The sequence below is a fragment of the Crinia signifera genome, chromosome 9 (assembly GCF_055691185.1).
Source record: "Crinia signifera chromosome 9, ASM5569118v1, whole genome shotgun sequence".
NCBI classification, from domain to species: Eukaryota; Metazoa; Chordata; class Amphibia; order Anura; family Myobatrachidae; genus Crinia; species Crinia signifera.
The window spans coordinates 29427076-29499164 of NC_139225.1; the positions used below are offsets into that span (position 1 = coordinate 29427076).

Here is a 72089-nt window from a genome sequence, read left to right on the forward strand (position 1 = left end):
CAGGGATCAGTGTGCCCAGATCGTAGATCAGCTGCATCTCAGCTTTGGCCAGCTGTTTGGGTAACCCTTTGTGCCTCCAATTTTCTTTGATTTGTCTAAGGCCACAAAAATTAACGATCCCCTTCGGGTCACTTTGATGATACATCCTTAAAATGTTCCGATAGCGCATGGGTGGTCATTCCTTTTTTAATGTTTCTAAGGTGTTCACCCAAACGTACCTTTAATGGCCTGGAAGTACGACCAATATACCATAGGTTGCAACTGCATCCTATGGCATAAATGACGCTGCTGCTGTTGCACGTCACGAAGTCTCTGATTTTAAAGTCCTTTTTGTTAATGGTGACTTCATTTATCTTAGATGATGTACCTGGTACTGCCCTGCATCCCAGGCACATTCCACATCGGAAGAAGCCCTTTGATTTAATTGTGGTCATGGGCCTGGTGGGAGGGGCAGCACTTCTTACCAGATTGGATCTGATGGTAGGTGCCCTTTTATAAATACATTTGGGGTACTTGGGAAGGAGTTCCCCAATTGTTGGGTCCTTTTGTAAAATCCCCCAATGTCTTTTGAGGGATTTTTCAAGTTCTTTATATTGACTGTTATATGTTGTCACAAATGACCATTCAAATTTTTTATTATTGTCCCCTCCTTTTAATATATGTATCATTGATTTGTCCATTAAAAGGGGGGAAATTTGAAATTACTTGCTTCACTATTGCAATTCTTATTCCATCTTTTTTCATGTGATTGATGCATGGAAGAGAAGCCCCATCACATCCCTATGTGGAGCGCCTGAGAGGTCACGTTTTTAATATTTGTTGTGTGGTGATGGTGAAGGGTTTTTGAGGGACCCAGGGAGAAAAAAACGAATACCACTTGGCAGCTCTAGAAACATTTTGACTACGATACTCATCCTTGTTGTAACAGATGAATACAAAACTTAGTAGGTTCTGGATGCTGGACCGGGAGCACTTTACATTTTAAAGTGGAACACACAAATTCCAACTTTTTTATTCATATATATTTTTAAATGCATATTGAGCCAGTGTATTTCTTGTTAATGTTTGTTTTTTAGGTGGCCACCTTGAATTTATATATATTATAGTGATTAAAAATAAATGTGCTATACCATTGGGTATCCATAAAACTATTTGTGTGAGTGCATTTATCCATGGTGCCTTTATTCATTTTTTACATTTATTATTAGCGCAGCAACTCAATTCTTTTGGTTCTATAGAAATGGTCAACACAAGTGTTTTTGGACACCATATTAGTGTGGCGCGTCCCCCTCACCTTGCTACGATCAACCCACAATTTTATTCTCCAATGATATGTCAATCTTTGGCTTGTGTCGACCTTTTGTCAATGTCAACCTGGACCATTTCAACCTTTTTCAATGGTCGACTTATTGACTGTCGACTTAGACCAGTGGTAGCCAACCCTAGCCCTCGAGAGCTACCACAGTTCACAGTTTCCAGACATCCTAGCTGCTGCACAGCTGCACTCATTAATCACTGACACATTTTAAAAGATACACAGATGGAGCTAATTAGCTCACTTGTGATTCTGTGAGGAGACCTGCAAAACATGCACTGTTGGTAGCTCTCGAGGACTAGGGTTGGCTACCCCAGACTTAGACACTGTCCTGATTGACTTGACCACCATACAAATTATTTGTTGGCTCCGCCGGCTGTCTGCCTGTGCGCCTGACGGAACTATAACATTTTTGCTCTTTTCAGGCATGACCAGTGCTGGCGCCAGTGTTCCAGATCGCAAAAGCGATTATTATTATTATTATTGTAATGAGGGATAAAATGATTTATTGAAGTAAAAAAATTTTTTCTTCAAGCTTTTTAGCATCAATGGGGATATTTCTCTGCATGGTACATGAAGCTCAATTGACGTGTCATTCAATTGTTTGGCCTATTTCCAAAACTAGTGAATCCATACTCAATAAATCTTAAGTGCAGGGTACCACACTTAATAATTGGGCCATGGGGTCTTACTCCTGGGGAGCCATTCCATGCATGGTTTAGAACATTTGTCCTCTTCAGAACGCTTCTGTGCCCCATGGTCTGTGTGAATGATTGACTGATAATGCTGGTATGTGGTAATCATGGTAACCACAGTCAGATGCTAGTAATGTAGTAAGTGGAGAAGCCATGAGTAGAGTCACCATACTTATTTTCCCTCCAGAGAGAACTTGAAAGTAAGACAAGGATTTGTAGAAGGATGTTTAGTAAAAAAGGCCAGTCGAATGCATATTTAATAGATGCTTTACTTTCTATGTACAGTGCTTAAATAATGATGCCGAGTAGAACGGTAACTAATGACACAAGGATTATAGATCAACAATTGGGGTCAGCACTGATGGAGGGAAGAGCAGTTTATGAAGACTGGGGTTTGGGTGGGCTTTTGAGAATAAAAGGTTAACAATGACTGAGGATGGGTGGTGTAATTATTAGCATTAAAATCAGGACGGGGAGATGTTGAGCAATGTTAATTGTTATAAGAGGACAGTATGACAAGAGTGAAGAATGGGTCATGGTGATATGGAGTGTACACAGGAGGGGGATATGAGGAGGGAATGGAGGTTTGAGTGCGCAATAATGCTGAAAACTAGTGTTTTATTCTAGCTCCCTGCACCTGTCAAAACCCATGCAGTTCCTCTTCCTTGTCTAGGGTGTCGCTCTCTGCCCTGGTGCTTCTCTGCTCTGGTTCTTCTATCTTTCTAGCACACCCCTGGATGGATACAGCACACATTATGGGCACCCCTGGACTGATATGGGACACATGCGGGCACCCCTGGACTGATACGGGACACATGCGGGCACCCCTGGACAATACGGCACACATGCGGGCACCCCTGGTCTTGTACAGCACACATGTGGGCACCCCTGGACTTTTACAGCACACGTGTGGGCACCCCTGGACTTGTACAGCACGCATGTGGGCACCCCTGGACTTGTACAGCACGCATGTGGGCACCCCTGGACTTGTACAGCACGCATGTGGGCACCCCTGGACTGATACAGTACACATGCAGGCACCCCTGGACTGATACAGCACACATGTGGGCATCCCTGGACTGATACAGCACACATGTGGGCACCCCTGGACTTGTACAGCACGCATGTGGGCACCACTGTACTTGTACAGTACACATGCGGGCACCCCTGGACTTGTACAGCATGCATGTGGGCACCCCTGGACTTGTACAGCACGCATGTGGGCACCCCTGGACTTGTACAGCACGCATGTGGGCACCCCTGGACTGATACAGTACACATGCAGGCACCCCTGGACTGATACAGCACACATGTGGGCACCCCTGGACTTGTACAGCACGCATGTGGGCACCCCTGGACTTGTACAGCACGCATGTGGGCACCCCTGGACTTGTACAGCACGCATGTGGGCACCCCTGGACTGATACAGCACACGTGTGGGCACCCCTGGACTGATACAGCACACATGTGGGCACCCCTGGACTTGTACAGCACGCATGTGGGCACCCCTGGACTGATACAGCACACGTGTGGGCACCCCTGGACTGATACAGCACGCATGTGGGCACCCCTGGACTGATACAGCACACATGTGGGCACCCCTGGACTTGTACAGCACGCATGTGGGCACCCCTGGACTTGTACAGCACGCATGTGGGCACCCCTGGACTTGTACAGCACGCATGTGGGCACCCCTGGACTGATACAGCACACGTGTGGGCACCCCTGGACTGATACAGCACGCATGTGGGCACCCCTGGACTGATACAGCACACATGTGGGCACCCCTGGACTGATACAGCACACATGTGGGCACCCCTGGACTTGTACAGCACGCATGTGGGCACCACTGTACTTGTACAGTACACATGCGGGCACCCCTGGACTTGTACAGCACGCATGTGGGCACCCCTGGACTTGTACAGCACGCATGTGGGCACCCCTGGACTTGTACAGCACGCATGTGGGCACCCCTGGACTGATACAGTACACATGCAGGCACCCCTGGACTGATACAGCACACATGTGGGCACCCCTGGACTTGTACAGCACGCATGTGGGCACCCCTGGACTTGTACAGCACGCATGTGGGCACCCCTGGACTTGTACAGCACGCATGTGGGCACCCCTGGACTGATACAGCACACGTGTGGGCACCCCTGGACTGATACAGCACGCATGTGGGCACCCCTGGACTGATACAGCACACATGTGGGCACCCCTGGACTTGTACAGCACGCATGTGGGCACCCCTGGACTTGTACAGCACGCATGTGGGCACCCCTGGACTTGTACAGCACGCATGTGGGCACCCCTGGACTGATACAGCACACGTGTGGGCACCCCTGGACTGATACAGCACGCATGTGGGCACCCCTGGACTGATACAGCACACATGTGGGCACCCCTGGACTGATACAGCACACATGTGGGCACCACTGTACTTGTACACTACACATGCGGGCACCACTGTACTTGTACACTACACATGCGGGCACCCCTGGACTTGTACAGTACACATGCGGGCACCCCTGGACTGATACAGCACACATGTGGGCACCCCTGGACTTATACTGGGCACTGGCAGCAGTAATAAAAATATTTTTTTAACATTTAATTAAAATAATGTAGCCTCCTCTGTAGCACTAGGAGCCCCCTATGCATAAATCACCCCCCCCCCCAGCATGTCATCCCCCCCAGCATGTTTCCCGCTCACTCCGCTCAGCAGACAGCACGGACACATCCATGCTGTCTGAAATCACCAGCCTGTTTGAAAATGGCGCCAACCGCCGGGAACTATATATCCCCAGGTCTCGCGAGAATCCGACAGCGGGAAGATGACGTCCGGCCTCGTTTTGGACTTGGAAAAATGGCGCCGACCATCGAACTCCTCGAATCCGGCCTCAGATCAGGTGAGTTCTGGGGGGGGGGGGGGGTTTGGATCTCTAGGATCCGAACCCGCTCATCTCTAATTCATATCACACTTTTCTACTCACATTCTATGCTTGTAGACCATAATCACATTTCCATGCACTCTCTTTTTATTTATTTTACAATGTAAACTGTTTTAGGTTAAATCTGCAAGAAATAAAACCATCTGTGTTATTGTACATATCTGTAGAAGTGGTTCTATATTTATTTTTAACATGATGATCATTTAAAGGTCATTTGCAGAAAGGGATTGCGGATTTTATTACACGTAACCCATCAAAAATGTATTGTCACATTACTTCATGTTATATAATTAGACCAATAAGAACTTCAGGATGGCGCATATGGATTACATGTACAGTAACCCCATGTTTTATTTATCAGTTATTTGTATAGTGCAGAAGATTTGGGTGGTTTATGAACCAGTATATAATGCGCTAATTAAGCAGCCTAAGGTCCCACTACCAAAAAAATGAGACACCACTTCAATCTAATACCCCTTTTACACCAAAATCCCTGGTCTTTGAACACAGGAGTTTCCAGGGTTGGACCCAGCTTCATACCCCATTTACACAGCAATGTGACCCAGGTCGGACCCAGGTCTGCACCGTTTACACTGAACCTGGGTCAGCCCTGCTTTTCCCTATGAATGACATTAAAAATGTCTATTTTAGGACTAATAAACTGCCATCCAACCTTCCCTCAATTATTTTAAATAAAAATGAAAAGACATGACAAGTTAGCATTTTTAAAAAAAGTTTTATTCAGTGCTCAAGCACACATAGCGGTATAAAAGCGCAGAATCACCCATGTGCTCCCCCCAGCCCCCCCCCCCCCAAAAAAAAAATATATAAATGATACTGCATCCAATTATGATTTCTGTGTGCACTGCCCGTATCCTTCCTGGCTGCTGTCTTTTGCCACTGCAGCGCATTGTGGAAAGGCATCCAGCACTTCTGGTATCCTTTCAACACTACCTGGATGTCCCAACCTGGGTTGTGACCATTTACACCGCCTACGACCCAGGTCCAACCAGTGTTCAACCCTGGTCAGGACCTGGGTAGGTAACCAGTGTTACTGGACCTGGGTTGGCGCCTTTTACACCAACGCTGACCTGGGTCCGACCTGGGTCCAACCTGGGTTATTCCTTGGTGTAAAAGGGGTATAAGACTGTCAGAGGGTAAGTATACCTACCTGCCCTCTGTTGGTATTTCCTTCTTCAGGAAGCTGCTGTCCGTATTCTTACTGCTGACATACGGACCATCAGTCATCTATATCTATCCCGTTTAAGAGAGAGATACAGTAGAGACTTAATACAACATTCTATAATCCAGTCGTGCACAGCATTTCACTCTTCGACATTTATCTAACATGTGGCGACAGAAACATCTCTGGTAGCAGTTTTGTACGGGATACGGTCATTTGGTCTACAGCATGTTGGTTGACAAGCATTGGGTCGACACTGTTAGGTCGACATGGGTATAGGTAGACATGGTTCTAGGTCGACATGGGTTTAGGTCGACAGGTCATTAGGTCGACACAAGCATTAGGTTGACAGTGTCTAGGTCGACAGTCAAAAGATCGACTTGGGGTTTTTCACTGTTTTTCTTTGAGTTGACATCTGCCGACAGGCGGTATTTCATGCCCTACCATCCACTAGGGTCTGGTGGGAGAATAAAATAGTGTGCCCAAAGCATTGCGAGTGAAGCAAGCGATGCGATGGGATGCGGTGGACTGGAAATTGTGTACATGACGACTGTGTTGACATCAGGGTAAAAAAACGGTGAAAAACCCCATGTCCACCTTTTTGACTGTCGACCTAGACACTGTCGACCTAATACTTGTGTCGACCTATTGACCTGTCAACCTAAACTCATGTTGAGTTAGATCCATGTTGACCTTGACCCATGTCGACCTAGAACCATGTTGACTTTTCCCCATGTTGACCTAATGGTGTCGACCCAATGCTTGTCGACCAATATGCTGTAGAACAAACTATCCCAACCCTTCTGTACTTACTGGGACTTTAACCTACAGAAAACAGAGACCGTACATGTTAAATAAACATCATTATGTTATATGACGTTCCATAGACCCAATAAAGACTGAGGGGTTTATTCTAGTTTATTCTTTCTGACAAAATCCTTCTTAGATGGACAAAACCATGTGCACTTCAGGGGGGGCAGATGTAACATGTGCAGAGAGAATTAGATTTGGGTGAGTTTTTTTGTTTCTGTGCAGGGAAAATACTGACTGCATGATTTTACACTGCAATATAGATCTAACTTTGAAGAAAAACCCCACCCAAATCTAATTCTCTCTGCACAAGTTACATCTGCCCCACCCGCAGTGCACATGGTTTTGTCCATCTAAGAAGGATTTTGTCAGAAAGAATGAACTAGAATAACCCCCTGAGTTACGCGAGTCCACATGTTTCTTATCACAATACGGCTCTTTAACATTTGAGTTTATTACTCAAACTCATCTCTCACCAGTTGTGTCTGTTGTATTTACAAGGTAGAAGGCATAAAATAATCACAGAAAACACTGCATAGTGCATAGACTCCCATAAACATCTGTAAAAACAGTTTTCCGAAGTTGTGATAAAATAGAATCATGAAAACGTTTTATAAGAGGAATACTTAGCACTATAAATCTCCATACTGGGGTCACAGGGATGGACTGGGGTGAAAAATAAAACAGTAAAGTTTGTGAAAGCAGCCCTATTGGTGGTAAGGTCTGTCAAGGGGTATGGGATGCGCTTCCCCCGTCCTGGGGTGCATGCGAGCAGCAATCCAACACATCTAGATGCTGTTTTGTGCCCTAGCACGGTGCACATAGGTTGGAGACTGGCGGTACTCAGGAATAGACACCCACGAGTACCGGCAGTCTCCAACCCAGCTGATTAGAATAGTGCTGGGACTGAGGGGTAGATTTATTATAGCGGCTCTAAACGCGCCGCTATAACAGTTCCTGCTTCGCCTCATTAGCGAGGTGAAGCAGGAGGGGACACTGACAAGATGTATCAACATCTTGCACGCCGAAGCGGGGGCGCGCTAACTCCCCCTCCGGCGATGTCCCCTCCTGGAGACAGCACAACAGTTAATACTGATGTGCTGTCTCCTTCCCCTCCGGCCGGCGCACTGCGCATGTGCGGGATCTTGCTGCTCACGCGAGATCCCCAGCGCAGCTCAGAGCCAGCAGCAGGGACAGCACTGTCCCTGCTGTGGGCATAGAACATCGCTGACCGTTCATACATTAGGCAGGAGACAGGCGCGCAGTACGAAATATCGTAGCAATTTTAGTATATATTTCTATGTATGTATACATTAATCATGTTTACAATGATTTTAAATTTCTTGATTATTGATTAATAAATTGTTTAAAAACGACATGTTTATTTCTTCCTCAAATAGCGCAGTTATTTAACTTCTCCGCTTTTTTGAAGCATGGGTCTTCTGGAACAACTCCCCCCCCCACAGGGTATGATCAACCATAGTGCTTTAGTGGGTTACCGTTGCTAGGTCGACAGTACAAACGTCAGCACACATTAGGTTGACCACTAAGATCGACAGGGATAAGTTCAAAACATGAAATAGGTCGACGGGCCTAAGGTCGACTGGGTTGGAAGGTTGACACAAGCTTTAGTTCAACAATGGGATGGTCGATAGTCAAAAGGCCAACATGAGTTTTTCATAAAATTATTAAAAAACAGGCAGGTATTTCCTACCTTACCATCCACTAGGGGGATATCATAGTGCACGAAGCATGGCAAGAGCAGCGAGTGTCCATGTCAACTTACGTCGACATCTGGGACAAAAAAAACCATGAAAAACTCATGTCGACCTTTTGACCTTCCCATTGTCGACTTAATGCTTGTCTTGACCTTCCTATTTCATGGGTCGACCTATTTCGTGGGTCGACCGAAGCCCTGCCGACCTTTATACTGTCGACCCTATGATACATACCCACTTTAGTTGCCCTGGGGCCACCAAAAATCTTAATGCAACCTCAATAGACCACAAGTCTGACTAAAGCAGTCCTGGCTCCGGACGATATCGGCTGCGGGGAGTCGATGTACACACTGAACGATATTGGTAAACAATGTTGCTCAGTGATGAGGGGTCGTCATCGATGGCATCATTAACATAATTGAGTGTACATACTAGAGCAGGGTTCCTCAAACTATTTTGTCCCGAATGTTGATGTAAGTCGACATGGACACTGTATCAGTGTACCGCGTGCCCTTGTATGGCTCGCTGTGCCCGGCACACTATTATATTCTCACTCTATGCCAGTGGTTCCCAACCCTGGTCCTCAAGTACCCCTAACAGTGCATGTTTTCCAGATCTCCACACAGAATCACGTGACATAATTAGCTACACCTGTGGATCTCTTCAAATGTGCCTGAACAATGAGAGCACCTGTCGGGTGACCTGGAAAACGTGCACTGTTGGGGGTACTTGAGGACCAGGGTTGGGAACCACTGCTCTATGCCCTAGTACACTGTTTTTCAACCACTGTGCCGTGCCCCCAGATCTAGAGATGCCAAAACCAGTTTGCAGCCACTACTAGTTCAGCTGTTATTTACTGGTCTCTTCTTCTCATGTAAAGGGCCAATGTATTTTATTTGTGTTACCTGTGGGGACCAGTGTGATTGTTTTTTATATGGGGGCCAATAGGTTGGTACTTGTTTCCTATCTGGGCGCCCAGGTTTTCTACGTACGGCACCGTAATGAAATCGGATCGCATCGCATCGTACACATACACGATATTGAACGATGCGATGCGATGCGATCCGATTCGATTTCCCATAGGAAACAATGTGAAATGGCTCAATTTAGCCAAATTCTCATAGGAACAATAGTAAATGGGCCAAAAACACCCCTGAACATTGAAATGTCTCCCCAAAAGTAGTTGACGCCACCCCGCCATCAACGTGAACCCGAAGCGTGGCGAGCGCAGCGAGCCCGCGAGGGGCAGCGGTACGCGTCCTCCGACCTTTTCATGCCCTACTATCCACTAGGGCGTGGAGTGAGAATAGAATAGTGTGGCGAGCGCAGCGAGCCACCGCGCCCGAAGCGTGGCGAGCGCAGCGAGCCCCGCGAGGGGACGTGGATACCTTCACAGTTATACGCGTCCCCTCGCGGGCTTCCCAGGTGTCCATGGCGACGCGGACACCTGGGAAGCCCGCGAAGGGACGCGTTTACCTGTGAAGGTATCCGCGTCCCCTCGCGGGGCTCGCTGCGCTCGCCACGCTTCGGGCTCGGTGGCTCGCTGCGCTCGCCACACTATTCTATTCTCACTCCACGCCGACGTGGATAGTAGGGCATGAAAAGGTCGGAGGGCGCGTACCGCCGCCCCTCGCGGGCTCGCTGCGCTCGCCACGCTTCGGGTACACGTTCATGGCGGGGTGGCGTCAACTACTTTTGGGGGGACATTTCAATGTTCAGGGGTGTTTTTGTCCCATTTACTATTGTTCCAATGATAATTTGGCTAAATTGAGCCATTTAACATTGTTTCCTATGGGAAATCGAATCTGATCGCATCGCATCGCATCGCATCGTTCAATATCGTGTATGTGTACGATGCGATGCGATCCGATTTCTCTACGGAGAATAGCATGGTGCGCAATTAACTTAGCGGGCGCCCAGATAGGAAACAAGTACCAATAGGGTTTGTTTTTTTCCTGTGGGGGCCAATGTGTTTTGCCCTGTGGGGATGTCATGGTGTGCCTTGGCAATTTTAAAATCTTATTTAGTGTGCCGCAAGGTAAAAGGGTTGAAAATCACTGTCCTAGTAGATGGTAGGGTATAAAATACAGCTCAAAAAACACAAAAAACTCATGTCGACATTTTAACTGTCGACTTTCTCATTGTCGACCTAATGCTTCCAACCCTGTTGACCATAGCCATGTCAACCTATTTCATGTGTCGACCTAAGCCCTGTCGACAGTTAGTAGTCAACGTAATGTATGTTGACGTAGCGACAGTACCTCCGTAAGATCATGCATACAGGTTTCCAGTGTTGATCCTCCGATGACCGTCTTAGTCAGAGAGCAGTAAATCTAATGACCCGGATGACGGCATGATTGTCAGTGTGGGCAAAGGTCTCCTCCCTATCTGCCCTTGCACTTCCATATGTACTCATTCTCATTAATGATTGTCAGTTCGGCATGTAAGGAAGGCGACATTAGGAAAACATAAGTAATGCTCAATTTTTCTACCGTGGTTAGAATTTCACAGCTACTGTCCTTATGTCCAGGGCTGGCAACAGAAATCTTGGGGCCCCATACACTTTTATCTCTGGGGCCGCCCACCCCATCAAACGCTCCCATCAACCAGCTCCCATGCTAGAACATAAACTGGACGCACTCCCTCATCCTGCGGCCTGCGCTCTAACACACTGACGCACTCAGTCACCCTGTGGCCTCTGCTTTCTATCCCACCAACGTGCTCCCGCATCCTTCGGCCTGCGCTCTATCACACTGACATGCACCCTCATCCTGTGGCCTGAGCTCTCACAGTAATGCGCTCCCTTACCCTGCGGTATAATACACCGATGCACACCCTCACCCTGTGGCCTGTGCTCTATCACACTGATGCACAACCTCACCCTGCGCTCTATCACACTGATGCGCTCCCTCACCCTGCGGCATATTACACTGATGCACACCCTCACCCTGTGGCCTGTGCTCTATCACACTGATGCACACCCTCACCCTGTGGCCTGTGCACAATCACACTGATGCACACCCTCACCCTGTGGCCTGTGCTCTATCACACCAATGTGCTCCCACATCCTTCGGCCTGCGCTCTATCACACTGACATGCACCCTCACCCTATGGCCTGAGCTCTCACAGTGATGCGCTCCCTCAACCTGCGGTATATTACACTGATGCACACCCTCACCCTGTGGCCTGTGCTCTATCACACTGATGCACACCCTCACCCTGTGGCCTGTGCACTATCACACTGATGCACACACTCACCCTGTGGCCTGTGCTCTATCACACCAATGTGCTCCCACATCCTTCAGCCTACGCTCTATCACACTGACATGCACCCTCACCCTGTGGCCTGAGCTCTCACAGTGATGCGCTCCCTCACCCTGCGGTATATCACACTGATGCACACCCTCACCCTGTGTCCTGGTCTCTATCACACCCACACACAACCTCACCCTGCGCTCCCTCACCCTGTGGCCTGAGCTCTCACACTGATGCAGTCCTTCACCCTGCGCTATATTACACTGACACACACCCTCACCCTGTGGCCTGTGCTCTATTACACTGATGCACAACCTCACCCTGCGCTCTGCCCTCTATTACACTGACATGCTCCCTCAGCCTTTGCTCCCTCACCCTGAGGCCTGCGCTCAATCACACTGATGCGCACCATCAACCCACGGCCTGTGCTGTATCACACTGATGTGCACCCCCACACCGCGGCCTGTGCTCTATAACTCTGATGCACTTCCTAACCCTCCGTCCCGACCCCTAGTGTTGACCCTCCCCGCTAGTGCTTAGCCCTCACATCCTTTACCCCCCAGCAGCCTAACCCACCCCACATATATGCACACATACACCATTATCATTACCTTTGAAACATCCGCAGAGTGCAGGCTGGCTGGGTGGGCCTGGCAGGAAATGACTGCAGAAGCCTCTCCATTGTCATGCAGCAGCAGCAGGCAAGTGTAGAGACATAAATCACACAGGTGATTTATGGTAGGAAGGGGTCCGTTGGCACCCTCATCCCCCCACCCCCAGGGGGCTCTACACACACACTGCTTTCATTTGGTTTCCAACCATATCAATATTTTTTTTCTTTATATATTTTTTATTTTATTTTTGACTTCAGACGTATTTACCTCAGTGTATTATGAATTAAAATAAAACACTTTTGTTTACAACAACCATCTCACATTCCTTCATTTCCTCATATTCACTCCATTAGGACAGAGCGCAGTACCATATCTTCCTAGATTTTATGTCAATTGTTTTGGGGGTGGTCTTCCCCTTCTTTGGTACCGCAGCTAGTCCGAACACATAATCTCAGTGCGCAAGTAGTACAATTGTAACTAGGCCTGGAAGGAAGCAGCAGCAGCCACCTATAGCTCGGCCCCCGACCGGTCCTATTTAGCCCCACCCACATCAGGGTGTCAGATAGCTGAGCTCAGCTGTTGTCTTGCCAATAGTCATTTGAGGGGGCGGAACAACAGCCGACAGGACCACTGAGTGAGTGGGGTGAGAGGGCCTGTTTTTGGGCCCTTCAGATCGTCTGGCTTGGGTCAGCTGTCCCTATGTCGCCGGGCATGATTATGTCCCCTTGGAAAAAGCTAATATTATCACACACCGGTGTGGAAGTTCATAGCTAGAGTGTGACACTACACATCTGCTGTAAACAATATATAACGCGTGTCTCAGCCGCCAATCACCGCCGCAGCACTGGCCAGCAGCGCACAGTGAGTAAAAATAAGCATGGCAACCTTAGGACCTATCTTGGGTGGAAAGCTCAGCAGAAACCCAGGAGTGTGGCCAGATAGTTTCCCTGCCACTGATATTACTGCTGGAAGGATTTGGGGAGGAAGGAGGTCTGCTCATAATGATGGTGGCAGAGGGAGATGGGGTCTTTCATCTGAAGGAAGGGTCCTGCCTGCAAGGACCTTCCAAACTTCCCACCTGCAGCCCGAGCAGGGGCACAGCCAAGGGAGCAGGATAGAGCAGCAGAGCATTACCAAATTATGACTGATCACTGGGGGTGCAGTACACACAAATGGGAGAGAGACGCCACCCTGGCTTTCTGCGTGTGCGACACTTATGTCATATAATGTGTAATACGTGTAATATCTTAGAACATGTGTATGGTTAAAAGGTATGTAATAATTTATTGACAATGACATGAACTTTATTTAAAAAATCAATCAATAAACTGTTATTCCTCATGGAGGGAGTAATGACTTTTCACAGAAAAGATAGAACACCCCTTAACTGGGAAACAGTGGATTCGTCTTAGCAGTTCAGTCAACGGGGTAACACTTTGGACTGAAATATTTCTCCTGCAGTGGAGGGGACACGTTTTTTTGTACATAGATACCCAAGAAAAACTATCCGAATCCAACAATTCAAGAATAACCCTACGGAATCTAATAAAAATAATTATTACCACCATAAATTATTATTTGATAACTTACTCTCCCAGCAAGAATCAAGATATACCTTTTTTTTTTAACTCTATGCTGATACCACCGATTTGGAAACAAATGAAATAAATTATTATCTAAATTAAAAGGACAATTCCCCCCTACCATTATCAAAGCATTAACGGACCAAAATGGTAAATGATCTAATACAGGGAAATCCGTCTATGACACCCTCCATCGCTCAAACTCATAGACCAATATCACTATTAAACACAGACTATAAAATGTACACTAAACTCACAGGAGACCGTTTGAAAATATTATTACCAAAATCTATACATGAAGATCAGACAGGATTTATTTGGGGCCGACAATTTTTAATAGCAAAACAGTGGCTGCGGTCGTCTGGCACTCCTGATCCACATGCAATTCTCTCGCTAGATGCAGAGAAAGCATTTGATCTGGATACGTGGGATTATATTTTGAGGCAATGCAATGGTTCTAAGTGCCGGATGAATGCCTGTGCTTAATTAAGGCTTCATATCTTAATGCCTCTTCCCAGATATTGTCTAATAACTATCTCCTCTCTATTTTCAGGAGAACACACACACCAGGGCTGTCCCCTTTCCCCATTATTATTCGCAATAGCATTGGAACCACTGACAATAAAACTAAGGTCCTCACGTCAATTTACTGAGATCTTTATCAGAAATAGGGAAATTAAATTTAGTCAATTCGCAGAGAATATGCTGCGTTTCCTATCTAATCCACAAACCTCCATCCTAGCTATAATGCAAATCACAAACTTCTTAGGCACATTTATGGGATTCTGTCAGGGGCAGGGCTAGGGTATCTGGTATTCCCGGCTGTGGCAGCATTGAGCCAGTGGTAGGGTCAGGGAACTGGAGCAAGAGGGGCTTGAGATAAGGACAGTTCATAGAGCTCTAGGCACTGAGGATACAGCTAGGTGGGAGTGTTGACGAGACTCTGAACAGACCCATTGTGACCCCAAAAAGAAACCAGACTGAAACAGGTAGGACCCTGCTTTTTTTACTGCTTCCAAAAACCGTTTTCAGACCGCACATATTACCGTTTTAAAAGGGTTAAAAATCGGCAAAATAACATTTTTTTTAGTGCGGTCTGAAAGGGGAGGACTAAGTTGACACACACACAGTTGACTAAGTTGACACACATATGCACCCATAAGAACTGCATGTATATAATCTTTGGCAAAGAAATATTATTAACCATAAGATACTAATCCTAGTGCAATTTTCTGAATTAATTGCCATATAGAAATGCTATTAATTATCTGCTTAAAGGGCTCTATAATTAAGCATCATTATGCTGTACTATTTGCTTCATTTTATCTGTATTTTAATTTGTATTGCATTATTAGCATATCATAGATTGGCCACCTATTTAGCTTAATATTGTGTATTTTGTATTTTTTTATTTTATTAAATATGTTATTTTAAAGTATTCCTACTCTGCGTATTTTTGTATCTTTCTTCTGTTTTTCCTCTGTATTAGGACATTGAGCAGCCCCAAACAAGACAGCAGCACTGTTAGGAATATCGCCATTTATGTGATATTTTATCACTAATCTTATTAATATCTCCTTATTCTTCATAGCGCAGGTCTTTTGCTTTCTGACATCTGATTTGTAGTCTGAGGCGTGGGTCCTGATTTTAATATCCTTGCTTCCAGCACATTCTGTCTCTTTCAGTAGAAGTCGTTGCCCACCCTCCAGCCCTTTTGGTTTAATTGTTTTGAGATATAGTTTTTGTCGGCTTATTGTGGCGGATAGAACGGTTATTTTACTTTAATAGGCGGGTTTGCCTTTAGTTATTATTTTGTGTCGAGATATGGGCATCACCTGTCCAGGTGGGCCCACATTTGGACCTTAACGATTGTTAATGTGTCAGGGTAGGAGGCCCAATTTTTTCCAGCTTGGGCAGAGTGATGAGCTGTGCCTTGGTGTTGGTTATGAGAGGTCAGGGGCAGAGGCAGATGGTCAACCCCTCATCTTAGGGGCAGATGGCCCCTTTGGAGTCTGTTTAATTTTTGTTGCCAAGTAGGCTAGCAGTGGGCCGGTCCGGGGCAAAAGGGCAATAGGCCCTTGGATTTGAATCTTTTTTTATTTTTACAGTTTGTTATTTTTATTAGCAAATTAATTTTTTTATTTTTTTTTGCAACCGTTCTTTACCCGACACCTTAGCTAGAGCAGGGAAGTACATTTTTTATTAAATAGGCCGTCCTGCTCAAATAAAAAGCTGCCCCCTTTAAGCCCAACTCAGTTGTCCGTGTCTTTATTTTTAGATAAGTGGTGGGAGTGTGGGAGAATGCATATGCCTGTGTTGAGTTTATAACCCCCCATGTGTAGTATATTTGACAATCAACTTTATAGTAAAATGCTACTGTTTTTCTAGATCGCCCATTATATTTTTTAAAAAACACCAAATAAAAAGCAATTTGAAAAAAAAAAAAGAGATAATATAATTAAATGTTATGTAATGTAACAAGATATATAGAAAAATTTCACGCAAATGGGGGGTATCAATATTTATCTTGGCAACTGGAACGTACTTACGCCACTGTGCACACAGTAGGTGCCACTTACATTACATTACGGTTATACTTTTCCGTCATTTTAACAGGCTGGTAAGTAGTCCACTCTCTGGTCTTCTGCTGTGTCCGAAGATGCAGCATTGGATCCTCTGCGGGAACATCATCCATCTGAGCAGACCCCTGGTTACGCAGGAGGTCCGGTGAAATCACGCTGCACACCAGTTTCGGCATGCACATAATAAATGAGAGACCTGCAGCCCATTTTCTGCAACCCCAGCAGTACAGTTTGTCAAAATCATTAATACCCCTTTCAGACAGAAAACGAAATTACCGGGTGAAGCAATTCTACCCGGTAATTTGGTGAATAACACGGGTCCTTTTTCTGTGTGAAAGGGCACACCCGTGTCGTAAATCCCGTGTCTCTGACCCTGGAATTGACCTGGGTCGAGGACAAGGGATTTATGACCTGTGTTGACCCTTTCACACAGAAGAAATACACGTTTTCAAATTACCGGGTAGAAATTTTCAACCCGGTAATTTGTTCTTCTGTGTGAATGGGGGTCAGGCTGCTCCCGGAAAAATGACACGGCATTTGAAATGCCGTGTATTTGCCTGGATTTTCAGCCTTTTCTGTCTGAAAGGGGTATTAATCTCTGAATAAGCCCTGGGTGCACCAATGTACTGCATCAATGATTGTCACTGCAGTGCTTGCTTCCTCCTTGTCACTGTACCTGTGTATTAGGGCTGGATAGTAACTTGCTATGTTTATCTTCCTAGAGGTGGGACAAACCCTTTGTGCTTGTTGCTGATAAGACCTTTGCTCAGAAACACCCGAGAGCTCATCCCGGTACCTTCTCTCGATCACACTCTCGCCATGACCCTGGAGAAATGTGAGTTCAGTGTATAATCAGGCACAATATTGTGGCCTTATTCTGGTCCACTCACAAAAGCAAATTCTCTCTCTCTCTAATGGACAAAACCATGTGCACTGCAGGTGGGGCAGATGTGCAAAGAGAGTTAGATTTGGGTGTTATTTTGTTTCTGTGCAGGGTAAATACTAGCTTCTTTATTATTACACTGCAATATAGATACCAGTTGGATCACTTTGTACAAACCCCACCCAAATCTAATTCTCTCTGCACATGTTACATCTGCCCCACCTGCAGCACACATTTTGTCTATTAAAAAGAGAATTTGCTTTTGCAAGTGAACCAGAATCAGGCCCGTGTGTATAGCAGGAATCAGTCTATAAGAGTAATACAGTAACTAGGCAGAAGCAGAATACAGCTCGGACAGTTTATGATCAGATCAATCCTGGTAACAAAATTTTAAAGAATATTTTTCTGTATGATTATTGTTGTTTTATATGGGATGATGACATTCAACCCTTTGAGTGCCAAGTGAATTTATCACAATAGGTTATTCATCATTGTGACCTGTAATGTTACCTTATATAGGAAATATAATTTTTACACATTTTTTATTTGAATTTATATAACAAATGTGAGTGGTGCTGACAGTTTTAATAGATATTTTGAACATCGCTCAAAGAGATGTTGGTATTCAAAGGGTTAATTTAAACTATTTATTAACATTTGGAGTATCGTTGATTTCGGACTGCGGTATACCTTGAACGTAGATAGGAAGGGGGGGGGGTTGTGTTATGTGTAGTTACTGTACAGCCGAGTAACAGTTCTTTTGTTAACTGTTTAATAATTTTGTGACTCATGTACTGTTCAGGAAAGTGCGTGTAGGTTTTTCCAACAATCATTACTTTTACAAATGGAAATACATTTATTAGAATAAATAATCATGGCACAAGACAAAGCGGTACATTTGCTAAGATGGGAGCTCTGTTGAACTGTAAATAACAATTGGGCCAGATTCTCTAAGCTTCAAAAGTGATAAAATAAAGAGTGATAAACAACCAGCCAATCAGCACCTGACTGACATTTTTCAAACACAGTCTGTGACATGGCAGGTAGGAGCTGATTGGCTGGCTGTTTATCACTCTCCATTTTATCACTTTTGAAGCTTAGAGAATCTGGCCCTTTTTCTTGTTTTGTTCTTTGCTCATCTTTGTATTTAGGAAAGGCAGAAAAGAACTCTCTTTTTTAGGGGCACAACTTGTAAATTTTGTGGTTATTTTTAAAATGTAACTTTTATTTAGATTACTTTTAAAATCTGCAGGAACCAACTGACAAAGACATTTCCACATATGTAACATCAAACATGCAACCATTGTCAAAGAAAAAATATATGTATCTTTGACAGGACAAAATGAATGATGAAATGCCCTTGCTTCACAAGTAGTCTGGAGCAGAGGGGCTTAATTAAAGTGACAGCGAACTTGCGAGAATATCACCTTTCCAATATGGGGCGAAATGTAATAGGGTGCGATTTTTGGACGAGTTCCAAACTCGCCAGAAATCGCACCTTTAAAAATCGTGTTTTTTGACGCAAAATCGCATATGTAATGAGATGCGAATTAGCGGCAAAAAATGTGATTTGCCGCGATTTCGGGCGATTTTAAGTCCAGAAAATGTGCGCATTTTCATATATGCGATTTTTGTAAAAAAAAAAAAAAAAAAAAAAAAACAGCGTGCGGTCCCCCCTCCTAAGCATAACCAGCCCCGGGCTCAAAAAGCCGGTGCTGGTATCATAAAATCAAAGGAACAATCAAGTTGGGGTTCCCTGGATTTTATAAAACCAGCACCAGGCTCAAGGTCCGGCGCTGGTTCCCAAAATACGGGGGACAAAATGACTAGGGGTCCCCCGTATTTCAAGAACCAGCACCAGACCCAACCAGCCAGCAGGGTAATGCCACAGCCGGGGGACACTTATTATATAAAGTCCCGCGGCCAAAGCATTAACCCCCTGGCTGGTCAGCATGGGCAGGGGTCCTGGGGAAGTGGGGACCCCCCAAAGAAGGGGTCCCCCCCCTCCAGGACTTACCAGCCCATGCTGAAAGTCCGGGGCTGTCCCCGATGCCCCTGGGCGGTGGGCATCGGGCTGATGTAAAGTGTAAAAAAAAGAATAAAAACTATTGTCTTCTGCTGTAGAACTATGAGTCCCAGCAAGCCTACCCCACATGCTGGGACTTGGAGAACCACAAGTCCCAGCATGCGGGGCATTAAAGGGCCCGCTGGTACTTGTAGTTCCATAGTACAAGAAATAGTTAAATAAACACACACTGACACCCTGAAAAATAAAAGTTTAATACATCCACAGCCCACACACACTGATACTTACCTACCTTGAGCCCGTAGGTCGGTCCCTGGATCCTGGATCCGGGGCTCCAGGGCAGAAGAGTCCGGTTCCGGGGCCTTGGTCCTGGTTCCGGGGCTGGTCCGGGGTTCTGGGGCTCCTGGGCTGAAGAATCCGGGGTCCAGGATCCGAAGTAGTCCACAGGGGTACCTGAGGAAGGAAATCCTACTCACCTGGTCCCCGGCGACGACCCCGGCATCTTCAGCTCCAGACGCGCTGCTCCCGGCTGGTACCCGCTCACGGACTGGAGAGGCGCAGAGATTTTTCATCTTCCGCGCCCCGGAGCCCGGACCCAGGATCCAGGGACCGACCTACGGGCTCAAGGTAGGTAAGTATCAGTGTGTGTGGGCTGTGGATGTATTAAACTTTTATTTTTCAGGGTGTCAGTGTGTTTATTTAACTATTTCTTGTACTATGGAACTACAAGTACCAGCGGGCCCTTTAATGCCCCGCATGCTGGGACTTGTGGTTCTCCAAGTCCCAACATGCGGGGTAGGCTTGCTGGGACTCATAGTTCTACAGCAGAAGACAATAGTTTTTATTCTTTTTTTTTACACTTTACATCAGCCCGATGCCCACCGTCAAGGGGCATCGGGGACAGCCCCGGACTTTCAGCATGGGCTGGTAAGTCCTGGAGGGGGGGGGGGGGGCCTTCTTTGGGGGGTCCCCACTTCTCCAGGACCCCTGCCCATGCTGACCAGCCAGGGGGTTAATGCTTTGGCCGCGGGACCTTATATAATAAGTGTCCCCCGGCTGTGGCATTACCCTGCTGGCTGGTTGGGTCTGGTGCTGGTTCTTGAAATACGGGGGACCCCTAGTCATTTTGTCCCCCGTATTTTGGGAACCAGCGCCGGACCTTGAGCCTGGTGCTGGTTTTATAAAATCCAGGGAACCCCAACTTGATTGTTCCTTTGATTTTATGATACCAGCACCGGCTTTTTGAGCCCGGGGCTGGTTATGATTAGGAGGGGGGACCGCACGCCGTTTTTTCTTTTTCTTTTTTGTTTTAACTATTTTTTTTACAACAGAAGCATGCACAGATCTCAATGATCTGTGCATGTTTCTGTAAAAATCGCCAGCAAGAAGCTGGTCTATTTTTTTTGCGCTTTTTGGTTATGTCCCATATGCGACTATAGAACTCGCATCCTATTACATATGCGAGTTCTATAGTTTACTATGGGAAAACATCTGGATGCGATTTTCAGTGTGACTGAAAATCGCATCTTTTAAATGTGCGAATTCACGGGAAAAAATGCGATTTTTCCCGCGACTCGCACCCTATTACATGTGCGATTTTTAGAAAAATTGCGATTTTGGCCAATTTTGACCAAAAATCGCAAAAGTCTAAAAATCGCACCCTATTACATTTCGCCCCATGGTGTCTGATGAAGTGAAAGAGATACTGTTGTTTGTGGTGTCTTTTGCAACAAATAAATCAGTTGGTTGTAATTATGTTGTAATATAGTCAGCAGTACAGTCTCTAATGCTGGGTACACACCAGGACGACAAGGGTCCGATCCCATCAATCTAGATCCAATTCCAACCGTTTGGATGTAGATTGTGTGGTGATTGGGCCCTTTTTTGTCCTGGTGTGGACCAATACTGATCCGATGCGCGGTCCCGCGGGTCGGTCGGTCGTTATTCAGATCCTACCTGCAGCAGGTAGGATCTGGAAACGACCATACTCCCGGGTGCGGGTCACCATCGGACCCACTCACAGTACACATCGTGAGCGGGTCGTGCCCCCGCGTCATCGTGAGTGGGTTGGAAGAAACACTGACGACCTGCTCACATCGTGCATCGTGAGCGGGTCATCCTGGTGTGTAACCCACATTACTGTTTCTATACAGATGGCTTTGTTATCAGCCAATAATTGTAAATACAAGACCATTAATTGAATAATCCACCTCCTGCCTTCGTACAACCCTGTCAATGCATACCTCCCACTGCTACCACCTACCATCACCTAGCAAAGCAGGAGAAATCGGGTATGGGTGAAAACCGGACCAGGACAAAACCCCCGGACCGCCGGACCAGACATCAAACTCTGCATTTTGAAGCTTGTAGCCTCCGATCCAGGGGGGGTGTCCTGTCCGGGGGTGTCCTGTCCGGGGTGCTGCCTGTCACACCTGTCATCAGGTAGAGGAGGAGGGGTAGAATAAAGCCTCCCTGTATGGTCCGGGCATGTAGCAAAAACCGGACGGTCCGGACCACACAGGGAGGCTGTAATCACCCCTTCCCCATGTCCCTGGTGATAGCTATCACAGGGAACCCCCCGGACAAGCCCCCCCCCTGGACAGGACACCCCCGGACCGGACCCTACAAGCTCCAGACTGCAGATTGTGATGTCCTGTCCGGCGGTCCGGAGTGCGGTCCGGTCCGGTTTTTACATAGTCCCGGAGAAATCTCTTTTGAACCTCATACCCACAATAAATTCAACACTGAATTGTACAGCACAGCAACACTAAGCTGTAATAAACTTTATATGTAGTAATTAAAATGTGTGTAACATTGAACGTCTATAGTTCTAGAATGACCGTATGAGCTAGCCTTGGACTTTTAGGGAAAAAAATATTTTTTCTGTGTTTATTGTAGCACGCACACCAACGGTGACATGACATGTTTTCTAGCAATGCCCTCTCAATACTTAGTAATGATAAAGATGACACCCAGATCTGACTAGTCCATCGGACTGTACTGTGCCAACTACCTCAAATTTGTATATAACATAGGGGAAGATGTTTCAGGCCTTTGATAAAAACAGTGTAGAGAGATAAAAGAGCTGATTCAGGATTGATCTTTGCAAACTGAATTGGGGCCCAGCCTGGATGGTCGGGGTTATGTGTAAGCATAGAAGTGGAATGCCCAGTATTTTATGGATGTGAATAATACATCATTTTAAGATAAAGATAGTGTGTTGATAGTTTAGAAATTGTGATTTAAATGTTTTGATGTGTACTTTATGTTTTTTAGTAATTTGTTAATGCTTAGCTCTAGGGAAGCCAATCCCGGGGCATTTTTTCAATCCCGGGATTCGAGATTGAAAAATGCTCAATCCCGGGATTCCCGGGATCCCGGGATTGGCTTTCCTAATTAAAAGACTGCCCCACAAACTTACATTTGATGGTTGCCGGGTTGCCGGTTGTGGGGGGACGGGTCGTCCATGCCGCTGGCGTGCTGGCTGTGGGCGCTTGGGCTGGGCGAGTGGGCGCGCTGGGTGGGTGCTTGGGCTGGGCGGGTGGGTGGGCGCGCTGTCCGGCACGGCATTACAATGCCGGGCGCGTCCTCTGCCTGCGCAGCGTGACCCCTGATCTCACGCTGAGAGGTCACGCTGCACACAGTGCTGCCGGGAGAAGTCGGGCAGCGTCTGAGCGATGCTCAGACACTGCCCGGCATTAGACTGCGCGCATGCGCAGTCTAATCCCGAAATCCCGGGATTGGAAACTCCAATCCCGGGATTGAAATCCCGGCGTTTTGGGGGCCAAATCCCGGGATCCCGCCGATCCCGATCCCGGGATTGGCCACCCTACTTAGCTCCCCTCAAGGTGTATGTGTGTGTTTAATATTATTATTATTCAAAAGCGGGTATTCAATTTTAATTATAGTTTCTTATTCGTCAGAATTGTGTTTGTTTCTTACATATTTATTTTTGACAGTCCTTCAGAGAATTCTTGGAGATTTATTTGTTCTTTTTCTCCTCATTTCCTTATCTGTTACTGAAAGTGACTGTTGTTACAATGATTGCTTGTTGTTACATTATTATTTTTACTAGATTCCTTTCATTTCCACTCACACTTCCTGGGTAGTTATTTGGGTACTTGTTTAGTTTCACGGCGGCCGATATATCAGATGCGATATCGGCCGATATATCAGATTGCGATATCGGCCGATATATCGGTCGATCCGATGCGATCCGCTGCGATTTTTTTACCTGTTCATAACCCCACTATCCACTACGCATGAAGTTGATTTTATATAGTGTGGCGAGTGTGTATGTGTTTGTTTAATGTTATTATTCAAAAGCGGGTATTCCATTTTAATTATTGGTACTTGTTTAGTTTCACGGCGGACGATATATCGGATGTGATATCGACCGAAATATCGGCTGATCCGATGCCATATATCGGCCGCCGTGAAACTAGACAAGTACCACTGTATCTGCTAACCCCCTATCTTTCCCATTACTTGTATACAAATTATCAGAGAAGAGTAGCACCATCTCCCCTACAAATATATAAGAAATTACAAAATAGTGAGGAATAAAAGGAATTATAGACCTTCTTGTGGTCCATGCGCAATGCGCAAATTTGCACGGGTGCACTATATATTACAACTGTGCATGTGTATTTCTGCACATGTGCATGCGCTGTGTGCTCGTACGGGATGCGTTCGCCGGGTGCTCGTGCGGGATGCGGCCATAGGAACGTCCAGCACTTCATGGGCGTTCCCATGGTAATGACCCAATTATGGTAGTGCTGTCACCATGTTCCCCTCCAGAACACACGTAAAGCTAAGACACATGAGTGACCATGAAATGATCTGGGTTTGGCCCTGTGATGTATATGCAAAACATCCATTCGCAACCTTGTGGGGATACTTGCGTGTGAGGGGTGGGGGGGACATTTCTGCGGGTGGTGGGAGGGATTTGCAGCGCTGTGTACCAACCAGAATCACATTCTATATGTAACAAAAGGAGCACAAAAGACCTTCCTCTAAAATCATAATACCAACCAATCAGCTTCTGGGTGAGATTTAATAGGATAAGAGATTCAGAAAGTGAGAGATTTGGGAAGAAATCTCCAGTTTTTTTAAAGCGGCAATCATTTACACTGCAAAATCACACTGATTTTGCAGTATAAATGATTGCCGCTTTAAAAAAAACCTGGAGATTTCTTCCCAAATCTCTCACTTTCTGAATCTCTCATCCTATTAAATCTCACCCAATAACTCGCATCCAGATGTTTTTCCATTATAAAGTATACAAATCACATATTTAATGAGATGCGAATTCGGGAAAATACAAAAAATTGCCACAAATGCAGACCACTTTCCGACAGGTTAATTTGACAGAACCATGCACAGATCATTGAGATCTGTGCATGTTTCTGTCTTAAAAAATGTGTAAAAGTTCAATTAAAAAAAATGGCATGGGGTCCCCCCTCCTGAGCATAACCAGCCCCGGGCTCATTGAGTTGGACCTGGTTCCAAAAATATGGGGAACAAAAAGCGTAGGGGTCCCCCGTATTTCTGAAACCAGTCCCGGACTCTTGGACTGGTCCTGGTTCCAAAAATACGGGGGACAAATAATCCCAAATTTGCATCTCATTTAAATATGCGATGTGTATACTTTATAATGGGAAAACATCTGGGTGCGAGTTCCGGCATTACTAAAAAATCGCCACTTCAAAATGTGTGATTTCGTGGCAAAAATGCACGATTTTTGCCGCAATTGACATCTCATTAAGTATGCGATTTCAGGAAAAAGTGTGAAAACAGCTGTTTTTGGCGAAAATATCGACAAAAAACAAAAAACGCATCCCATCAAATGTCACCCACTGTTTCTTTCACTTGTGTTTCAACTTTCCATGTAGATTTTTGGAGGCACATTCCATGTTATGCTGCAGTTGCATCTGTAGTTAGTAGCTGACTTGAATCAGGAAGCATAGGCAATTCTAAGGGGTGGTCCGGGGGTGTACCAAACCACCCCTTAGACTGCCCGGCCATTCAGTACCTTTGCAGATGAACGCTGCTGTGGTGTGGACAAGGTGTTTTGTTTAACCAAAAAGATGACTGCAGGAGGGCTGCTCGCATGTGCGACTGCATGCAGCTCCTCCGATGGTTCTTTGTGGAACATTAGCGACACCCGGCTCCCTCCGTCTGGTCTGTTTTTTGATAGAGCGCACTTCAAGGTCTGGGACGCACGGAGCAGGGATTGAAATGCCTGGGCCTGGCTTGTGGCACATGACAAGTGTAAGTGTGCCAGTTGCAGGCAGGCAGCCTGTCCCTCCTGCCCTGCCTTTACGATGAAAAAAAAAAAACCTTTATAAGTCAATCAGAGGTAGTCTGTCCATTCTTACCTACCTGATCCTCTTCATGTGGGAGAAAATGCTCTGTTCCTGGACTTCCCTGGTAATGTATGATTGCCATCACCTGTGGTGAAACGCCTTTCTTTTTTTTTTTTTTTTTTTTTATACATTTTTTATTGAGAAGTCAAACAAAGGAAATACACATACAGTATATGACCAAAACCATAACAAGTTATAGTTTCGTATTTCAAGGGGAATTGTAAGAGTACAAAGCAGCAGAAAGTCAATTTGTTGGTGGTCATCGTGTGGTTGAAGTTTATTAGGTGGGGGTAATGCGACTTTTCTATTTTTATAATGTTAAAGAAAGAAAACATTAAAAGGGAACAAGTAATATTAACCAAGAAAAAATATGTGAAATCCTTGGGGACAGTTTCCCAAGGTAGAGGGGGATTGAGAGAAAGCAATAAAAGAAAAGAAAGAGAGAAGTAAAAAAAGAAAGAAAGAAGGGGAGAACGATAGAAAGGAAGAAAAGTCTGCGAACTAGAGAGGATAGAGAAAGCCTATGATCTCATCACGTCTTTATAAAAAAAAAGGGGGGGGGGGCAGATGTGCAAGGAGTTCCCTTGAAATCTGTACATATCCTGTCTTATGGACGTTTCGGTATGGCTACTAATTAATTGTGGTTAAGGTATAGTGTAGCTCTTAATAAGGACCAGGAAAGAAAAGATGATAAGCAGCGCTAATTTAAAATGCTAAGACCAATTGGACTGGTTTCACAATAAAAAACACAATTTATTACATGCAATGTGACCAAAAACAAATTAAAATAAGCAGTATTTAAATGGCTATGCAATTGATGAAAAAACACTAGCAATATAAGATTTGATCTCCCATATAGGATGTATTCTATATTCATTTTCATTTGAACTTTTTATGTTACAGGCAGAACAATTTGTGCAAGGAGACCATTCATTTCTGCACTAATTGGGATGATGAGTATATTTCTCTTCTGGATGACTTGGTAAGTAACAGCAGCATGCTACTGCCTTGCATTTATAATATTATATAATATTAAATATTATTATATATAATATTTTAGGTCGACAGGTGATTAGGTCGACACAAGCATTAGGTCGACATGGTCTAGATTGACAGTCAAAAGGTCGACATAGGGTTTTTCACTATTTTTTTCAGCCCACATGAGCTGACAGGCGTTATTTCATGCCCTACCATCCACTAGGTCATGGTGCGAGGATAAAATAGTGTGCCGAGCACAGCGAGGCACTGTGCCTGAAGCATCGCGAGAGCAGCGAGCCATGCGAGGGGATACGGTGCACTTTAAACTGTGTCCATGTTGACTGTGTCGACATTCGGCTAAAACAACAGTGAAAAACCCCATGTCGACATTTTGACTGTCGACCTAGACCATGTCGACCTAATGCTTGTGTCGACCTAATGACCTGTCGACCTAAAGCCATGTCGACCAAGACCCCTACTACTTTGGGGCCTATTATTATTTTTATAGGGAACTCCCATGAAGAAGCAGGGTGCCAGAATGTTATTAAGGTTGTGGGCCTTCATAAAAATTATTGTTGGTTTCGTTTCTATATTGTTCCTAAGGACAAGGTCAGTGCCAAGCAACTTATAGTTTTTCTTCACGATACTGGTAATTTTGCCTGCCGCTCTATTGTGTTTGGATACAAAACAAGGTTTGGTAATAATCTTGGTTTTAGCTCTCTTGATAGGGCCTTGGCCAATAATTGTCTTATTGTTGAGCATCTCTTTCCGATCTAAATTGTTGGAATATTCAGATGCTTCATCTAGCAGAACTTGTGGATATCCCCAACTTTTAAATTCATTAATTAGCGTTACCACTTGTTCTTTAAATTGATCTGTTGAAATACAGTTTTTTCTACAGTAATTCTATATAGCTGGCCTTTTGGTACATTGCTAAGCCAGCTTTTTTTTAGGTTACTTGAAGAGGGGAAAAAGCTGCTGACATCAACTGGAGACACTGGGCCTTATTCTAGTTCACTCTTTCAGACAAAATCCTTCTTAGATGGACAAAACCATGTGCACTGCAGGGGGGCAGATGTAACATGTGCAGAGAGAATTTGATTTGGGTGAGTTATTTTGTTTCTGTGCAGGGTAAATACTGGCTGCTTTATTTTTCCACTGCAATATAGATCTCACTTTGAAGTAAAACCCCACCCAAATCTAATTCTCTCTGCACAAGTAACATCTGCCCCGCCTGCAGAGCACATGGTTTTGTCCATCTAAGAAGGATTTTGTCAGAAAGAGTGAACTAGAATGAGGCCCATAGTGACTATTCCATCTACCACCTCCACCGTTAAATCTAAAAAATGTATTTGTGACAGATGGTGAGTGCTGGTGAAGGATAACCCATACATGTTGGTGTTTAAATAAGTACCAAAATCTGTGACTGAAGAATTGTCACTGTGCCAAACAAAAAACAGGTCATCAATATAGCGAGTATAGAGGACCAGGTACGACGCATAGCATCCTTCCAAGATGTAATGTTACTCGAAGTTCCCCATATAAAAATTTTTAAAGCTAGGCATGAACCTGGTACCCATTGCGGTACCGAGGACCTGCACATCGAGACAGTGATCAAATAAAAAGTGTTTGTGAGTGAGGAAAACATAATTGAGGCCAATAAAAATTGCCGCTTCTCCTCTAAGACCCATACCTCTCCCACCAGGTGATCAGAGACTGCCTCCACACCCTTCTTATGGGGGATGTTGGTCTAAAGTGCCTGAACATCACACATTACAAACAAGTATTCAGGCTTCCATTCCTATCCTTCAACTCAAGTGAATGTAGCTGGTGGTATCACGTATATGTGATCTCAGAGAAGAAGCGTATGTGATGTTCATAAAAACCCCATAAAAACACTGAGCATTTCCCTGGGAACGCAGGGGAGGATGGCTGATGTCAGCACCTGCCCCCTTTACAGCCATCTCTGTCCAGGGTAGTGTTAAATATAGAGGCTGCCCCTCTACCCCCCCTCCTGCCGCTGCTCGCTCACTGTAGCTGGGCAAAATAAAAGCCAGTGGCCCTGTGGTTGCGCCGCATTCCCCCCCCCCCCCCCTAGCCAGAAGATGAATGGGTGAGAGGAGTGGGGCAGGAGAGCAGGAGGAGAGGAAGCCTGGAGCAGTAGTTGGAAGTGCCGGTAATTTGAAAAGTTAGCGCAGCAGCAGCAGCAGCACAGACGGGACTTCAGCGCTCAGCTTTAGAGGCCCCGTCCATTGACCACACCACAGGACAGCAGTCAGTGGATGGGGCCTCTAATACTGAGTACTGGAATCCCATCCATGCTGCTGCCGCATTGATAATAAAGCAAACACTTTTTTTTACTCAAATCTGCCTGCCGTTTTCATCCCCTTTATCATTATCTCTCCCCATCTCTCTCACCCTCTCTTGCCGTTGCTATTCTTCCCTCTCTTTCTCCCCATCACTATGCCTTCTTCTTTCTCCCTCTGATACGGGGGGGGGGGGGGGAGAGACTTGCACAACATACTATTACTGTGCATGTAACCCCTGGCACTGGGCAATGAGCATGTAGGCAAGCAGCACTTATGTGGCATAATATGTAATGGACCTTACGCACTGTCCCATTTTTTTGTGGTGTTGGGTTGTTCTGCACTGTGGGGCATAATTGGAATTAGGGGTGCTATTATTCTTTTCATGGGTATATGGGATAGGATAAAGCTTACAGAGGGCCATGATCAATAGGAAGAAAATCATTGTAATAACAACCTATTAGGTGCTTATGATGGGATGTGTCGTGAAGCAGCTACTAGGGAATGGGGTGAGAATCCCTTCAACATAGAAAAGGTACAGAAAAAATAGTAGCGCTAAACAATGTAAATTTATAAAGAATTTAATAAGACATAAAAAAGATATGGTTCATAAAAGCACAATATAAGAACAATAAAGCACTGGCACCTATTGAAGCTACTTAATGGAACGGTCCATTCCTAGTACACCGCCAAATGATTTTTGAAGAAACTCCGGATACAGTTACTGTATAATTACCGCAGAGGAATGTCTAAATGAAGATTTTTAAACCTTATTGAGGAAAGCAGTGACTGCAGATGTCTTCAGATGGAGTGTTGTGAAGTTTCCATATTGTTGCGGATATTTATCAAATTGGTGAGCTCCGGTGGCGGCTGGTCTGGAACCAAGTAGTAGTGAGGGTAGCAAGAAGGTTGCCAAAAGTGCATTATGACTGACGCGTTTCGCTATAGCAAGGTACCGCTTTATCAAAGGGAACTTTGAGGGTCATGATCACCCTAGCACCAACCCTGGCTGTGACATGGACATGGGGGGGGGGGGGGGTGAGGGAAGTGAGTTCCAGCACCTCGCCAGGACCACTTTCAGCACAGGATGGGGCTTACCTGTTCGCTAGACTGCAAGTATATGCAGCCTTGCCAATAGGTCTGAATCATGCACAAATTTACTTGATTTGTTTTGCTTTCTTTACAAACATAATTTTCTTTATAAAACAGTTTTTTAGAGTTGTTTTGTACCATTATTTAGGTGCAGCATTAACTACGGAGATTGGAATACTCTCACTTTCCTTCCCTGCCAGCGTGAGTGAGTACCTATACTGTGTATTAATGTTCCAATATACTGCTGTTCAGTTATTCTATTTATATTTTCTTCTCCCAGGTCTTATGATCCTCAAGCTCACTTACCTATCACTTTTTGCTATTCTGCAAAGAACAGCTACTGATGCAGGCTCCCTAAAGACCCCATACATTAGGCCAACTTGTTCTAAGTACAAGTTGGCCCCGATTTCCCCTGAACAACACATGATGTGGAGCTGCAGGCGAGGGGAGGACAGAATTAAAAAAGCCTATTAAAAAAACTGGGCGTCCGTGGCCAATCAGTCTTTTGAATATGAATTTTCAGTTCTGATCTGTCTGACCTCCAACTCTGATCTGATGCGCGGATCCAATCAGATGTCATATACTTGCGATTTAGTCTGATTTCTCCCAATTTCCCAACTGTAGAACTATTTACTTGGTTCACTGTCTGCTGCAGACTTACTGACAGTGGTGTAGAAGTCATTACTTGGATCATTGTCTGCTTCAGACTTTCTGACTGTGGTATAGAAGTTATTACTTGGATTACTGTCTGCTGCATACTCTCTGACTGTGATATAGAAGTCATGGTACTCTTTACCTAGAAGGGCGCCCGTCGTGGTGATCGCGGGTACATTTATGTCTGGCCGCGACGTGACCGACGCGATGCCCGCGATTTCCCATTGAAACCCATGTTAAACATGGAAATCGCGTCGGTCGCGTCGCGGCCGTCCATAAATGTACCAGCGATGCCCGCGACGCACCCGATTTCCCATAGGAATCAATGTTAAATGGCCCGACCGACGCGATTTTACTGTTAAATGCCTCAATGGACCCGATTTGGCCATAGGAATCAATGTTAAATGGGCTACAGAGCCCAAATAGGCACAATTAACCCTTAAATGTCCCCCCAAATTTTTAACGCCACCCCACGATCCACGCCAACCCGAAGCGTGGCGAGCGCAGCGAGCCCGCGAGGGGCGGCGGTACGCGTCCTCCGACCTTTTCATGCCCTACTATCCACGTCGGCGTGGAGTTGAGAATAGAATAGTGTGGCGAGCGCAGCGAGCCACCGAGCCCGAAGCGTGGCGAGCGCAGCGAGCCCCGCGAGGGGACGCGGATACCTTCACAGTTATACGCGTCCCCTCGCGGGCTTCACAGGTGTCCGTGGCGACGCGGACACCTGTGAAGCCCACGAGGGGACGCGTTTACCTGTGAAGGTATCCGCGTCCCCTCGCGGGGCTCGCTGCGCTCGCCATGCTTCGGGCTCGGTGGCTCGCTGCGCTCGCCACACTATTCTATTCTCAACTCCACGCCGACGTGGATAGTAGGGCATGAAAAGGTCGGAGGACGCGTACCGCCGCCCCTCGCGGGCTCGCCGCGCTCGCCACGCTTCGGGTTGGCGTGGATCGTGGGGTGGCGTTAAAAATTTGGGGGGACATTTAAGGGTTAATTGTGCCTATTTGGGCTCTGTAGCCCATTTAACATTGATTCCTATGGCCAAATCGCGGGCATTGAGGCATTTTACATGAAAATCGCGCTCAATCAGCCTTTTTAACATTGTTCCCTATGGGAAAATCGCGGTCATCGCGGGTAGCAGATTTTTATGTACCCGCGATTTACCCGCGATGCCCGCGATGCCCGCGATGACCGCGATTTTTACCCCCGACGCCCGCGATTCCAATCGCTGGCGCCCTTCTAGGTAAAGAGTACCGAAGTCATTACTTGGATCATTGCTGCATACTAGCTGACTGGTGTAGAAGTCATCACTTGGATTACTGTCTGCTGCATTCTCTATGACTGTGATGTAGAAGTCATTACTTGGATCACTGTCTGCTTCAGACTTGCTGAATGTGGTACAGAAGTCATTACTTGGATCACTGTCTGCTGTAGACTTGCTGACTGTGATATAGAAGTCATTACATGGATCACTGTTTGCTGTAGACTCCCTGATTGTTAAATGTATTATAAACAGAAAATTGTATACTGTATTTGCAGATCCTACACAGACAACATCATATCATACCTGAAACCTTTACAGAAACTGAGGATTAATGGGTATTTTCATTGGCTAATGCTGTCTTTCCGCTTCCCCAAATTTTTTATAAAGTGGATGTTGCCTGAAGGGAAATTGAAAACGGAACTGGCAGAATTTGGGAAGTAGAAAAGTCTTTGCTAAATGCAGATACCATTCTATGGGTGATCTCTCGGTTCATCATTGTTTATTTAAGAAACGTCACAATTATGCATCCCACACACTACAATGGCCATAGGCGTGCGCAGCCCGTTTTATTAGGGGGTGCACCACACTTGTACCCTAAGTACCCAGGAGCAAATGCCCGCCCCCACACATAGGGGGTTATTCAGGTTGATTCGCAAGGCTGCGAATTCGCAGCCTTGCGAGTCCATCAAACCCCGCCCGGCGAACTGCCTCATTACCATGAGAACACCCAGCGTTCTCATGGAAACGCCCATGGAACGCTGGGCGTTCCCATATGGTTATGGGGCAGACCGGCGCCCCCCCGCCCATCTCTGCCCCCCCCATGCAGCCGAGTGCATCTGAATAAGGCCCATAGTATACACACACATACATACATACAGAGCCCCCCACACATAGTATGCATATGCACAGCCTTTGCACACCCACATACACACACACAGTACACAGAGTCCCCTCCCACACACGTAGTGCACATATACACAGCCCCCCTATGCACACATAGTATACTTACAAAAAGCTGATAAACACACACCTTTATGACATAACAAAAAAGCAGCCAGCATTATTAAAGACCAATATACCTCCCCCCTTCCCCTCTAAAACAAAGTCATAGCCTCATATAACATGTTCCAGCTTACCTGCAGCACATTCAAACACCAGGAAGTCCTCTCCTCACTCCTCACCCGGCCACTCGTCCAGCACTGATTCAGTAAGGCCTGAGAGGAGCTGTCTGTGCACTTCAGCTCCCCCTACAGGCAGCCGGCTCCTGGAAAAAAAAAAAATTTTCTGTGATGTAGGACCTTGCTGCAATCGTGCAGCAAGGTCCTGTCATTAGGAGGTGCCTGTGCAACCCCGGCACCCCCCCTGCGCACGCCTATGACAATGGCTAATTCTATCTAAATATGACATTAGCTGCCAGTGGCATAACTATAATGTATGCACCCCCCCCCGCCGATAATTTGGCAGCGCCCCTTCCCCGCCGCCCAAGCCCCCTCCCCCCGTTCCTTACCCCTCCGCCCGGCAGCAGGGACCCACAGGTCTTGTCTGTGGTGCGGTCCCGGCCCCCTCCTGGCCTCTGCTATGAAAACGGACCATTACAAAATGTCCGCCTCCATACAGCAGACAGTTTCATAGAACTGTCTGCTATATGGGGGTGGACATTTTATGATGGTCCGTCCATTTCCAAATGCGGGGCTATTGTTACACCACTGTTAGCTGCCATGGTCAAAGTTCCCAATTTCAAAGCTTGGCAAATGCCACACTATAGGTTTCTATGGGGGACTGCTTTTGCCAGTGAAAACTGGTGTTTGTGGTGGTATGTAAAAGTCACATTGTGCAGACGATAGTCATCAACATTTTGGACCTTTTTCATTGTGTTGGATATTCTCACTTGAAAAACAAACATCAACTTATTTGCCATTGAACCTTTCTTCTGGGAGTTCACAACAATCCTACCTCACCCAAAATAATGGGTGCAAGGCCGGATTGGTGCAGATAACCAATGACCATCTAGATATTAATTATACTATTAGTGCACAAAAAATATTAAAAACATATGTTATACTAGTGCTTTTGTGCATTACTGTCTGCAGGCTCGCCAATGGTACTTTAGATGATAATATGTTATTAAGTAAATATTTCCTTTCCAATCTTCCCAGATCCCATAGTGCCTGCAACATATCATGCCTGGATAAATTAATAGATGTGAAGATAGACAGGTAATATCACTGACTGATATCTATACTTTCTACCCCGCTATATAACATGTAAGGTCCTGATGTTGCCTGTTGGATCAAGAGCTGGTGGCAGCTTCAACTTCCGTGTCATATATTGGGAAAGGTGGCATTGGGGGATGCAGTTATAATCCTGGCAATCGGGATGCTGGCTGTCGGAATGCCAACGCCAACATACTGACTGCCGTCAGAACACTGGTGCTGGAACTTTGACATGGATGAGGATGCAGATGCCAGAATCTTGAATTTAAGTCTGTTGGGGCGGGTTAGGGTCAGTCTGGGGAAGAAGGGGTTAAGTTTAAGCAATAGGGACAGGGCCACCATCAGGGGGGTGCTGTGGGTACAACTGTCCTGGTCCGGCGCCACCACTAGGCAGGTTAAGATATTTGCCTAGGGCGCCGACCACTGGAGGGCGGTAGTGAGCAGCAGGAGGAAGAAGCAGCAGCAGGAAGAAAGTTCCCGCAGAGGAGAGCAGGAAGGAAGCTGGGCCGTGCCAAGCATTTTCAAGCACTTATTAAACAATTTGGTGACGGTGTGTGACACAGGACAATCACCTAAATCTCCAGTCATACATTTGCTATCGACTTATGTGTGCCCAAGCCTGCCCTCCCACCATCCACAGCCAGTGGCTACAATCAGAAGCAAGATTAATGATTAATTAAACTGAAGCATGGCAAGTAAGCAGAATTTACAATTCATAATTTATATATATATATATATATATATATATATATATATATATATATATATATATATATATATAAGGAGCAGGAGTCCGGCACACACGACAACGCCGCAGCGCTACACACGATAGTACTTCACCCGGTGCCCTCACTATGGTAGTGGATAGCTTCAGTTTGGAGGTGCGGCACTCGAGGCTTTGATAAAGAAGATGCAGTACAATGGATCAAGGTACAACGTTTCAATGCCTTTATTTAGGCATTTTCGTCAGGTATAAAAAACATCAAACCAATGCGTACATTTATACCCCACCGTGTGAACGTGATCCAGCGTGTCATCAAACGCTGGAAGATGACGTCAGACCAGAAGGGCTGCGTGCTACCATCACCATGGTTACAATAATAACATACAAATAACAAACAGACAGCGAACATGAACAATAGCTTTGACAGTGCTGATCAGATAACTATACAAAGTAACAAATCAATCATAGCAGCAAAGGTGAGTTCAGCAGCATATTCAAATTATCAACAGGAACAGTTCTGTCGACAGAGAATAAATTCAATATAAATATAATGTTTTTTGAAGCATGGTAAAAACACATAATGGATCGCAATATAAACATATCAAATCACTTAAAGGTCAAACAATCAAATAGACATTAAGCATACGATATCTCACTATATGTGCTTGGAAGGGTGTTTTTAAGTCCTGGACAAACAGCTAATGCCCAGGTGCTCATTTAACCCTTTTGGAGAGATAGTGTCTAACCTATGTATCCATCGGGTCTCACACTTCAAGAGTTGTAGGCCCCTGTTGCCACCCCGTATGTTGGGGGGCACATGATCGATCATTCGATATTTAAGGGATGGTAAAGAGTGTTTCATGGCTAAAAAATGTTTCGGTACCGGGAGGTCGCATTTACCTCCTGACAGGGCTGCACGTATGGTTGATCGGTGTGTAGTGATTCTCTCCTTAAAAGTTCTCTCGGTTTTACCGATATACGATAAGCCGCAAGGACAGATCAATTGGTAAATAACGAATCTTGACTCACAGCTGAGGGTATGATTGATGGTGTATTTATTGCCCCGATGGGGGTGGTAAAATGATGAGCCAGGGATCATATAATTACAAACAGTGCATGTACATCTAATGCAACCCCGAGGGGGAGGATTACTCGGTTGGCTGAGTGGTGATATATCAGTTTTTACCAATATATCACGGAAATTGGGAGCTCTCTGGTAACAAGACATCAATCTTGAATTGGAGACATTAATGTCTCTATCAGTAGTAACAATCGGACACAATTTTTTAGAAATTTTATTGATGGTTGGGCTGGCACTTGAGAATTTGGTGACCCACGGCATGATTTCTTGAGTTGGCTGGTCAACCTTGGATTTAGGTGTTAATAAATGGGAACGGGTCAGATGGGATACCCGATCCTTGGCTGCTAATAAATCCTGGAGTTTTTAACCCCTGTCGAGGAATTTATTAATTAAGGCGTCGATCTGTACCTCAGCCTCACAAGGGTCTGAAATGATCCGTTTTAAGCGGACCATCTGGGAGTATGGTAGGCCTTTAAGCAAACTCCTAGGGTGAGCACTGTTGCCATGCAATAAATTGTTTCTATCTGTCTGTTTTTGAAACAAAGTGGTAGAAATGCAACCCTCTTTCAGATGGATAGCAACATCAAGAAAATGAATACAATTCAGGTCATAAGACATAGTCAATTTGACTGGACTGGTACCAAGATTATGTGTATCGATGAGCACAATGAGGTCATTGATAGGACCCTTCCAAAAAATCAATAAGTCATCGATAAATCGACGATATAGGAGGATTCTGGCTGCAATGGCAGGATCGTTAAAGAAAATTTGTTGTTCAATATAGAACATATAAATATTAGCATATGCAGGTGCTGCATTCGATCCCATAGAACAACCATTAGTTTGCAGCCAGAATCCCCCGTCGTGAATGAAATAATTTTTAGTTAAAATAAAAAACATCAAAGACAATAAGAACTTAATATCTGGCCCTGAATAATCAACCTGTGAATGCAAAAATACGTCAATGGCCTCCATCCCAGCACTATGCGGGATGACAGTGTATAAGCTTTTTACATCTAATGTCACTAGCCATACCTCATCCGTCAGGGTGGGAAGAGCTTGTAGAAGTTGCAGAAGTGAAGTTGTATCCAAAAGATATCGGGGGTGCCTTACAATGTAGGGCTGTAACACCGCGTCAATGTAAACAGAGGTACACTGGGACAGGGATTGCCTAGCGGCAATAATTGGCCGCCCTGGAGGATTGTCCATGCTCTTGTGTATCTTCGGGATACTATAGATGACGGGGACCACCGGGAACTGGGGAATAAGAGCGTCCATCAAATTTTGCTGGATAAGTCCATCCTGTACAGCGTTTCTTAGTAATTGTGTTAAAGCTGATTTGTATTCCAAAGTTGGGTCACGTTGTAGTTTTTGATACGTGTGCGTATCGGCAAGTTGTGAATCCAACTCAATTTTATATTTGGAAAAATCCATTACAACCAGGGCTCCGCCCTTATCTGCTGGTCTAAAAATTAATTGGCAGTTATTCAAAAGTGACTTGAGTGTTTCTCTTTCAGCCGCAGACATATTAGAGTGGGTTGTCCTAGATTGTGTCAACTCTTGGTCGACTTGAAGGTCAAGAAGTCTCATGTAGGTTTTAATAGATGGATTAGTAGATTGTGGCTCGAAATTAGAGCGTGGTTGAAGTTTTTTCAATTGCAAGGGGATGGCAGTAGACTGCGAATTAGGAGGTAGCATAGATGGAGATTTTGCAAAAAACTCTTTTAATTTTAATTGGCGGTGTAAAGCATGTTTTTCAGCCTTCCATGCCAAAGAGTCCATTCTTGTGGTCGGCACAAATGAAAGGCCCTTTGAAAGAATGTTTGTTTCAGCCTCCGTAAGAGTATGGCAGGAGAGGTTTACCACTAAATTCTCCCTGTTGGGGGTAGTCCTCTTCCAGGCAAGCTGTTATACTACTATTATTTCATTCACGACGGGGGATTCTGGCTGCAAACTAATGGTTGTTCTATGGGATCGAATGCAGCACCTGCATATGCTAATATTTATATGTTCTATATTGAACAACAAATTTTCTTTAACGATCCTGCCATTGCAGCCAGAATCCTCCTATATCATTGATTTATCGATGACTTATTGATTTTTTGGAAGGGTCCTATCAATGACCTCATTGTGCTCATCGATACACATAATCTTGGTACCAGTCCAGTCAAATTGACTATGTCTTATGACCTGAATTGTATTCATTTTCTTGATGTTGCTATCCATCTGAAAGAGGGTTGCATTTCTACCACTTTGTTTCAAAAACAGACAGATAGAAACAATTTATTGCATGGCAACAGTGCTCACCCTAGGAGTTTGCTTAAAGGCCTACCATACTCCCAGATGGTCCGCTTAAAACGCATCATTTCAGACCCTTGTGAGGCTGAGGTACAGATCGACGCCTTAATTAATAAATTCCTCGACAGGGGTTATAAACTCCAGGATTTATTAGCAGCCAAGGAGCGGGTATCCCATCTGACCCGTTCCCATTTATTAACACCTAAATCCAAGGTTGACCGGCCAACTCAAGAAATCATGCCGTGGGTCACCAAATTCTCAAGTGCCAGCCCAACCATCAATAAAATTTCTAAAAAATTGTGGCAGATTGTTACTACTGATAGAGACATTAATGTCTCCAATTCAAGATTGATGTCTTGTTACCAGAGAGCTCCCAATTTCCGTGATATATTGGTAAAAACTGATATATCACCACTCAGCCAACCGAGTAAACCTCCCCCTCGGGGTTGCATTAGATGTACATGCACTGTTTGTAATTATATGATCCCTGGCTCATCATTTTACCACCCCCATCGGGGCAATAAATACACCATCAATCATACCCTCAGCTGTGAGTCCCGATTCGTTATTTACCAATTGATCTGTCCTTGCGGCTTATCGTATATCGGTAAGACCGAGAGAACTTTTAAGGAGAGAATCACTACTCACCGATCAACCATACGTGCAGCCCTGTCAGGAGGTAAATGCGACCTCCCGGTACCGAAACATTTTTTAGCCATGAAACACTCTTTACCATCCCTTAAATATCGAATGATCGATCATGTGCCCCCCAACATACGGGGTGGCAACAGGGGCCTACAATTCTTGAAGTGTGAGACCCGATGGATACATAGGTTAGACACTATCTCTCCAAAAGGGTTAAATGAGCACCTGGGCATTAGCTGTTTGTCCAGGACTTAAAAACACCCTTCCAAGCACATATTGGGGGTTATTCTAGTCCATTCTTTCTGACAAAATCCTTCTTAGATGGCCAAAACCATGTGCACTGCGGGTGGGGCAGATTTAACTTGTGCAGAGAGAATTAGATTTGGGTGGGGTTTTTCTTCAAAGTGAGATCTATATTGAAGTGTAAAATCATGCAGTCAGTATTTTTCCTGCACAGAAACAAAATAACTCACCCAAATCTAATTCTCTCTGCACATGTTACATCTGCCCCCCTGCAGTGCACATGGTTTTGTCCATCTAAGAAGGATTTTGTAAGAAAGAATGAACTAGAATAAACCCCATAGTGAGATATCGTATGCTTAATGTCTATTTGATTGTTTGACCTTTAAGTGATTTGATATGTTTATATTGCGATCCATTATGTGTTTTTACCATGCTTCAAAAAACATTATATTTATATTGGATTTATTCTCTGTCGACAGAACTGTTCCTGTTGATAATTTGAATATGCTGCTGAACTCACCTTTGCTGCTATGATTGATTTGTTACTTTGTATAGTTATCTGATCAGCACTGTCAAAGCTATTGTTCATGTTCGCTGTCTGTTTGTTATTTGTATGTTATTATTGTAACCATGGTGATGGTAGCACGCAGCCCTTCTGGTCTGACGTCATCTTCCAGCGTTTGATGACACGCTGGATCACGTTCACACGGTGGGGTATAAATGTACGCATTGGTTTGATGTTTTTTATACCTGACGAAAATGCCTAAATAAAGGCATTGAAACATTGTACCTTGATCCGTTGTACTGCATCTTCTTTATCAAAGCCTCGAGTGCCGCACCTCCAAACTGAAGCTATATATATATATATATATATATATATATATATATATATATATATATATATATATATATATATATAGTATTGGTTGTGGGAAGATCAAAATTGTGAAGGCATTTGCAGTAGACATAAAAAAGGTCAAAGTGGCATATTAAGCCCTGTGTTGTTGTTTAACTGGCATGTGGAGGTCTGTAGTGTGGTCTGAGTGGCATGTGGAGGTCTGTAGTGTGGTCTCAGTGGCATGTGGAGGACAGTGCCAGAACAGTAGCCTGAAGATGAGCTGCTCAGCCGCCGTCCTGAAGAGCAGGGAGTTGAGCAGCTGAGTGCTGACTGCGACGCTGTCTACAAGGGGAAAGGTCATCTTCAAACAGCACAGGGGGAAAGGGGAGGGAAGGGGAGAGGGGGCCTGGGGCCCTGTCTATTTTGACAGTACCGAGTCCCTCAATTTCTGGCGCAGCCAGGTAAATTAAGGGTTAGGCTGGGGGGGGGGGGGGGGTAAGGTGCGTGGTATGGGGGTTATAGTTAGGCATTAGCGGGGAGGTTTAGGGTTAGTGTTAATATGATGTTGGTGTTTATGTAGATTAGGTGTGTACTCACTGCTAAGGGTACATTCAGGGCCACCTTAATGTATGGGCGTAATGGGCAGCTGCCCATGGACCCCTCATTTCTAGGGGCCTTCAAGCAAGGGCAGATTGGGCTGTGGGCATCTGCCTCCTGAGCTTCTTCTTGGGAGGAGTAGAGAATATTAGAGTGGCCCGCAACCATCAGATTCCACTTCTTATTTATCTAGCAATATCTAGACGATAATAAATAGAATCTGATTGGTTGCCTATAGCAACATCCCATCTTCAATCAAACTGCCATCTTAGTAAATTTACCTCCTGATATAATGGAATGCTAACAAATAACATAACTGTTCTAACATAGTATTATCTGCTTTTTTAGACTGTTGTATGAGATGCCAGATGTTCGGAAACCCACGTGAGTCTCTATAGAGCCAAGTAAGGCATGCAGTACTGTATAGGCCCCCATACACCATGGCGACTTGCAGTGGCGTAACTAGCTTTTGGGCGCCCCCCGCCGTTAAAGGGAGGGCGCCCACCCACGCACCCCGCCGCACCACCTACCCACGAACCCCGCCGCACCAACACCCGCCCGCCCACCCTCCCCGCCGCACCAACCGCCGCCCGCCCACCCTCCCCGCCGCACCAACCCCCGCCTCGCCGCCCATGCAATCCCCCCCAGTCTTACCTTGCTACGCTCATTACGCGCTGGTCCCGGCTCCCTTCTTCTGCTATGAGGACCACCACAAAATGTCTGCCCCCATGCAGCAGACAGTTTTAGAGAACTATCTGCTACATGGGGGCGGACATTTTGTTGTGGTCCTCATAGCAGAAGAAGGGAGCCGGGACCAGCGCGTACTGAAGACTGACAGGTAAGACTGTGGGGGATGGCGGCGGGGCGGCGGGGTGTAACTATAGCACTGCAGCCCCCGGCGCCCGCACATGCACAGCGCCCCCCCGCGGTCGCGGGGGCTGCGGTGCTATAGTTACGCCCCTGGCGAATTGTCCTAAGGACAAGTCAGCCCCGATTTCCCCTGAGCTTCCCCGGCAGCTTGATAAGATTTGGCACTTGATGTGCCATTTTTTACATGTGATAAATCGGATGCGATTTATCACATGTAAAAATCTGGGGAGCTGCAGGAGAGCTAACGGTCCATGGGAGCGGGGACCGGTCCGAGGGGGCGGGGGGGGCGGCAGGAGTAGGCTGGGAGTGGGGACCAGTCCGGGGAGCAGGCTGGGAGTGGGGACCGGACCGGGGGAGCGGCACGAGATGTAGCGGCAGGCAGGGAGCGGGGACCGCAGATGCAGAGCAGAGACCGGGGGCGCAGCGGGAGATTAGAAAGAAATCCTATTTAAAAGACTGGGTGGCCGCTGATTGGCTGAGAGCTCAGCCAATCAGCGGCCGCCCAGTCTTTTTAATAGGATGGTTTCTATTCTTCTGCTCGCCGTGGGGCCGCAGAGCAGCGGGAGAATAGAAACCATCCTATTCAAAAGACTGGGCGGCCGCTGATTGGCTGAGTTCCCAGCCAATCAGCGGCTGCCCAGTCTTTTGAATAGGATTTCTTTATATTCTACTGCCGCGCCCCCGGTCTCTGCTCTGGATCTGCGGTCCCCACTCCCTGCCTGCCACTACATCTCGTGCCACTCCCCCGGACCGGTCCCCACTCCCAGCCTGCTCCTGCCGCTCCCCCAGACGTCTGCATATGATTTATCTTATGTGCAGACCATCCAACATCTGGATCTGATCTGATGCGCACTGGACTGCGCATCAGATCAGATCAGATGTCATACCCTACGCAATTTAGCCAATTTCACACAATTTCTCGCCTCAATCCTCCAGAATCGATTGAAATCGGGGCCAAATCGCGTAGTGTATGGGGCCTTATGTCCTATCGTGTGATGAGTATATGAAATAATTAATTCATGCTACAAGTAGTAAAGGCCCCCAAAATGTGTGATGGCCATTGTGTGATAGCACAGTACAATGCGATCCGATGCGCACTCCCACGGGCATTGCATCGCACAGTACAAAAAGTATATGCCGCATATACTTTTTGTACTGCTTTCTGATTGCATCGCATCGCACGTAAATCGCATGCAAATCGCATGCAAATCGCATGCATGCAATCCAATGCGATTTAGTACAAAACGCACGGTTGCTATCGCACCGTGTATGGGCACCTTTAGTCTATGCTACCAACTGTCACATTTTAAAGATCCCCAAGTGACCTGGAAAATGTGAACTGTTGGGGGAACTTGAGGACCTGGGTTGGGAACCACTGGTCGACCTCCAAAGGGTGGCATGCAAGTGTTAAAAAGTAACACTCATACAGCAGACCATTTTTAAAGTTTGCTAGAGGAGGCCGCCGCCTCCTCTAGCATCCTCAAAAACTGTCTGCTTTACGTGGGCAGTCATTTTCTGAGTGTTAATATTCATTAGCAGCAGGAGCCAGGAGAGTCGGGACTCGAGTCCTGACAGCCGGCGGCAGGAGGTACCGGCTGCAAGGAGGGGGGGGGGGGGGCAATTTGTTTGTTAACCCTAGGCAGGGGGGCGCAAATTCATCAGTTACGCCACTGCAAGTGAGCATAAGCAACCCCATGTGCCCAAGGCATTGTGCGTGCAGTGAGCCATGCGAGGGGACTCAGTACATGTCAGCAGATTTCAACATAGACACCAACAAAAAGTGAAAAACTCATGTCAACCTTTTCCTGTGTTGTCTTTTTTCATGTTGACTTTTTGATTGTGTCAACCTTTTGTCAATGTCCATCTAAAGCCTCTTGACCTTTTTTATGTGTCGACCTATTGGCAATCAATTGATAGTGGTCGACCTATTGATTGTTGACCTAATTACTATGCCTCCGCAGCCCCCGCCGTGGCGGGGAGGCGCAGAGTAACTATGGGCGCCGGGGGGGGGGGGGGGGGGCTGCGGGGCTATAGTTACCTGCTGCGCTGCTGTCTACTCTGCCCGGCCGCATCTGCGGTCACTGTCCCGTCACTCACTCCCGGTGCCAGCTCCTGCTGATAATAAAAACTGACACTTAGAAAATGGCTGCCCCCAAATTGCAGACAGTTTTGGCAGCCATTTTCTAAGAGTCACTTTTCATTATCAGCAGGAGCCGGCGCCGAGAGAGACTGGACGGGACAGTGACCGCAGATGCAGCCTGGCACTCTGTCAGGTATGGGCAGGGGAGGGGAGGGAGAGGGGGGCGCCGAAAAAAGTGTGGCGGGGGGGGGGGGGGGCGCAAATTATATAGTTACGCCACTGGATCCACACCAACTTACAGGGGGTGTCCTGGTGCCAAACACTATGCATTAGATTAGAACCTAAAGTAAGTCTGCAGCACAGCACTCAGTGAAGACATTGTGCAGTGTGATCACAAGCAGACAGCACTAATCCAACGTGCTGAACGAACATCGACCTCGCAAGGCGGCCTGGCAGAAAGGGCATCAATGTGTGGTTTGGGGAGGGAGAGCTACAGTATGAGTATGGACAGGGGCGGATCCAGGATAAAATGACAGGGGGGGGCACCATGATAAAAGAGGGTTTGGGTGGGGGAGGGGTGGTGTTAGTGGTGCCAGTGTACATGCTAAGAGAGCGGCAGAGAGAGGGTGGGAATGGTATTAAAAAATAGGCCCTGGCATTTAAAGTATGCAGGCCCACCATGGCGACAAAAGTGAAAGTTGTAATTGTGTGCGGGCCGAAGGCGCGCTCCGGAAAAGGGTGTGTGGCCACTCAACAGGGGGCGTGTCCTTGAGTGTAGTGTACCACTTCATATACAACTTCTACACATTATGCAACAAAATACTAGACCCCATTACACTTTCCCATTACACATGATGCCAAATGGAATGAGCCAAAATTCACATAATGCCACACGGATTGAGCCAAAATTCACATAATGCCATATGGATTGTGTAAAAATTCACATAATGCCACACGGATTGCGCCAAAATTCACATTATGCCATACGGATTGAGCCAAAATTCACATAATGCCACAAGGATTGAGCCAAAATTCACATAATGCCACACGGATTGAGCCAAAATTCACATAATGCCACATGGATTGAGCCAAAATTCACATAATGCCACACAGATTAAGCCAAAATTCACAATACGCTTCATAAACAGGGACAATTGTCCGCCAAAGGCACGCATTAAACATTTACACCATAATGTCCATTACACATTAAGTTACACACCATTATGTCCATTATGTATTATGCCAAAAACCATAATGCCTATTAAAAATTATGCTACATAAGTGCTGCTTATCTACATGCTCATTGCCAAGGGTTCCATGCTCATTGCCAGAGGTTCCATGCTCGTTGCTATATGGGATTACATGCTCATTGCCAAGGGGGAATACATGTTCGCGGTAAATGGGGAACAGCCGCCGCCAGGCAGAGTGATAGCCACTGACAGTGGCAGAGCCTGGCTGTATTTAGAGCACTGCAGGTTCTGGCTATTTTAAATAATACCCCTCTCACACCAGAAAATGCATTCCCAGGTTGGCCCCTTTTACACCAGCCTAATCCCTGCATTTTCTGGTGTGAGGGGGAGTGAAAACCACCCCTCCACCCTTAAACCAGTTATCTAATTTAACCGGCTATATCTTCGGAACCAACTGACCCATTTACATGAGACAAGTATCATATTGAAGAACTTTTGAGTGGGCTTTAAATGATTTAGGTCCAGTGAAACTGGAACGTTTGGTTCCAGAGTAATCTGCCCTCAAAAACATGAACAGCCATGAAATTACAATTCAAAAATAAAAAAATCACTTTACCTGCAATATCTCTGGAACCGATTGACCGATATGGACCAGTCTAGTATCATATTGAAGGCCCAGCGATTTGGAATTGAATGGGATCAACCATAAGCTTCTGTAATGCCAGGGGGGAGCTGGCAGCCATCGGAACCAGGTGGGGGTCAGAATTAACGGGTCCCATATTATCCTATGGGGAAAAACGTTACAGTTTTGCCAGGCGATATCTCCGGTTCCCGGGGGGCTAGTGACACGGGGCTGGGCTCGTTGGAAAGCCCTGGTCCTCAGCTAAAATGAAATGACAGAGGGGGCACGTGCCCGGGTGCCCCCCACCCCCTGAATCTGCCAATGAGTATGGATATAAAGTCAGTAGGTAACAGGAGAGGGTGAACATTTTGTGGGAATAAAAGGGACAAATAGGCAGCAAAGGCCTTAGCACGGATCACTATATTGATTTCATGTACAGTACAGACATTTTTTTGCCACCTTTTTTGTATCATAATTGTGGCTTCTTGTAAAAAGTTTCAACCATTTGGATAATGCAAGACAAGTTTTTGTTTAATGACTTACAAGACAGAAATCCCTCTTATCTAGGAGAAGCAATGTCTTGGTGATGACTGCTTGGCTGGCCCCAATTGTATGGGATGGTACCTTCAACATAGACATACTGAATGCCCAATTCCATCGGAGAGGTGTCCGCATCGGCCTCACTGTGTTTGCTATTAAAAAGTAAGTCATGAATAATAGTAGTACAGTAGTAGTAGTAATAATAATAATAATAATAATAATAATAATAATAATAATAATGTATTATTGTATGTTGTATTGTATTGTATTGTATGTTTATTGTTTGTTGTATCACTGTATCCTTTTGTAAAGCACAACAGAATATGCTGAGCTATATAAAAAACTGTTGTTAATAATAATAATAATAATAATAATAATAATAATAATAATAATAATAATAATAACTACAATCGGCCTCACTGTGTTTGCTATTAAAAAGTAAGTCATGAATAATAGTAGTAGTAGTGGTAATAATAATAATAATAATAATGTGATGTATTATTGTATGTTGTATTGTATTGTATGTTTATTGTTTGTTGTATCGCTGTATCCTTTTGTAAAGCACAACGGAATATGCTGAGCTATATAAAAAACTGTTAATAATAATAATAATAATAATAACTACAACAATAATAATGGTGCTGTTGGTATTACTATTATTATTTTTATTATAGATATTATTAGTAGTTGTATACCATTATCATCATCACCATCATCTTGATGTTATTGTTTATTATTAAGTTCAAATAAAATGATGATGATAACAATAATAATAATAACAACAGCAAGATTATGACTATATTATTATTATTATTATTTTTTAATAGTAAGATGATAATAGATGATACTTATTTTTCTTCTTCTGCTACCTACCACTATTGATGATGATGATGATATTTATGATGATAATAATAATAATAATAATAATAATAACAACAACAAAATGAAGATACGAATAAAATTATTATTATTATTACTACAGTTTTTAATTTATTAATAATATGATAATAGATAGTTCTTGTTTTTCTTGTTCTTCTCCTTCTTCTTCTTCCTACCACTATTGATAAAAATAACAACAACAAAATTAAGAAGGTAATAAAATGAATATTGTTATTATTATTGTTATTATGTTATTATTAATAATAAAATGATAATGGATGATAGTCATTGTTCTTATCCTTCTTCTTCCTACCACTATTGGTAATAATAATAGTAATAATAATAATAATTACAAAATGAAGATGAAAATACATTTCTTATTGTTATTATTATTGTTGTATTAACCTCAAGCTGATAATAGATGATAGTTCTTGTTCTTGTTCTGATTATTATTATTCATGATGATTAGGATAATAATAATAATAATGCTGTCATTATTGGCATCTAATCCTTGTACAATAGAACAACGGACTCAGGACTCATTGTATTGTTGTATAACATATGGTAACGGGCAGGAATAACTGGAATTAAGCTACTATACTACTGAATTGGGTAGATGGTTATAAGCCATTATAACCATCTGAAAGAAAAATCTATACCACAACATTGATACAGTATTAGGCTAATAACAGCACAGTCCCAACTTTATGTGTGTTAAATCACTACAATAATAATCAGGCACAATACAGTAACATTCAAAATAAAATAATGTATGGGGGGGTTCCTTTTTCCCAAATTAAACCTAAATAATTCTATCTGACCATCTGTTTCTAACGCTTCACTTTGTATGTTTTTCAGATATGTTCAATTTATTCAAGATTTTCTAGAAACAGCTGAGAAGTTCTTCATGGTGGGACACCCAGTAAATTACTATGTACTCACTGATCAGCCCCATAACATACCCAACATTACACTTGGGGAGCGGAGACAACTGATCATACAGGAAGCCCCTGCATACAAGAGATGGCAAGACATCACTATGAGGCGCATGCAGATTATTCGAGACTATACTCGTGAACGCTACGTCCATGAAGTGGACTATTTGGTGTGTGCCGATGTAGACATGAAGTTCAGCGATCACGTTGGAGTTGAGATCTTAAGCGAAGTGTTTGGAACTATTCATCCTGGTTTCTTTATGTCATCACGTAAAGAATTTACCAATGAGCGGCGGCCAAAGTCTGCCGGCTATATTCCTAATGATGAAGGGGATTTTTACTACACAGGCTGCTATTTTGGAGGTTCAGTAGAGGGGATCTATAAGTTGACTGCCCACTGCCACCACGCCATGCTGGCAGACAAGGAAAATAATATTGAAGCTCTTTGGCACGATGAGAGCTATTTAAACAGATATTTCCTTTATCACAAACCAACCAAAGTCCTCTCTCCGGAATATGCATGGAACCACTATTATGGAGATGGAGACTCAGCTGTTGTACAGAAGAAGAGATTAATTACTATTCAAAAAGATAATCGAAAGGTCCGTGGCAATCGGTGACAACTGGACAAAATGAGGACAAAACTCTCATTTGTTTCATGATTGTTCCACTCGCTCAACCAAAATTGCTTGGTTCAAAAGTTCAACAGTGGTCTTGTGCGCTTGTCTCAGTGGCACACGCGGTGCAAATAGGTGTATGCTGCACAAGTAAAAAAGGTAGTGCAAGTTTCCTGAGCCATGGTGGGTGCAAGGAAACCGGCATCTTAGGGTTCCGGCCATAGGTCGAACAGAATCAATGGCCATTGTGGGCATATTTGTGATGAAATCAAATTGTGTGACATCGTGTACAACTGTCTAGCATAGTGGCATTGCTAGGGTTGGTGTCACTTGGTGTGGTAACTCGTGGTGCCCCCCCCCCCCTCCCCCACCCATGGACCTCCTCCCATATAAGATCATAGAGAATCCTTAGTAATGTTTTATGAAAATTGTAATTCACGAATCACTGAATGTAATGACAATAGTAGAGACATAAACTACTTGCTAAATAAAAATTGTACCTTTTAAAGAACAATACCTTATATGCAGCATATTCAAATTTTAAGTTTCTTATTAAAGGCATATGAGTTATCAATTATAACACTGTAAAAGTTCATGTGCTTCTGGAATATGAGATTAACATTTGTTTAAAGTGAATATTACGTAAGAAAACAATAGAATTCAAAGTATAAATGTTTAAAAACTACATCAAAGTTATGATACAGCAAGTACTCACCATAATATTTGCCTACATTTATCGTATTCTCTCTGGGAGAAGCCCGAAGAGTAGACTCTCTGCAGCTTTTCCGGGTGGCGGGGCTTGCCATCATTAAGCCCCTCCCCATTCCTGTAAATGTTGTTATTCGCGGCTCTTCCGGTAGGGGGTGGAACTAAATTACTTGATTTGCATCATTGGATCCCCACCCCCTCACCAAAGAGCTGTGAATGTTGGTATATGACCGGCAGAGGGTGGGGCCAGATGTGGGGGCCCCGCTAAATTTGGAAGGCTTTCCTGCTCTTCTGTGGGGCCAGAAGGGGGAGCCAATTTTCTGGACCCTCCCAGCCATTACGGGCGGGTAGGTAAGTATGACTTGAATTTTGCAGCCATTAGGTGACCTTATATGTGTCCTATGCAGCCGGTCACAAGGACTACTACAGTGGTAGCATTCAGGTGTGGATTATGGGGGCCGAGGGCATCTAATTCAACCGCTTTATCCTTTAAAACCTGCTTACAAATTACCACTTCCCCTCTAACCACCATGCAATGTGATATAGTTGGTAAAATAACCTTAGGTAATGCTCTGCAGCTCTTCATGTCAAATACCCTAGTCTGTAATGAACGGCACCGACAGCACCATTGCCTCATGTCACTGCAAGGTATTGGCAAACAATGCGGTGTGAAATTGGAGGCCACACAGCAGATGATTTAACGAGCAGGCACAGTATGTAGAGGTATCCCATTTGCTGCAAGGCTATGCTGGGTGTTGTGGTGAATAGTTTGTGTATACACTGTGTGACGGCTTAAGCATGATGGTGGAAATCAGGTTTGTATCAGTGGCAGATCTAGGTTGGGGGTGGGGGGCACACTGGGGAGATTACCCCCCATAGCGCTGTCCTTCTTTAATTAATTCTCTGTATCCTGTCTTATAGATGCATTTAGCACTGTATATGTACAGAGAGTGAACCCAAATATAGCTAATATAAATATATATATATAAATTTAAATAATCCATGTGACCACCAAAAAAAGGAAGAAGAGTTCAGACCAAAAAGAGGAGAAGCCAGTACATAAAATGAGGAAGAGTCAGTATTAGTTATTAAATCGACAGGTTAGGCTGCAGTTCAGTTTAGGGTTTCAGTGGCAAACGCAGGATTTTCAGAAGGGGGTTTCCAGAGGGGCGGAGCAAAGCACGGAAATGGACACTTAGGTGACCCAGTATTTGCCGGGTCAGTTAAAGTATTATAGATAGACCAAATATATATAAATAATAAAAACATATATATATATATACATGCATACATACATACATATATATATATATATATATATATATATATATATATACATACATATATATATATATATATATATATATATATATATACATATACATACAGGGGCATCAACAGCAGTGTAGGTCCCTGGGCATAGCAATGTATTGGGGCCCCTACCGATCCTCCAGCGGTTAGGGTGGGGGAAGCTTTGATGTCCCGCAGGTGGTAGGGGGTATTATATCAACTGCTTAGCATGTGGGGCCTGGATCAGTAATTTTCACTAATTACCCCTTTACTGCACAGATGGTGGGAGATGGGATGGGAGAAGGGTGCATTGGACTGAATGAAGGGGCCCTGATACATAACTTCCAGGGTGGTAGAGGATGTTTAATATGCAGAGGAGGGGTGTATAGTAGAGTGGGCTGATTATTCATAATTTTCTGGTGGGAGGACAGCTTGCTTGACTGCAGATATCTCCAGTTCCCGGAAATAGATTTCTTAGATTGTAATGGAATTAAAAACTAGAGAATCCCACCTACCAAATAGTACTGGGGACTACTGGATCAGAGTTCAGGAGGCAGAGCAATCTGCCAATGAGCATATAAAACTACATACCAGGTGTGTGGAGCTGGAGCAGTAACCAGCTGCTGGAAGGCTGATATCTCTGGTTCTGGGAACAGTAGAGACAAGCTACTAGTGTCCATCAAAGGGGGAGAGTCCCAGCTTTTGGAATATACCCTCAGAAAAACTCAAAGTCAGACGGAACCTTAAATATCTGACTGGGAAGAGCAATTAACAGGCTTGGATGGGGACCACTGCTTTGAAGTCATATATCTCCGGTTCCCAAGGGCCGATTTTTAAAATTCTTGTACCCATGGAAAGAGGGGACCCTCAGCTTTCAGCCTAGGGCCCTTAGACTTCTGGGGGGGTTTCTGGGTGCTCGGAAACTCCCCCTGCGTGCGCTACTGGGTTTGGGCAAATCTGCAGTTAGGGTTAGGGCTAAGGTTAGGCCATGGTTAGTGGTTAAGGCTAGGATTAGACTGTGGTAAGGGTTAGGGCTATGGTTAGGCTGTGGTTAGGGTTAGGCTGCAGTCAGGGTTAGTCTGTGGTTAGGGTTAGTATGTGGTTAGGGTTAGGCTGCGGTTAGGGCTAGGTATAGGCTGCGGTTAGGGTTAGGCTGCTGTCAGGGTTAGGCTGTAGTTAGGGTTAGGCTGCAGTCAGGGTTAGGCTGTGGTTAGGGTTAGGCTGCAGTCAGGGTTAGGCTGCAGTTAGGGTTAGGCTGCAGTCAGGGTTAGGCTGTGGTTAGGCTGCAGTCAGGGTCAGGCTTCAGTCAGGGTTAGGCTGCAGTCAGGGTTAGGCTGTGGTTAGGTTTAAACTGCAGTTAGGACTAGGGATTGGATTAGGTAGCAATTAGCACTAGGTCTAGGTTTAGGCAGCAGTTAGGGTAAGGTCGAGGGTAGACTACAGGGTACTTATATGTTAGTTGGGCGCCCACCAGAGCCGGCCTTAGGCATAGGCAAACTAGGCAATTGCCTAGGGCATTTGGAATGCCTAGGGGCATCAGCAGCTTCTGCTGATTAAAATGATATGCAGCATGCCTATATTCTGTGTGTGAGTGAGGCTGTATCTGCATATGAAATAGTGTATTCATGGACATCACTGTAACATAGCATGTCGTATGCAGGTACAGCCACAGTCGCATACAGAATATAGGCATGCCGCATATCATTTTAATCATTGGAAGCTCCTTTTGTTTGTTGGTCACATAACAATGCAAATAAGATGAATTTTGAGCAAAAAAAGGCACTAAACATTAGCAGAACTGGCCAGGAGCTGCATGGCCTATTGAGTCAAGATGGATGAGGAAACATCTGTATCCAAGCAGAGGCAGAGGTCCCAGTGTTAGCGGCTGTGAGAGTGCTGTCTGCAGGTGGGTTGGTTGTGCAATAGTGTTTGGCATATGGGTAAGGGGCATTATGTGTGTCATGTATAAATGCATTAATAATGTGCGACATATGTTTAACATGCATTATGTGTGTCATGTGTATAAGGGCATTAATAATGTGCAACATATGTGTAATGGGCATTATGTGTGTGATGTGTATAAGGGCATTAATAATGTGCAATATACTATATGTGTAAGGGGCATTATGTGTGTCATTATGTGTATGAAGGGCATTACTAAAGGTTGGCATAATGTGTAAGGGGCATTATGGTTATAAGGACATTAATAATGTGTGTCATGTGGGGGCATTACTGTGTGGTATTTTCAGGGGTGCCGAGAGAAAGGGGTAGGGGGCACAAATTACCCAGGCTAAAGTCTGATGGAAGGGCCCAGTGGGGGCCCCAGGCCCCCTCTCCTTAAGTGACAGCAGTAGCTGCAGTTCTTCTCCTCGGCCCAGCACACACTGCTTTGTGCTGGGTTGCAGTGTGGCCATGGAGGTGCTTAAAATACAATATTTTCTCAGGATTTTTTTCTAAGGGTATAATGTGAATAATGTGAGGAGTAATGTATATAAGGTAAAGTGGTAATACTGTGTGATGTAACGTGAATAAGGAACACCATCGCATGATATAATGTGAATAACGTTGCACTACTGTGTGGCATAATTTGAATTGGGGGTACTTTTGTGTGGCCATGCCCCTTCCCAGCAAGAACACACCCCTGTTTGGGCTGTGCACCGAATGTGTGCACTGTTTCTATTTAAAATATTGCGGGTAGGACTGCTATGATGAGGGTTGATGGTGCTGAGAAAGGGGAGCAGGGTCAGAGACGGAACTAGTGGCGGTGCTAGGGGGCACCAGCCAAAATCTTGCCTAGGGCGTCATTTGGGCTAGGGCCTGCTCTGGCGCCCACTATAGTTAGTACGCTCATACCCCCTCTATCCATGTCGACATGGAGTTGATTTTATATAGTGTGGCGAGTGCAGCGAGCCACCAAGCCTGAAGCGTGGCGAGCATAGCGAGCCCCGCGAGGGGACACAGAAAACTAAGCAAATAGCTTAGTGGGCGCCCAACAGTTATGGTTATGGGTAGGATAAGGCTGCGGTTAGGATGTGGTTAGGGTTAGGCTGCAGTTATGGTTAGGTATAGGCTGCGGTTAGGTTTAAGCTGCAGTTAGGACTAGGACTGGGGTTAGGTAGCAAATAGCATTAGGTCTAGGTTTTGGCAGCAGTTAGGGTAAGGTCGAGGGTAGACTACAGTTATAGTTATGGGTAGGATAAGGCTGCAGTTAGTGTTAGAATGGTTAGGACTAAGTTTAGGGCAAAAATTACCGCAAATCCACTTACTGTATGTCAATATTGTCTGGCAGATGCCATTTTTTGGAGGCAGCAGCAGTTTCTGCAAAAACACAGGTGTATCTTAGCATGTGATTACGATCTCGTACACATAAAGCATCCGACTATTCTACGTGACCGCGGAGGCACTCAGGGAGTTAATATTCTTTGCATTTCTATTTTACTTACAAAATGATGCAATGTTTCCTATTTGCCATAATTAGGTGTGTATTTACCAAAGGAACCCACTGGTTCCTGAAAGTCACAGGCTTTTGCAATTACTCATTAGGTATAGGGCATTCCTGTTGATGACAGTATCCACCTATTACCATCTCCTTCCACTGCACCATGGTCAGATTACTCACTGCCACCACCAGGCTGCTACACTGGCACCTGTAACCGAATCTTCCTGCCTTTGGCCACTCCCAGGTAAGTCTGAAAGCGTTGAGGGTTTCCATTCAAAAACCCATGTCCAGATTCAGCCGTGGCAACCAGCTCACCCCCTCCACAGGCATCAGGTTCCATTCTACTGAGGTGAAGCTCTTCTAGGCAGCATCTTCTGACATCACTCTAATACCAGAGCCTGTATGGGGAATCCCTCTTTTGCTGCCTGCCCACCAAAGATTCAAAGGTTTATTTTATTTATTGAATACCTACTGCAAAGTGATGGAAGCCCTCCAATCTCCAGCTCCAGTGCCTCCATATGCCCAAGGTCATGGCCACAATTTCATAGCCTGCGCAATCTCATCAACGCTGCTGCCTGTATGGCCCAATTGACCCCCCCCCCCCCATCCACACACACACACACACACACACTGTCTGGTGGTTACCTGTGGTGGTTCCACTGTCATTGGTGTCCAAATGTGGATGGTGTTGGGTACTCCTGCCGCTCTCTGTGGATGTCTTTCACCTGATTAACATTCTGTTCAACTCCCTCCTCGTCTGCTGGTTTCTTGTTGAGCTTCCCTGGTTCCTACACATCTGCTGCTGCTCATGTAGATCTAATGGTTTATTGACATCAAATATAAGGCCCACCTTGATAGTTTGCCAGCAGCCCCCAAGACACCACTGACACCCACAAAACATGTGCATGGGGTATCCATATCCAGATGTCCAAGAGTGGATCTTCAATGTGAAAGACATTTATATAAAGCAGTACAGGGTATATTTTAAGAGAGAAGGACCTGTATGCAGCCGCCTCTGGCCAGGCCTCCTCTCTGATGGCAATGTGGTAGAGTCTGAGCACTAGGGGGCTAGGACTCTAATGCACTTAGTGCAGAACTTCGGGAACATAGAGCATTGAAATTTTGTCTACTTGGACCTAACATACTGTTGTTCTTGGGTAACATTTACATCTACATATTATATAAGAACCCAGAAGTATACGGACACATTTCCTGTTTTTGTCAGTCACAGCAAATTAATTCCAGGACTTTGTATCCAACATGCAAATACCATAAAGCGAGAGGCAATCCAATATGAACAGATGGCATTGCTAGTGGAGAAGTGTCCTTAAAGTCAACAATCATATACTCAAGTCTGCATAGTTGCAATGAGACTCAGTTAAAGCAATGATGCCTTTTCTAATGGGCCCCATACATCAGCAATCACAATTTATGGATTTTTAGATATAGGGATATTTTGGCCAGATAAATGGATTTTACAATCTATCTGACTTTGCCCACACATTACAGATTTATTTCAGTGATCGGCAGATATTTCCATCTAAAGATTGCATCTTCATATCTGGAAATTGCCCCAATCGATTGTCATTTCAGCTGTTCATAATGTAAATAGATGAAGAAGACGAATTGGGAATGCCCACACATCTAAAAAAGATCTGCAGATAATACCAGATTATTAAACATGTTTAAAAACCTGATTAAGCAATCGATTGGCGATTGTGATTGGGATTGCCAAAAGGGGGAGCCCACACATCTAAAATTAATTGTGGCAATCATCTCCATATCTGAAAATTGTCACAATTAATTGCTGATGTATGGGGCCCTTAATGAAGCAGAGACAGGGGCGGGCTGGGCCGAGGGGCAGGGTGCCACATGCCCCCCAGGCCGGTAATACTGTGTGCACGCTGGGCCGCGGTGTGCTTCTTGCATACGCTGCCGCCCGCAGCCGTCCCTGTCACCGCTGCAGCTGATCCATTCCCCGGCTTCCTGGCCGCACAAATGGAAGGCGACGGCCTCTCCAAAAATGGCCGCCGCCTTATAGGAGACAGACACTAGAGATACTACCATACCTCTAGTGTCGGTCAGAATAGAACAGCGTGGCCAGCGCTACCCGGAAGTGCGGACTCGGGTAGCGCTGGCGCGCTATTTAAATAGAACCCCTTGGCGATGAGCATGTTCCCTGGCTCCCCCTGGCAAAAAATCCCCATGACAACAAGAATGAAACACCTGGAGAGAAGCATGTAACCCCTGGCAACAACTGATATACTTCTGACAATGCACATGTAGGTAAGCAGCAGTTATATGGTATAATATGTAATTGGCTTTATTATATTTAATGGGCATTACAGTATTGGCATTATGTGTAATGGGCTTTATAGGATGTGGCATTATGTTTTATGGGCATTACGTTGTTGGTATTATGTGTAATGGGCATTACGGTGATGGCATTATGTGTAATTGGCATTATGGTGTTGGCATTATGTGTAATGGGCATTACAGTGTTGGCATTATGTGTAGTGGGCATTACCGTGTGTGGCATTATGTTTAATTAGCATTACAGTGATGGCTTTATGTGTAATGGGCATTTTGGTGTTGGTATTATGTGTAATGGGCATTACGGTGTGTGGCATTATGTGTAATGGGCATTATGGTGTGTGGCATTATGTGTAGTGTGCATTACGGTGTGTGACATTATGTGTAATGGGCATTACAGTGTAAATTTTTGCAGCGCGCCTTCGGCGCGTACTTTACCCATTTCTGTTGTATTTGTGTGTGTGTGGGGAAGGATCAGGGCCGGCGCCACCACTAGGCAGCTCTAGGCATTTGCCTAGGGCGCCGGCACCTGGAGGGCGGCAGTTCGACCCTCACCTGACCCCCATGTGCATATAGCTGGTCGGGGTGTCCGTGCCGCGGGGGTACCTGCGGCGCTGTCCTGTGTATAAAGCTGCGGCAGCTTTATACACAGGACAGCGCCGCATGTACCCCCGCGGCACGGACACTCCAGGGATCCCGCCGCCGACAGCTGCAGCTTTACACAGGACAGCGCCGCAGGTAACCCCGCGGCACGGACACTCCAGGGATCCCGCCGCCGCCGAAAGCAGCAGCTGTATCACAGTGACAGCGCCACAGGACACCCCTGCCCGCTCCAGCACTGCAGGGACGGGCAATACAGGTACCACCCCTGGGCACCCCCACCCCGACTCGCCTGGGGCGCTCCGGTGCCTTGCACCGTCCCTGGGAAGGATTGTTTAATCCTTGCTGCATACTAGAGGGAAGAGGGTAGGGTGGTGAAATTATGGCGATGGTGATGGGCCACTTGCTTGTTTTGCCCCCCAGGCTGAAAGTTGCCAGCCAGCCCCTGCGACTGACTAAAGTTTAGACGCAAACCCATCTATATAGAACTTTAGTCAGCCGGCAGGGTGACTAAACTTCTATATAGACGGGTTATGCGTCTACATTTTAGTCACCCGTTTTACCCGTTAAAAAAACCGGACCGGACCCAGGGACCTACTGAAGGGCTCAAGATAGGTAAGTATCAGTATGTATGGGCTTTGGAGGTATTAAAGTTTTATTTTCAGTGTGTGTCAGTGTGTTTACTTGACTGTTTTTTTTCTGTGGAACTACAAGTGCCAGCAGGCCCTTTAATGCCCCGCATGCTGGGACTTGTGGTTCTCCAAGTCCCAGCATGCGGGGAAGGCTTGCTGGTACTCATAGTTCCACAGTAAAAGACAATAGTTTTTATTCTGGGATACAGTGGTGAATAAATCCTTCAACCAGCGCTCAACATATAATGAGGAAATTACTTCCCTTTTTCCAAATTCCCTTGGAGTACTTCTTGATTTTCACAATAATGCTGACCATTTACTCCTCATCAATTACAGTAGATGGTGCATGAAAGAAATAGGGAAATATCATCGCATAACACGTATTGATATTTAATTCACAATCGACATCTTAAAAACACAAGGAAACAATATTTAAAAACATCAATTCAATATAATGTAAACAAGCACACAATAAAGTGACACTGTGCATAGGTTCAAGGAAGGGTGGTTACCAGATGGTATTGAACTGCCAGGATATGGAACAGTTCAAAACAGGCATGAAGCAAATATGGATCCCGGGGTCACATACAGCATACAGCTCTGTTGATGGGATAACTCTCCTTCCCGGTCCAACTGCACAACGTCCTCACCGACGCGTTTCGGATCCCAACTGGATCTTTGTTCAAGGTGTATAAGTGTGCCTCTATACTCCTGCTATTTAAACCCACTGTGTACCAATCAGCGTGCTGCGCAGTCCCGCGAAAACTGTATTTTACTTCCAGGTGTACTTGAAGTCTCCTTTGGGTGTACACATACTTCCTATTCCGCGTCACTTCTGGTGACGCGGCCGTGATCAGGAGTTCCCAAGCTTGTGTCCTTTCCTCCTGATAGTTGCGTTGCATCATTTCCGGTGACGCGTCCATGATCATTCTTGCTGGGTGTACATAGGAGAACTTCCGGGTGTACTCGCGTCACCCGTACTTCCGGTTTCAAAAGATCTCACTCTCTTTTACCTGGATTCCCGGTCACGTGATTGGGAGATGGAGACATTCTCCTTTTGCCCTCAATGTCCCGATTTTGCCCATACTGTAGTTATGTTTTGCAGTCCATACATATATATCAGAGTCCAACTGTGGTTTGCTAGTATGCAAATAAATACATAGATAAAATGGATACAATGAATATCAGTAGCATATATAACTCAACCAGAATACAATGCAGCAAAAAATACATCAATAAAAATTCATAAAAACCATGAATGTTTATTGATGTATTTTTTGCTGCATTGTATTCTGGTTGAGTTATATATGCGTTGTATAGGTGGCTCTGAGGGGGTTATTCTAGTCCATTCTTTCTGACAAAATCCTTCTTAGATGGACAAAACCATGTGCACTGCGGGTGGGGCAGATGTAACTTGTGCAGAGAGAATTAGATTTGGGTGGGGTTTTTCTTCAAAGTGAGATCTATATTGAAGTGTAAAATCATGCAGTCAGTATTTTCCCTGCACAGAAACAAAATAACTCACCCAAATCTAATTCTCTCTGCACATGTTACATCTGCTCCACCTGCAGTGCACATGGTTTTGTCCATCTAAGAAGGATTTTGTCAGAAAGAATGAACTAGAATAAACCCCTGAGGGAGCTAGTTTGTGAAACACGTGTCAGCCTTAAGCTGGCTACAATTGTTGCTAAATCATATTGAAATGTGTCATTATTGAAACTATGTTGCTGTGAGGTGCATGTATAGTTTATGAAGTTCTAGAGAAGGGAAAACAGTATAAAAAGTGCTACTAGATGGATAATGTTAGATAGAGAAGTCAATGTGTGATATATAAATCTGTCAGAAATCCATACAGACAGACATCATTGATTAACTATCACCCAAGCTGATTTTTACTGGCAATATTTTAAAAACGCCTATAAAAAAATCTGCTTAGATTTAAAATAAGGACAACAGCGTGTGATACATATAACCTGTCTGAAATTTATACAGACAGATATTATCTATGAATATCACCTAAATCCAATTTAAATTAGCAGTATTCCAAACGCTAATTACCTAAGACCTGTCTGAACTTCACATAGTCAGACACATCCTATCAACACCATCTAATCAAATTTGATACATCAGCACTATTTCTATATCAATACTGGAAATAGAATGCCAAAAATTGGAGTCACAGGAAAATCCCAAAAACCTGTTAATAAAGACTCGTGGCTTCTAACCTGAACTAGTCAGTACCTGACATCACTAAATACCACTAATCCATCGGTATAGATATAAACCTTGTTTTTGTTGACTGGTATAAAACCCATTGGCTGGTATTAATCACTTAAAACATAAAGGGATAAAGGGACACGAGGAAACCAATCACTGGTCACTGAATGTTCCATATCCTCCGTGTCGGATTAAATCCAATAAGAAGTGACCCACACAAAACACAACAAGTGTACAACTAGCGGCATTAAACATACACAGCCGCATAACAGAAAAAATACCACCCAGTAGGAGTCAGGTGCTGACTTACATAAGAAAATCATAGACCCGTTGAAAGTGGGAATCAAAACCCCCCAAGAGGGATATTAACAACATCCCCTTCTCTAAATTAGGAACTAAACCCACAAGAACGCCATCATAACCCACTCACAGCATCCTTTGTAGCTAGTCTTAGTGGAATTTTTTATCCCTATAAAACCACTATTTCTTTCATTTACAAATGAATGTTACATGTTGGTATGTCTAAAGTCTTTTTAATTCTATGAATATTTCACAAACTTCAGAAGGAGATCACCCTGTAAGATCATATAAATAAACAATCTGCACAGGTAATAGATCTCGCTTCTTTTTAAGTTTTGAATAAAAATTAAAAGTTAAGTTTTAAGATACTGTACCCTCTTTGGTGTGCATCCACAGTGCAATTCTTTTCTCTTTCCTTTTGCCTCTATGAGTTATATATGCTACTGATATTCATTTTATCCATTTTATCTATCTATTTATTTGCATACTAGCAAACCACAGTTGGACTCTGATATATATGTATGGACTGCAAAACATAACTATGGGCAAAATCGGGACATTGAGGGCAAAAGGAGAATGTCTTCATCTCCCGATCACGTGACCGGGAATCCAGGTAAAAGAGAGTGAGATCTTTTGAAACCGGAAGTACGGGTAACGCGAGTACACCCGGAAGTTCTCCTATGTACACCCAGCAAGAATGACCATGGACGCGTCACCGGAAATGACGCGACGCAACTATCAGGAGGAAAGGGCACAAGCTTGGGAACTCCTGATCACGGCCGCGTCACCGGAAGTGACGCGGAATAGGAAGAATGTGTACACCCAAAGGAGACTTCAAGTACACCTGGAAGTAAAATACAGTTTTCGCGGGACTGCGCTGCACGCTGATTGGTACACATCTGTTTTGAACTGTTCCATATCCTGGCAGTTCAATACCATCTGGTAACCACCCTTCCTTGAACCTATTCACAGTGTCACTTTATTGTGTGCTTGTTTACATTATATTGGATTGATGTTTTTAAATATTGTTTCCTTGTGTTTTTAAGATGTCGATTGTGAATTAAATATCAATACGTGTTATGCGATGATATTTCCCTATTTCTTTCATGCACCATCTACTGTAATTGATGAGGAGTAAATGGTCAGCATTATTGTGAAAATCAAGAAGTACTCCAAGGGAATTTGGAAAAAGGGAAGTAATTTCCTCATTATATGTTGAGCGCTGGTTGAAGGATTTATTCACCACTGTATCCCATTGTTTATTGTTTAGGGGTCTAGAAGAAAACCCCTAGAATTTGTCCTTCCTAGCAGCTCATATCTTGCGCACTGTGGTGAATACTATACTAATTACATTAAATAATTTTTATTCTATTTTTTTTACACTTCAATCAGCCCGGTGACCACCACACAGGGTCACCGGGGACACCACCAGGCTTCAGCCTGGTCAGGTAAGTCCTGGAGGGGGGGTTTCCCTTTATTGGGGGGTCCCAACTTCCCCAGGACCCCTGGGAGGGGCTGACCGGTCAGAAGGCTGAATGCTTTGGCCGGGGGGGGACTTGTGTAAATGCCGGGGGGGACTTGTGGCATTACCCTGCTGGCTGGTTTGGCTTGGGGCTGGTTCTTAAAATACGGGGGACCCCTAGTCATTTTGTCCCCCGTATTTTGGGAACCAGCCCCGGACCTGGAGCCTGGTTTTGAAAAAATCAGCGAAGCCCTATTTGTTGGGTTTCCTGATTTTTTAATACTAGACCCTGCTCTTCAGCCTGGTGCTGGTTACAGCCATGGGGGGGGGGGGGGGGGGCAAGTCGTTTTTTTTTACGGTAAAAGGGTGACTAAGATGTAGACGCATAACCCGTCTATATAGAAGTTTAGTCACCCTGCCGGCTGACTAAAGTTCTATATAGACGGGTTTGCGTCTAAACTTTAGTCAGCCAGCAGGATGACAAAAGTTCTATATAGACGGGTTTGCGTCTAAATTGTAGTCACCCTGCCGGTTGCATATCGATCGAACGTGCGTACACACTGCACTTTTGTTCCGATATGGTACCGTCCTGTCGGATGAAAATTAAACATCACTGAACCTTCGACCGACCGAGTATGGATGGACAAGATTGTTTTATCGCTCGTACGGGACAGCATACACATCTATACAATTGAACGACCGTCCGACCCAGAACAAAAGAACGGCCCGACAATTATATATATGTGTACCCAGCTTTAGTCAGGAGATATTTGTTTTTGTCTTTGATTACTATTATGATGTCATCTTTGGCATTGTTGCATTCCACTGTATATTTCTTTACTATGTTACCATCTTGTGTATTGTTACATATATTTGTATTGTGGAATAGTATCCCTGGTAACATTTTCCTGCATTGTTGCATTTGTCAACTTGCTTTGAAGGTGTGTGCATTTAGACCTGTTAGTCTCCATCTTGCGGCACTTTGCCTCCTGCAGCAGCTTTGTAACCAATAAAGACCTGGTGGCACCGGGTGGGGGTGGAACTAATCTACCCCCAGGAACGTGGCTTTTATAGGTGAAGCCTTAGTTCTCATGAGGCAAAAAGGACAGCAGGGTGCCCACAACAAGGTGCCTATGCACATTCTTTCTAACATTATAACCGGCCAAAGAAATTTGGGGAAAAGAAAAGTTTTTCTTTTTTTCCCTTTCTGAGCTTTCATCATGGATCCTAATCTAATCCTATTATCAGAGTCAACTCCTGACCCAGCAGCTTCAGGATCTCATCCTGAGGGTGTAGTCACAGGAGGAGGTTAGAGGAGTTACTCCTGCTGGGACTACTCTGGTTAAAGAGCCGAAAATAAGTTTACCTGACCGGTTCACAGGGGACTGGGGTCAGTTTTTAACTTTAAGCAAAGTTGCAAATTATATTTTCGGTTATGAACCTTCTCCTCTGGCTTCGAAACTCAGAGGGTGGGTCTCATAATCTCCCTGCTGCAGGGGGATCCACAGACATGGGTGTTTGACCTGAGGGCGGACAGTATAGCTCTTCATTCTGTGGATTCCTTCTTTCAGGGCATCCATGGGCATTCTGTATGACGACCCAGACATGGTAGCTTCAGCTGAGGCCCATCTCAGGGCTTTCAAGCAGGGCGGTTGTGTGGCAGAGGTTTATTGCTCAGACTTCCGGCGATACGCCAATGGAATGATCCGGCTTTGTGGAGTCAGTTCCGGCTGGGTTTGGCTGACCTAGTTAAAGATGTTTTGGTGCAGCATCCTGCCACAAATTCTTTAGATGAGCTGATGCAACTAGCTACTCGCATTGACAGGTGTGTCTGCAAAAGACGCTCTGAGTGGGATTCCCTACCTGTCCCCTGCCCTAGTATCTCTGGGGACATTTGCGTAGACTATGATGAACCCATGCAGATCGGGGTCACTCATTTGTCCACTCAGGACAAGGCCCACCGACATTCGCAGTGTCTCTGCCTCTACTGCTGTGGCAAGGGACAAGTGGTAAATGCTTGCCCAGAGCAGCTGGGAAACACCAAGGCCTAGGGATGCAGGGAGACATCCCCTCAGGCCTATCAGTATTGTCTCCCAGCAACTCCTTATTGCTTCCTGTACATTTAGGTATTGGGGTGGACAAGAGGGAGTGTCAAGCATTTATTGATAGTGGGGCTGCGTGGAATATTATTGATCTTCAGCTTGTTCAGGATCATGGAATTCCTTTCACTTCTCTTGCTTCTGAAACTTCTGTGTATGGGTTGGATGGCAATTTCTTACCCAGAGGATGTATTACTCACCATACCACAGTGCTACCCATTCAGAAAAATTGTCTCTTTTCATTGTTCATAGTCCATTAGCTCCGGTAGTATTGGGCTTACCCTGGTTGAGAAAGCATAACCCTAGTTTTGACTGGTAAACAGGGGAACTTTTACACTGGGGTAATAAGTGTGCTTCTGAATGTCTGACACTTCCCGTACATATGACGGGACACTTCTCCTGATGTTTTTTGTAAAAGAGAGGCTGACATTTTACCTCCCCACTGTCCATATGATTGTTCTATTTCTCTTTTTCCACATGCCATGGTACCCAAGGGTATCAGTTAGGCAAGGCATCTATTTTTTCCAAATCGATCTGCGAGGTACCTATAATTTAATAAGGATAAAGACAGGGGATGAATGGAAAACAGCTTTTAACACACACACACACACACACACACACACACACACACACACACACACACACACACACACACCAAACATTATGAATACTTAGTTAAGCCTTTTGGATTGGCTAATGCACCAGCTGTTTTCCAGGACCTTATTAATGATGTGTTGGGCAGTATAGGCAGTACGGATGGTGTAATGGTTAGCATTACTGCCTCACAGCATTGAGGTCAAGGGTTCGATTCCCACCATGGCCCTAAGTGTGTGCAGTTTGTATATTCTCCCCATAGTTGCGCGGGTTTTCGTCTGGGTACTCCGGTTTCCTCCAACAATCCAAAAATATACTGGTAGGTTAATTGGCTCCCAACAAAACTAACCCTACAATGTCTGGTTGTGCATGTGTGTGCGTGTACATGTGGTAGGGGATATAGATTGTAAGCTCCACTGGGGCAGGGACTGATGTGAATGTTCAAATATTCTCTGTAAAGTGCTGCTGAATATGTATGCGCTATATAAGAAACTGTTATTATATAATAATAATAATAATAATAATAATAATAATAATAATAATGTGTTAAGGGACTTTCTGGGTATTTTCATTGTTGTGTATTTGGATGTAATCCTTATCTTTTCTTCTTCGGTACTTGTGTACTAGCACGGCGCCCACGATATTTGGTTGCACAACTTTTATCGCATTGCATGGCATACACCCGATGCACTGCGATGCAATGCGATTTTAAATTGTATAAGCCCCCTATACGATGTTAAATTGTATAAGCACCCTAATGGGGGCTTATAATGTTAAATGCACCCCCACTATGAACGTGAACCCGAAGCGTGGCGAGCGGCGGCGGTAGGGATGCCAATCCCGGGGCATTTTTTCAATCCCGGGATTGGGGATTGAAAAATGCTCAATCCCGGGATTCCCGGGATCCCGGGATTGGCCTCCCTGATAAAAAAAAACCAAACCAAACTGCCCGGGCCGCACTTCACTGAAATCAGATCATCCCCACCATTTCTCTGTAACCCCCCCTGCCCTGCACTGCACTGTCACTTACACGTGGTTGACAGGCAGTAGCAGGACCATCATCTCCAGCAGTCGGTTGGCTTGGAGCATCACAGTGGGCGGGCGGCTTGGAGCATCACAGCGGGCGGGCGGGAGAGAACATCGGGAGGGCGACTCGGAGCTGCTCAGCAGGCGGGCGGCTGAGCGCTGCACTGGAGGAGGGAGAGTGGGCGACTGGGAGCAACACACCCCGTGAACAGGTGATCAAGTTTGCTATGCTGTAGCACCATGGCAGCGGCCAGGCTGTGCAGAGGGACGTTATGTCAAGGGTCATGCTGCGCAGCCCGCCCGCCGCCATGCCACTACAGCACTCTTGCGAACAGCCGCTGCCGGTATGCCTGCCTGTATTTTACAAGCGGGTACTAATCCCGCAATCCCGGGATTGAAAGGCTCGATCCCGGGATTAAAATCCCACAGTTTTTAGGCCAAAATTCCGGGATCCCGCCGATCCCGATCCCGGGATTAGCCTCCCTAGGCGGCGGTACGCGTCCTCCGACCTTTTCATACCCCCACTATCCACGTCGGCGTGGAGTTGATTTTATATAGTGTGGCGAGCGCAGCGAGCCCCGCGAGGGGACGCGTAATATCTGTGAAGTAGGCACGTCCACTCGCGGGGCTCGCTCCACTCGCCACACTATATAAATTGTATACCATCGGGTGCCAATCGCGTAACATCTCATCGCATGCCTTATGGTCTGCGATGCGATGGGCGCCGTGATAGTACACAAGTACCTCTTCTTCTTTAAAATAACACTGGCAACACGTATGTGCAGTGTTACAAAAACTTAGGGAGAATAATCTGTATGCTAAATTAGAGAAATGTGAATTTGAGGTGCCAAACTTTCATGGATCACGGCACCCCAGAGCATCAAATAATTTTCACCACATCCCTAGGCTGAAAATTTATTATTAATAAATTCAGGAAAAAATATTAAATTAAGTAAGAGGGTGTTTTAGGTCATCCTTTGGGTCACCTATGTGGGGAGAGACAGGATTTGCTTCTCTTGTCCACAAATGTTATGATTGGCAGCCACAAGAACTGGTTTTGTCTGTTACATTGTTCATAAATAATTTAAGTTGGTCCTGGGCCACCAACCCAAGGTACCCCTTCAAGTGTCCTGAGGCACCCCAGGGTGCCAAGGCATACAGTTTGGGAACCAATGTCCTAAGGGATTCCAAATGGATCCAGTAAAGGTCCAAGCCATTTCAATTGGGTTCAACTCTCTAGTCTCAATGCCATACAGAGATTTCTGGGTTTTGTGAACTACTATCGGAGATTTATTCCTTCATTCTCAGACATCGTTGCAGCCATCGTAACCTTGGCTAAGAAGGGGGCAGATTTCTCTTTTTGGCCTGACTCTTTAAGGGGCATTTAAGAAAATAAAGGAGGCTTTCATTTCTGCCAAAATTTTACGCCATCCAAATCCCGATCTTCCGTTCATCCTGGAAGTGGAGGCTTCGGAGATTGGCATAGGAGCCGTTCCTTTCCAGGTTGGGTAATGTGGTGGTCTTCCTCATCAATGCACTTTCTTTACACAGACGTTTTCTGCTGCTGAATGTAATTACGATGTTGCTAACAGGGAACTGTCCATCTGGCCTGCCTTGCTTATAATGCACTCTCACACTTCCCCTTAGTTGCGGACGTAGTGCATGCCAATAAAAGAATGCAGATAGACATGTGGGCGGTACACACTGGACCACATTGGCTTTTGCAACCTTTCAGGTTTAATGACCCATCATCAGGAAGTACGAGTAATTACTGGTCATTAAACCCGAAACGTTTCAGGAGCCATGTATCCTGTGATATTTTCTTGTAAGTAAGGCCAGGTTCCACCATCTCTGTTTGCTGCGTTGAACCCCATTTTGTGTTATCTCTACTAGAGGTTGACTATTCCACTCAGGGTAATCCTGCAGTGTGCTTAAGATGGCTGCTTCACCTGGTACCTTGTAAGGGTTGAATACACAACTTATGGAATTTTTGTACCCTAAATGCATACACCAATCTTGCATTTTGCTTACTGTCCCTCAAGGTTTACTTCTTTATGTGCCAGATGTACTACGCTTGAAAAGTGATAAAATGGATGGTGATAAATCACCAGCCAATCAGCTCGTACCTGCCATGTTACAGGCTGTGTTTGAAAAATGACAGGTAGGAGCTGATTGGTATAATATACAATAGTACGAGATTGAAAGTACAGTATCGGGAACGAATCAACATATTATCAAGTAGCACAATGAACACATAAGAGGAGAGATATTACTGATGATTTTGAACAGAGAAGTGTTCTTAAGAGACATTTCTAGCTACACAATGTATGAACAGGACAATACTATTATTAGCAGTTTGTTACATTCGAGATCTAATAAACATCAATTGAACTGTTTTGTGTTGCAGTGTCTCTTTACAGACTCCCCACTCTCTAGGCAATGGAAATAAGGAAGGTATTTGACCCAATATCTATATACCAGATAAGAAGGAGAAGCATATATCGAGGCACCGCTCCCCGAGCCATGCGCCCATAAATAGAACAGGGTTGCCGACCCTCCCGGAATTTCTGGGAGTCTCCCGAAAATCGGGTCCCCCTCCTGGCCCCCACGGAAGGGTGGGCAACCCGCCTTTGACCCTCTTTGTCCCCCGGATCGCGGCATTAAAATGCCGCAATCCTCGGGTCTCAGAGGAGGGGGCGGAGCTAGAACGGCACAATCACATCATTTTAGCCCCGCCCCCTCCACGGAGATCCGTGAATTAGCTGGTTTACCATCATGGGGGCGGGCTTAGTGATATCACTCTTAAGCCCCGCCCCCCTGAGCGCTGCTGAAACTCTCCTCTCTGGGCTTCTCCCGGAGAGGAGAATAATAATGTCGGCAACCCTGAAATTGAATCATTCCGACAAAACATTATGTACTTAAATGTATAATCCTAAACAGGAAAGAAAAAGGGGGGGAACGTGGTTGCGTGGAGGGTAAGGAGGGGAGGGGTGGGGGTAGACAAAGACAGAACCTTTTGCTGTATCTTATTTTACAACTCTCCTTTTGTGTATCATGCCAAAGCAGGCAGATTTAGGCATAGGCAAACTAGGCAATTGCCTAGGGCATTTGGAATGCCTAGGGGCATCAGCAGCTTCTGCTGATTAAAGTGATATGCAGCATGCCTATATTCTGTGTGTGAGTGAGGCTGTATCTGCATATGAAATAGTGTATTCATGGAAATCACTGTAACATAGCATTCCATATGCAGGTACAGTCGCACACAGAATATAGGCATGCCGCATATCATTTAATCGGAAGCTCCTTGTGTGTGCTGGTCATAACAATGCAAATAAGATGAATTTTCAGCAAAAAATGCACCCAACGTTAGCAGAACTGGTCAGGAGCTGCATGGCTTGTTGAGTCAAGATGTATGAGGAAACATCTGTATCCAAGCAGAGGCAGAGGTCACAGTGTTAGCGGCTGTGCGAGTGCTGCCTGTGGGTGGGTTGGTTGTGCAATAGTGTTCGGCATATGTGTAAGGGGCATTATGTGTGTCATGTATAAATGCATTAATAATGTGCGACATATGTGTAACAGGCATTATGTGTGTCATGTGTATAAGGGCATTAATAATGTGCAACCATAGGCGTGCGCAGCCCATTTTATTAGGGGGTGCACCGTCAAAGGGGTGTGTCTAGCACCACCTATTAGGCGTGTCTAGCATTGCCTATTGGGTGTGTCTAACACTGCCAATCATGCATGTTTACCAACATCTATTGGTACTCACTAAAATATAAAATGCTCTCAGCCAGAACATAATATCTGGCCTATTTCAGTTTTAATATTCTTATTACTCTGTATAACAGTACATGCACATATATTATGCAGGTATGTAGCGATATGACAACGGTCTAGTACAATTAACATTGAAAAACACACAATTGATTGATGGGCACTAATTTTAATGGAATACAGGTCTAAAAAGCAAAAGACTTTGGTAAAAGGTATTGCTGTTATTGCTAGCGGCAGGGAGTTGTTCATAAGTGTGGGCACAGCATTTGGGGGTGCCTGTGCACCCCTAACACTCAATGTGCACACGCCTATGTGTGCAACATATGTGTAATGGGCATTATGTGTGTCATGTGTATAAGGGCATTAATAATGTGCAACATATGTGTAAGGGGCATTATGTGTGTCATTATGTGTATGAACGGCATTAATAAAGGTTGGCATAATGTGTAAGGGGTATTATGGTTATAAGGACATTAATAATGTTTGTCAGGTGTAAGGGGAATTACTGTGTGGTATTATCAGGGGTGCCGAGAGAAAGGGGTAGGGGGTACAAATTACCCAGGCCAAAGTCTGATGGAAGGGCCCAGTGGGGGCCCCGGGCCCCCTCCCCTGAAGTGACAGCAGCAGCTGCAGCTCTTCTCCTCTGCCCAGCACACACTGCTTTGTGCTGGGTTGCAGTGTGGCCATGAAGGTGCTTAAAATACAATATTTTCTCAGGATTTTTTTCTAAGGGTATAATGTGAATAATGTGAGGAGTAATGTACATAAGGTAAAGTGGTACTACTGTGTGATGTAACGTGAATAAGGGACACCATCGCATGATGTAATGTGAATAAAGTGGCACTACTGTTTGGCATAATTTGAATTGGGGGTACTATTGGGTGGCCATGCCCCTTCCCAGCAAGAACACACCCCTGTTTGGGCTGCGCACAGAATGTGTGCACTGTTTCTATTTAAAATATTGTGGGTAGGAGCACCAAAATGATGACTGCTATGATGAGGGTTGATGGTGCTGGGAAAGGGGAGCAGGGTCAGAGGCGGAACTAGTGGTGGTGCTAGGGGGCACCAGCCAAAATCTTGCCTAGGGCGTCATTTAGGCTAGGGCCGGCTCTGCATGGGTAGGAAAACTCCTCAGACTGGATGATACATAAAACAGCGTTAAGCTGAGAGTGGTCGGAGCAGGAACCAGGAAGTGGATTAAAATAATTTTTGTATTCGCCCCTGTACGTGTTGATCCAGACTAAGAATGTATAGCTCCCACTTTCTATAAAAGTGAGGAGCGCCCTTCTCTAGGTCTGCCCTCAAGGCATGTCTTTCGTAGAACAGAGTATTTAACATAGCTTTTTATTAACTCCATGATAGAAGGGGAACCCCTGTGTATCCAGTGAGTGAGTATTAGTTTTTTGCCAATTGTTAAAATGATGGTCAAGACTGGTAAAATCTGTGGTTTTTTAGGGCCCAGATCCCACACTTGGAAATATAGAAATAGGCATGCAGCCGGGTGCTTTTGGAGCCTCAGGGTATAGATAGTATTTATTAAATTGATCACCTTATCCCAGAAGAATCAGATTTTTCTACACTCCCAGAAGTTGTGGTAGAAAGAGGCATTGGAGGCATTGTAGCAAGATCTAGTGTCGCTGAGGGCAAACTGTGCCCTCTGCACTGGGGCTATGTATGCCCTGTTTAAAAATGTTATATGGGTCTCCTGTAAAGCAGCCGACTGCACGTATCTCATGAAAAATGGGAGTTTTTTTAATAGACTAGTTGGCGGAGGGAGGTCAGGGATATCTGCGAGCCATCTGGTGTAGAGTTCCTGATGTTGAGACTCTATCCCTGTTGCAATAAGAGTTGAGTATAAGTATCTAATCCTATATCTCAGAACACATTCCGATCTTAACAAGGACTCTATAGGGTCTATCTCTGTGTCCTTCTCCATGGGGGGTAATTGAGATTGAGCGAAGTGTCTCGACTGGAGATACATAAAAAATTGGAGGTTAGGTACACCAAATTTATCCACCAGAGCGGAGTATGGGAGTATAGTTCCTCCCGGGTCGAATATTTTGCGTATGTTAGAGATGCCCTTATCTCTCCAGCCAAGGAACTCCGCGTTCTCAAGACCCGGGACAAACTGGGGATTGCCCCAAAGAGTGTTAAATGAGGAGGAGGAGAATGTCCTGCGTAGAGTCTTATTAATCTGCCTCCAGGACCTGTAAGTAGCTTTAAATAGAATAGATTCCCTGATCAGTTTAGGTATTAGCTTACGTGGGGAATGTAGGAGGGCCGCTGGGGAGTATGAATGGAATATCTGATTTTCAAGGGAAGGGATGGTATATTCTGATTGTGTTGTAAACCAGTCTGTGATGTATCTAAAGTGCGCTGCTTGGGAGAATGCTTGTATGTCGGGCATGCCAAATCCCCCATCTGTCTTAGCAAGTTTAAGTCGGTTGTATGGTATCCAGGCCTTTTTTCCCACCCAGGCAAAGTTAAGAAATAGAGATTAAAATCTTTGTAGGTCTATATCGTGGAGCTGCAATGGCAACATCTGCAAAAGGTAAGATAATTTAGGGAAGGCTATGGCCTTAATGACTGTCACTCTGCCCGCCAAAGACAAGGGTAAGTCCTTCCACCCAGTTAGCAACTTATCAATCGCCGTATAGGAAGGGGGGACATTTGCATTATAAAGGTCTAAAACACCCACAAAAGAAAAAGTAAGTACCTTCTAGGGTGCACTGAGGATCTAATGATCTCTAAAATGTAACCTTTATTATTATTATATAAAATGGTCTCCTGTTGTCATCAGGAGAAAAGTTTACCTTGTTCAGTGAAATATTTAAAAAGAAAGATGTGTGATAAAGAATAAGAAATTATGTGTTTTAAAATAAAGGAGAAGGACAGAAAAATGTGTATTTGCTCAGTCTATTTCGTAATATTCTTGGGCTATTATTGCCCTTTTATTATTATCACTTTGAGGCTGCTGTTTAAA

The 72089-nt window shown here is 45.0% G+C and overlaps 1 protein-coding gene across 1 annotated transcript; it reads left to right on the forward strand.

Moving 5' to 3' along the window:
• Positions 1–17492: 17492 nt before the first annotated feature.
• Positions 17493–49106, forward strand: LOC146035308 (histo-blood group ABO system transferase-like). Its single transcript, XM_083158668.1, has 8 exons — positions 17493–17544; positions 26890–26968; positions 30511–30567; positions 32556–32615; positions 34437–34496; positions 41268–41303; positions 46249–46383; positions 47959–49106. The coding sequence occupies exons 1-8, from the start codon at positions 17529–17531 to the stop codon at positions 48653–48655; spliced, it is 1140 nt and encodes a 379-aa protein (XP_083014794.1). The 5' UTR covers positions 17493–17528; the 3' UTR covers positions 48656–49106.
• The last annotated feature ends 22983 nt before the right edge of the window (positions 49107–72089 follow it).

Coding starts and splice junctions, on each gene's coding strand:
- LOC146035308 (XM_083158668.1), top strand. Junction 30,568..32,555: donor TTCCTTCCCTGCCAGCGTGA/GTGAGTACCTAT, acceptor CTGTATTTGCAG/ATCCTACACAGACAACATCA. Junction 32,616..34,436: donor CAGAAACTGAGGATTAATGG/GTATTTTCATTG, acceptor CAATCTTCCCAG/ATCCCATAGTGCCTGCAACA.